This window comes from Jaculus jaculus, chromosome 14 (genome assembly GCF_020740685.1).
Source record: "Jaculus jaculus isolate mJacJac1 chromosome 14, mJacJac1.mat.Y.cur, whole genome shotgun sequence".
Taxonomy (NCBI): domain Eukaryota; kingdom Metazoa; phylum Chordata; class Mammalia; order Rodentia; family Dipodidae; genus Jaculus; species Jaculus jaculus.
Window position 1 is genome coordinate 6,478,876 of NC_059115.1, and position 69,437 is coordinate 6,548,312.

A 69,437-nucleotide genomic window follows, 5' to 3' on the forward strand; every position below is an offset into this window, starting at 1 on the left:
ACGCCTCGGCAGGCGCCAGGGATACAGGGAGAAGAGAGAGCGCGGAAGGGGGGAGGGGAGAGACAGACAGACAGACCGAGAAGGGAGGGGAGGACCTTCCACACGTGGACCAGGGCTCGCTGGCAGCGGTGACGACTGACATGTCCACTAGCGGCACTTAGGGGTCCGCCTGGGACCCCGCCGCGCTTTCTTCCCCGGCGTGGACTTGGGGACAGCGGCTGGCTGTCCCTTGGGGTCACCGACCCTGGCCTGGGTGCCGGTGCCGGGGAACCCCTTCTTCTTCTTCTTTTTCTTCTGCTGCTGCTTCTTGCTTCCCGCGTGCTCCTCGGTGGAAGGCCCGCTCCCGGCGGCCTTCTTCTCGGGGCTGATGGCCCGGCCGCCCCTGCGGGCTCTGCGGGCTCGGGACGTGGCGGCCGGAGCCTGGGTGGCCGCGCCCGCCTGGGCCTGGCTCTTGGAGCCGGTGCGCGCTCGCTTGGCCCGGGGCTTCTTGGATGCGCTATCCGCGGGCTCCGACTCGTCGCTCCCGCCGTCCTCCTCATCCTCCTCCTCGGACTCGTCCTCGGATGCGGAGCTCGAATCCTCCTCCTCCGCGGACTCTTCTTGCGACTCCAGATGCCCGCGGGAGGCGAGGAAAGCCAGCACCTCGGCCAGGCCACCGCTGCCATGATTGCATCGCGCGCCTTTCCACCTGCTGGCCTCTTCGTCCTCCACGGCCTCCACCATGTCCTGCGCGGCCAGGAGGGCCACCAGCTCCAGGAGGCCACCCTGGTGACCCTCGGCGCTCCAGCCCCTGAGAAGGCCCAGTGGGCTCTTCTTCCCCTTGGGACACCCCTCTGCTTCAGCCAACGTGGAGATGCATTCCAAAAGGTCCCCGTCCTCCTGGGCCTGCCTCAACACCACGGCGTCCACCTGACGGCCCGCCTCCTCCACCTTCACGCGCGGTCCAGACTTGTCCTTGGACATGACCGACAAGACTTGGGGAAGGACATCTTTTTTGTGTTTCGGGTCCCCCCAGCCCAGGGTCTCGATGACGGACCCGATCTTCAACATCTCTTCCCTGGCCGAGGGGTCAGAGGGGTCTGTGTAGGCCACAATGGCCACGAACTCGGGGTTCTCCGCCTCTTCTGGACCTTGCTCCCCACTCGCCAGAGATTCGCTGTCTGAACAAGAATCGTCGCCGTCCGTGTCCACTGCCGGGGTGTCTCTCACAGCCAGCAGCGCCACCAAGTCGGGGACAGTGCTCTTTTCATCTTTGATGTTCAAACGGATGGCCTCTGTCTGCGGCTGGTCCTTCTCCGTCTCCTCCTTGCTGGCTCGGTCAGTGACAGTGACCAGAGCCAAAAACTCACGGGGGCTCTCCCTTTCGTCCTGGTCTCCGCCGTGGGCCCACTTCTTGGCCAGCTCTTTGGCAGCAGCTTGGAGCGTGGCGTACAGGGCCCTTTGGTCTTCGTCCACGCTCAGGTCCTCCGCATAGATTTCCTCGATCACTATACCCAGGCTGTCTGCGGAAGAGTCCTCCGACTCACTCCTGGCTCGCCTCCCTCCCCGGCCTCGCTTCTTGCCCTTCTGGTGGCTTCGGGATCGTTGCCTGCCTCCCCGACGATGATGATGTCCCCGACGGCCATCCTTAGCTGGCCCTCCAGAGGAGCCGGCCTTATTGACGTCCTGCCCCGAGGATCCCTGGGCTTGACCCGCCCCTGCCAAGGCTACAGGGACGGCCAGCTCCCTGAAGTCATCCGTGGGCCTTTCATCCAGCAGCAGACGCCTCATCTGTCTGAGGACCCGCGCGTCCTGCCCACGGTCCTTACCCAGGACCGCCCAGACCTCATCCTCCACCCGGATCTCCCTGGGCACGGCCGAGTGATCCAGCTCGTCCCCAAACTCCACCAGGGCTGCCTGGGCCTTCTGCTTCCCCATGGCTCTCACAGCCCGAAGCCGGTAGCTGCCCAGGGGCAGCAGGTTGGGGCGCAGGGTGGCTTCGATGTCCTCTTGCAGCAGGCTCTCCGGGATGCCCGTGACCAGTAGGGCCCTGTGGACCTCCACCGCCAGCTCCTTACACCAATCTTGCAAGAGATTCATGGCCACGACGCTGCCCAGTGGACACTGATCTTGGGGTACAGGGGAGGGGAGACTGAGGCAGGGCTGGGTGGGCTGTGTCAATCCCACCCTGAAAGGCCACCCCTGGGGTTGGTTTAGAGTTCAGGTGTCTGTGACCAGGCTCAAGGTTTTGAGCTCTGCCAGGCTGGGTTGAGCGCAATGGTCTTCCTCTGCGGGGAGGGGGTGCTTCTCTCCCCCAAGGACGATCCGAGGGTCCCCGGGGGGGGGGGATGCTTACGTGCCTGCTCTCTCCCGAGTGGCCCAGCCTTGGGTGACTCGCCACCTCTGCTAGGTGGCCGGCAGGGTGGCGCGGGGGACAGCTGGACGCTCCCGCGCAGGCTGAGCGCGCACCTCGCTCTGGACCCAGCAAAGCCGCTGCGACACCGGCGGCTGGGACCCCGCGCCTGCGCAGACGGGGCTCCCCATCCCTCCCCCCCCGCTCCGCCGCCGGATTCTGGTCTCCATGGCAACACTGCAGGTTGCAGCGTTGTGGGGAGGGGGGAGCGTTCTGCGCGGCAGCGGCTCTTAAAGGGCCAGGTCGGGGGCGGGCGCGTGCGGTGTGGGGTCAGCGAAGACCAGCTTCACAAAGGGCCCGACGTCACTTGAAGGACACCTGTCTTGCAGAGCATCCAGGCTGCTTGGGCCTGGACTTTGATTCTCCTTCCCAGGGGACAGCTCTACATCAAAGGCTACCGCCCTCTCAAGGTGGGACTGAGGTCCAGACTCTCATCAATTATTAGCCAAAAAGGCCAGCCAGGCCTCACCTACGAATGCGTCATTCACACTGCGTGGGACTCAGTTATGACTCACGGAGGGGGACCGCACCTGCTTCCATCTCAAGAGTGTCCCTATTTTATTTTTGTTGTTATTTAAGGGTTTCTGGGGGGAGGGTTGTGGCCCCGGGGCTTGTTTTTGTTGATGCTGTTTGTTTTCTAGGTAGGTTCTCATTCTAACTCAGGCTGACCTGGAATTCACTATGTAGTCTCAGGCTGGCCTCGAACTCACAGCGATCCACCTATCTCTGCCTCCTCCACGCCCGGCAATAAAAATATTTTTAAAGTAAAACAATAAAAATTAAAAAAAAAAAAACGCTCAAGCCGAGCGTGATGGCGCATGCCTTTAATCCCAGCACTGAGGAGGCAGAGATAGGTAGATCGCCTTGAATTCAAGGCCACCCTGAAACTACATAGTGAATTCCAGGTCAGCCTGGGCCAGAGTGAGACCCTACCTCCAAAATATATACATATATATTTGCAAGCAAAGAGACATAGAAGAGACAGACAAAGAGAATGGGCACACCAAAAATGAACTCCAGATGCACGTGCCACTTTGTATATCTGGCTCTTTGTGGGTACTGGGGAATCAAACCCTGGACTGTCAGTCTTTGTAAGCAAGCACCTTTAACGACTGAGCCATCTCTCCAGCTCTTGTTTTGTTTTTGAGACAAGATCTCATTATGTAGCATTAGCGGACCTGGAACTGTGTAGCTCAGGGGAACCTAGAACTTACGTCATCCTTCTCTCTTAGCCTCCCTACCGCTAGGATTAAAAGCATGAACCACTACTTTCGGCTTTGGGTCAGTATTGTTTTATTATTTATTTATTTTGGTTTTTCGAGGTAGGGTGTCACTCTCATCCAGGCTGACCTGGAATTCACTCTGTAGTCTCAGGGTGGCCTTGAGCTCACAGCGATCCTCCTACCTCTGCTGGGATCAAAGGTGTGCGCCACCACGACTGGCTGTTTCTGTATTCTAAACTGTGACTACTGTTAAGTCGTAGGTGCGATTTGAACACAATAAGTTTGAACATGTATGTGTGATCATCAGTAAGCTACAACTTGAACGCTGTAGGAATTCCATGGCCGGGCATGGGGGTGGGAGAAGCCGCTGTGGTAACTCCAGAAGTGCAGTAATTCGCTTCCTTTGTATTTATATATTTAAATATTTTTGTTCATTTGAGAGAGAGAGAGAGAGAGAAGGAGGAAGAGAGCACACCAAGGGCCTCTTGCCACTGCAAATGAACTGCAGACATATACATCACTTTGTACAGCTGGCTTTACATGGATACTGGGGAATCAAACCCAGGCCAATAGGTTTGGCAAGCAAGTGCCTTCAGCTGCTGAGCCATCTCTTCAGCCCATTTTTCATTCTGGTTTTGTGTATGTGTGTGTGTGTGTGTGTGTGTGTGTGTGTGTAATTTTTCAATTAAAAATTATTTGAGACAGAGAAAGGAGGAGAGAGAGAGAGAGAAAGAATGAATATGGGTGTGCCAGGGCCTCTAGCCATTGCAAACGAACTCCAGACACATGCACCACCTTGTGCATGGGTACGGGCGAATCGAATCGAACCTGGGTCCTTAGGCTTCACCGACAAATGCTTTAACTGCTGAGCCATCTCTCCAGCCTTTTTTTTTTTGGGGGGGTGCATGTATAGTAGTATGCAGATTTGTGTGCATATGGATGGGTGCATGTGTGTGATTGCGTGTGCATGCATTTAGAGGCCAGGCCTTTGGATATCTTCCTTGATTATATGCTCCACTATATAAATTGAGGCAGGGTCTCAGTGGAATCCAGAACTTGCCAATTTGGCTCTTCCAGCTAGCCAGCTTGCCCTGGGGCCCTGCAGTCTCTACCTCTCAAGTAGTAGGATTACAGATGGGCCGCCCCCTCCACCCCTCCACCCCCTCCACCCACTGTGCGGGTGCTGGGGTTCCAAACGCGCTTCCTCACACTTGCACAGCAAGTGCCTTATCCACTCAACCACCTCCCCAGTATGCCCCCCATGTTCCCTTGTTTTTTCAAGGTAGGGTCTCACTCTAGCCCAGGCTGACCTGGACTTCACTATGTAGTCTCAGGGTGACCTCAAACTCACAGCAATCCACCTACCTCTGCCTCTCAAGTGCTGGGATTAAAGTTGTGCACCACCATGCCTGGCTTGCTTCCCCCCCCCCCACCCCCCGTTTTTTGATCCTTGGCTAGCTGCAAACTCTAAGCAATCTTCCTGCCTCAGCCTCCCAAGTACTGGGACCACGGGTGTGCACCACCAGACCCTGCTCCTCAGCATCCTTTAAAGCCCTCTCTTAGCTATCTGCCCCGCACCCCACCCCCCGACACTCTTTGAATCTAGTAGTCCTGGGCTCAAATGAGACTCTACTTCAAAAAAAATTTTTTGTTTTAATATTTATTTATTTATGAGAAAGAGAGAAGGAGCGCATCAGGGCCCCTAGCCACCACGTAGATCTGGCTTACATGGGTTCAAGGGAATCGAACCTGGGTCCTCAGGCTTCACAGGCAAGTGCCTTAACTGCTAAACCATCTCTCCAGCCCTGAATTGTACACTTTAATGGGTGACTTGTGTGGCCTATGGATGTCCATTTTCAGAAGAACTTTATCCCATGGAAAAGCACCAGCTTAAACTTGCCCTGTGGCTCCAATCATACAGGGTTATAAATACCACATGTGCACACACATGTACACACACATGCATGTACACACACACACACACACACACCCCTCATGAATTCTTCAGAATAAATCATGGTCATTTGTGTCTCCTCAAGGGGACTTATTATAAACCAGAGCATGTGGTTCGTTGATCCCTTTGCTTGATGGCACAAACATAGGGAGAATCTATCTAGATGAGTGTTGTGACTTGTTCTGTAATCCCAACACTTGGCAGGCTGAGGCAGGGGAATTGCTGTGAGTTCAAGGCCAGCCTAAGGTATATTGTATAATATAATGAGTTCCAGTCCAGACTGAGCTACAGGATGAAACCCTGCCTCAAAGAACTGAAAAAGCAAAATCTTTTTTGGCTGGACATCATGGCACACACCTTTAATCCCAGCACTAGGGAGGCAGAGATAGGAGGATCAGTGTGAGTTTGAGGCCACCCTGAGACTACATAGTGGATTCCAGTCCAAGTCCATACTGGGCTCAAGGTACTGGGAAAATATTTATTTATTTATTTATTTATTTATTTATTTATTTGTCTATTTCAGGATAAGTAAAATCTACTCATAAAATTCAGCTTTGCTGCTGGGCATAATGGCACATGCCTTTAGTCCCAACACTCAGGAGGCTGAGGTAGACAGATAGCTGTGAGTTCAAGGCCAGCCTGAGACTACATAGTGAATTCCAGGCCAGCCTCGTCTAGAGCAAGACCCTGCCTTGAAAAGCAAAACAACCAGGAACAGATGGTAAGACCCTATTGCTGAAAACTCCACATACTTGGGCTGCAGGGCCACTGAGAAACCCTGCTGGAACTGAGCTGAGAACCTCCTCCATGTAGACCAGCTGACAGAAAGCTGGAAGAAGCCATGCTGCATGCAGTTCAATGGGAGAAAGAGATACCACCAGTGAAGATACTCAACAGTGGGCACTGCAAGCCTTATATTTGGTCAGCCAGCCCAAATGAGCCAACGGGTGCAATAGTGGCACATCTGTCGTGGTGGAAACCAACTGCCCTCTAATGGGACTAGAGGCCTGCTCCATGGGAGGGAATACATCCCTGATACTGAAAACTTAAAACAGGGGTAGTCATGAGCCCTAGGGTTGTAATGTCTGCTGCTGTCTGGCTTAATGCTTATCAAACTGCCTGGTAAGCACTTCTCTTAATGTTCATACCCTTATATTAATGATACTCTCACTTTCGGAAGAGAACCTTCTCTTTTCAGATGGCAGTGACCTTGTGATGACTCAGAAGGCATCATGGTGCTGGAAAGAAGTGACTGGAGTGCTCAGCACTGCAATATCTCTATCACACCTTCCAAGGCTCAGGGTCCATTGCAGAAGAGGTGGCAGAAAAAAATATAAGAGCCAAAGGAAAGGTAGGACTCCTTACAACATGCTCCTCCAGACACAAAATGGCCTGGATATCCATTTCCTCACAGTGCCTGACACTACCTACACAAGACCGTCATAAGAGGAGGAAAAGATGATGACATCAAAATAAAAGAGAGACTGATTGAGAGATGGGGAGGAAATATGATGGAGAATGGAATTTCAAAGGGGAAAGTGGGGGTAGGGAGTGTATTACCATGGGATTTTTTTTTATAATCATGGAAGTTGTTAATATAATTTTTTTCAAAAAAAAAGTGAAAAAACAAAACAAAATTCACATCTGCTTCTTTTTATTAATTAATTGACGGTGGCTACTGGAAAATGTCACATTACATGGTTGGTTTGCATTTGAGGCTGGTGTGGCATTTCTGTTAGATGACACTGCTCTGGGGAGAAGAAACACATCCACTTTGGGGTCAAGAAGATGAAAAGAAAAAAAGAACAAAACGGTAAAAATCAGAGAAGTAGGTGAGCAGTTTGCTTGGGGCGAGGTTGCCATGGTAACCGTGCCATCAACTCTTTGTCTTGTGTAGAAAGTAAATAAAAAATAAGAATCCTGGGGAGGATGGGAGCTGGTTCTGTTCTATTTATTTCTTTATTATTTAACAACTGCTTATATAACAGTCCATTGTCAATAAACACTTTCACATAGCTACCGGTGAAGGAGGCCTCTCTGTGAGCCAGCCTCCCTGGCAAGGGCCCCCAGCAGGGTTCCCAAGAGACCCTTTTGTGGGAGGGACAATGGTTGTCACCATTTTAATATTCTATTTATTTGAGAGAGAGATAGAAAGAGAGAGAATGGGCGCATCAGGACCTCCAGCCGCTGCAAACGAACTCCAGGCACATGCGCCACCTTGTGCATCTGGTTTATGTGGGTCCTGGGGAGTCGAACCGAAGTCTTTTGGCTTTGCAGGCAAACGCCTTAACTGCTAAGCCATCTCTCCAGCCCGGTTGTCAGCACTTTAAGGAGGAGCAAACAAACATTGGAAAGGACTCCACAGCTGGACCACTGTTTGCACACGCCCCTCTGCTGTACAATATTTTAATTTTTTTGTTCATTTTTATTTATTTATTTGAGAGAGAAAGAGGGAGAGAGAGAGAGAGAATGGGCGCGCCAGGGCTTCCAGCCTCTGCAAACGAACTCCAGACGCGTGCGCCCCCTTGTGCATCTGGCTAACGTGGGACCTGGGGAACCGAGCCTCGAACCGGAGTCCTTAGGCTTCACAGGCAAGCGCTTACCCGCTAAGCCATCTCTCCAGCCCTGTACTATAGAGATTTTGAGATTTATTTTTATTCAACCTGCTGTGTGTCTCCAAGTGGTTAAAGAAATTAATGATGCAGCTATTTTATAAAAATGCCCTGGGTTCTTTTTTTTTTTTTTTTTTTTTTTTTTGAGGTAGGGTCTCACTCTAGTCCAGGCTGACCTGGAACTCCCTATGTATTCTCAGGGTGGCCTTGAACTCACGGCAATCCTCTTGCCTCTGCCTCCCAAGTGCTGGGATTAAAGGCTTGCCCTGGGTTCTTTAATCTTCCAGGGAGGTCTCGAGCCCTTTGGTGTCCTCCACTAGGGTGGAGTGGAGAGCTTTGGGCTGGGAACTAACAGAGCCCACGTCCCTCTTTTTTTTTTTTTTTTTTTTTTTGTCCATGGAGAGCTACTGTCTTCCCTATAGTGAATACTATACACCTACCTGCAGTGTGCACGCGGGGTTAGCACGGGCACCTGCAGATTGACGATCCGGTGACCGTGTGGGGCTGTCACCCCTGGTCCTTGGTGCCTGCCGATCCTGAACCTCACACTCCAAACCTCAAGTCTCGATTCAGAAGAAAGATCAGGCGGGGTTCGCACCTCCTATCTCAGCCCTCCCCACTGGCTTCCAGAACTTGTTGGCAGTCATTTTGCACTAGGAGCGGGCAGAGAAGGGTTCGGCCTATCAGACAGATGCTCCTCCAGTACTCAGCGAGAGCCCCCATCTCCTCATGTAAATTACCCACCGGAAGGCCCCCATCTCCTCATGTAAATTACCCACCGGAAGGCCCCCATCTCCTCATGTAAATTACCCACCTCTGGATTTTCCTTTTTGGGGAGCAGAGTAGGTAGAATTTGAAAATGCTGCTTCCTTGTGAACCAGTAACATTTTAGCCATAAGTGTTTGTGATGTACACTGTTAAGGGATTTACGTGCAAGTGGATTTTCCTGAGAATGAGGTGTTTAGCTCTTGAGCGGGTTTGAATCTGTCTGAATCCTGAAGCCACTGTGAATTTGCTAATGTTCTTCCATGTCACTTGAGTGATTTTGAGATCTCCAAATCTTCTGTGGCTCTTTTATATATCCCTGGTAGATCACATGTAGAAGTGCAGTGTGTATATATAAGGCTGAATTTCAACCACCTTTATTACTGAGACCAGCCGATGGGGCCTTCATCTTCTCACATTTCCAACCTGGCCACACCTGGCCCACTCCGGAGAGCCCTAGCTTTCTAGTTTTCCGTTTCCAGATTGCTCCCACATTATAGTAACTAAGCCCAACTCGAGGACTCGGTTTAGTGTGGACAGAAGCAGGAACGGGGGAGGAAGGTGCAGTGTACTTGGGATGCAAGATGCTGTGTGCAACTGGAACTGGAAGGGCTGCCCATTCACTAGGTGTCTGATCGCAGGGCCACCTCTGATCAGAGTAAAGTATAATTTAATATTATATAATTTAATTTAATATATATAATTTAATATAAGTATTTAAAATGCTGGTGTTTTGCATTTGATTTCTACAGAGTTGAGATGTTCAGAGATGATTTTAGAGAACAATAAAGTGTCCTCCATTGTTAAAAAAAAAAAAATAGATGCTGAAGCCCGGGCATGGTAGCACACGCCTTTAATGCCAGCACTTGGGAGGCAGAGGTAAGAGGATCGCCATGAGTTCGAGGCCACCCTGAGACTCCATAGTGAATTTCAGGTCAGCCTGGGCAAGAAGTGAGACACTACTTCAAAAAACCAAAATAATAATAATAATAATAAAGTAAAATGATAGGGGCTGGAGAGATGGCTTAGCAGTTAAGTGCTTGCCTATGAAGCCTAAGGACCCCAGTTCGAGTCTCCATTCCCTAGGACCCACGTTAGTCAGATGCACAAGAGGGTGCATGCGTCTGGAATTTGTTTGCAGTGGCTAGAGGCCCTGGCATGCCCATTCTCTCTATCTGTCTCTCTCCCTCTCTCTGTCTCTAATAAATAAATAAAAATAATAAAATCTTTAAAAAAACATTTTGGGGGGCCTAGAGAGATGGCTTAGCTGTTAAGGTGCTTGCCAGCAAAGCCAAAGGACCCAGATTCAATTCACCAGTACCACATAAAGCCAGATGTACATTGTGGTGCATGTGTCTGGAGTTCATTTGCAGTGGCAGAGGCCCTGGCACACCCATTTTATTTCTTTCCTTTTTTTGTTTGTTTGTTTTTGTTTTTTGAGGTAGTCCAGGCTGACCTGGTATTCATTATGTAGACTCAGGGTAGCCTCGAACTCACGGAGATCCTCTTACTTCTGCCTCATGAGTGCTGGGATTAAAAGTGTGCACCACCATGCCTGGCTCCATCTTCTCTCTCTCTCTCTCTCTCTCTCTCTCTCTCTTTCTCTCTCTTTCTTTCTATCCCAAATAAATAACATTAAAAAAAAAAAAAAGAGTTCAACGTTATCCTCTCCTACATATTGAGTTCAATGTCAGCCTGGGTTAAGTAAGATCCTGCCTCAAAACAAACAAATAAACAAATGGGGGGCAGGCTTGGCTCAGCAGTTAAAGTGCTTGTTTGCAAAATCTGTTGCCCGAAGTTCCAGGTTCAATTCCCCAGCACCCACGTAAAGCCAGGGCCTCACTACCGAGTACAGACTGGCCAGGAACTTATGACACTCCTGCCTCTACCTCTAAATGTTCCTGTAAACAACCCCAATAAACTCACTGGTTCATAATGCCAGATTTGGGTGGGATTGATTGTTGTTTTTTTTTGGTTTTTTTTTTTTTTTTGTCTGTTGTCAGTGTCCTATATCTAGAGTACATAGATATTTGTTCTCGTCTCCCAGGGAAAAGTTAATGCAACACCTTCCTTCGTTAAATTGCTTCTCTTGGGCTGGAGAGATGGCTCAGTAGTTGAAGGCACTTGCTTGCAGAACCTGCTGGCCTAGGTTTGATTCTCCAGTACCCACAAAAAGCCAGATGCACAAAATGGGGCATACATCTGGAGTTTATTTGCCACTAGCAGCAAAAGGCTCTGGCATGCCCATTCTCTCTCTCTCTCTCTCTCTCTCTCTCTCGCTCTCGCTCTCGCTCTCGCTCTATTCACAAATAAATTAGCCAGGCGTGGTGGCGCACATCTTTAATCCCAGCACTTGGGTGGCAGAGGTAGGGGGATTGCTGTGAAATCAAGGCCAGCCTGACACTGCATAGTGAATTCCAGGTCAGCCTGGGGATAGAGGAATACCCTACCTTGAAAAAAAAAAAAAAAACTCAGAAAAATGTATTTTAATTGTTTTATTTACTTGAGAGACAGAAAGAGGATGAATGTTCCAGGGCCTCTAGCCACTGCAAACAAACTCCAGACACATGCACCACTTTGTGAATCTGGGTTTACATGGGCACTGGAGAATCAACCAGGGTCCTTAGACTTTGCAGGCAAGCACCTTGACCACTGAGCCATCTCTCCAGCCTATATGTATATGCATGTATGTACATATATATATATATATATTTTTTTTTTTTTTGAGGCAGGGTCTCACTCTACCTAACCCAGAACACATTCTGTAGCTCTAGGCTGTCCTCAAACTTAGGGTAATCCTCCTACCTCTGCTTTCCAAGTGCTGAAATTAAAGGCATGTACCACTACACCCTAGCATATTAAAAAAAAAATTGCTGGCTGGGCATGGTGGCACATGCCTTTAATCCCAGCACTCTGTGGGTTCAAGGCCACCCTGAGACTACATAGTGAATTCCAGATCAGCCTGAGCTAGAATGAGACCCTGCCTTGAAAACAAAAATAAAATAATGGGAAAAAAGATAAAAATTGTTATTCTGGCCTGGAGAGAAGGCTTAGCGGTTAAGGTATATAGTGGTTTGATTCAGGTGACCCCATAAACTTAAGTAGTCTTAATGATAGTCTCCCCCATCTGATGGCAATTAGAAATTAAAGCCTCCTGGAGACAGTGTTTTGTTGGGGGTGGGCTTATGGGTGTTATAGCTAGTTTTCCCTTGCCAGTGTTTGGCACAGTCTCCTGTTGCTATGGTCCACCTTATGCTGTCCAAGGGGTGATGTCCACCCTCTGCTCATGCCATCATTTCCCTCTGCCATCATGGAGCTTCCCCTTGAGTCTGTAAACCAAAGTAAACCTGTTTTACCCCATAAACTGCTCTTAGTTGGGTGATTTCTACCAGCAATGCAAACCTGACTGCAATAGTAATGTTGGTACCAAGGAGTGGTGTCTTTTCCTTCTAGTCCTGACTGTGTGGCTTTGGCCTTTTGGAGCTGATTTTCAAGAGGAATGTGGAAAGATGTGAAACCTTGGCCTACGAGACACCTTGCAATGCTATAAGTACAGCTTGATGGATTATTCTGGTCAGAGTTGGAAGACCTGAATGCATTAAGAACTGTGGACTGTGAGGTTTGGCTTATGAGGGTGAGAAAGAGCTTGGTCTGGACTAGACCAGAAGTAGTTTGTGTGAGAAGCTTGCTGTTATGCCTGTGTCCTGAGAATTTGTGCAAGGGTGCATCGCATAGAAACAGACTGGTGTGTGCAGAGGGATATGGCACAGAAAGAAATCTTTGGGCTGAAACTGCTGCCTGTTCAGCTGCAATTATATGAGAGATTACAACCTTTGAGGCTGGGCCAGCTGACCTGCATTGGGGCAACAGGAAGAATGTAGACTCTTTTTGAAGGGGCCTGAGTGCTCAAGGAGTGTCCTGTTATTCAAAATCTGCTTTATTCCCCCCTAGATTAACAAATTGTCACCCTACCTGGTATCATGGAGTATAAGAAATGCAGGAAAAAGAGGGTCAATGAGTTTGCAACGCGGTCTTGTGTTTTGGAAATGGCCATGGGCAGTGTGAAGCAGGTTTGCTGGATGCCTGCATAGAGACATGATGGAGCTATGAGGATGAACCGTGGGTTGCAGCAGAGACCCAGTGGAGATGCCAGGAACATGAGATGGCTGCTGAGGAGAGCTGCCAGCCTTGATGAAATTTCCCAGGACTGTGAGTAGCCTAGCTGGAGGGGCGGAATTGGAACTCCAGAGACTTGTTGCTGGTTAGGATTATTGGACTTGGAGACTTGTAACTGGCTAGAGTTTTGGTCTTGGAGCTATATAGTTTGATGTTTTCCCTGTTTAAATCTTGTATTGGTTGAATATTTCTTTGCTATGCCCAGTGCCATCTTTTGCAGTATGAGTTTTATTTTGTGCTATTATGTTTTTGGGGGGATGTTTTGCTAGTATGGCTCTGTTAAAAGACTTTGAATTATGAGGATGTTTGAACATCATTAGGCTTGACAAAAACTATGGGGACTTTTTAAGTTGGTCTGAATGCATTGTATTTTATATCATGTATGGATATCAGTTTATGGGGGCCAGGAGTGGAATGTGGTGGTTTGATTCAGGTGTCCCCTATGAACTTAGGTAGTCTGAATGCTAGTCTCCCCAACTGATGGCAATTGGAAATTAAAGCCTCCTGGAGGTGGTGTATTGTTGGGGGTGGGCTTCTGGGTATTATAGCCAGTTTTCTCATGCCAGTATTTGACACACTCTCCTGTTACTATTGTCCACCTGATGTTGGCCAGGGGGTGATGTCCACCCTCTGCTCATGCCATCGTTTCCCCCTGTCATCATGGAGCTTCCCCCTTGAGCCTGTAACCCAAAATAAACTTTTTTTTTCCCCAAAAGCTGCTCTTGGTCAGGTGATATTTCTCAGCAATGAGAACCTGACTGCAATCAAGTACTTGCCTGCGAAACTGAAGGACCCAAGTTCGATTCTCCAGGTCCCACGTAAACCATATGCACAGGGTAGTACATGCATCTGGAGTTCATTTGCAGTGGCTAGAGGCCCTGGTGTGCCTGTTCCCTCTCTCTCTCCCCCCCCCCCCATCATTGTAGATAAGCAACAGTGGACACTGCAAACCTTAAGTTGGGCCAGCCAGGCCAAATGAGCCAACAGGTGTAATAGTGGCATGTCTGTTATGGGGAAAATCAGCTGCCCTCTAATGGGACTGGAGGCCCACTCCACAGGAGGGAATACATGCCTTATACTGAAAACCTACAACAGAGTTAGTCATGAGCCCTAGGGGTGTAACGTCTGCTGCTGTCTGGCTAAATGTATATACTATGCTCATCAAACTGCCCAGTAAGCACTTCTCTTAATGTTCATACCCACATATTAATGCTACTCTCACTTTTAATTAGAGAAGCTGCTCTTTTCAGATGGCAGTGACTTCTGGGATGACTCACAAACCATCATAGTGCTGAAAAGAAGTGACAGAGACATCTCTATCACACCTTCCAAGGCTCAGGGTCCATTGTGGAAGAGGTGGCAGAAAGAACGTAAGAGCCAAAGGAAGGGTAGGACTCCTTACAACGTGCTCCCCCAGACACAAAATGGCCTGGATATCCATGACCTCACAGTGCCTGACACTACCTACACAAGACCATCATAATAGGAGGAAAAAATGATGACATCAAAATAAAAGAGAGACTGATTGAGAGAGGGAGGGGGATATAATGGAGAGTGGAGTTTCAAAGGGGAAAGTGAGGGTGGAGAGGAAATTATCATGGTTTCTTGTCTATAATTCTGGAAGTTTTCAATGATTTTTTCTTTTTTTTAATTGCTATTCTTGGGTTGGAGAAATTGCTCAGTGGTTAAGATGCTTGTCTGCAAAGCCTAGTGACCTGGGCTGGATTCCCCAGCCCACTACCCATGTAAAGCTTGATGCACAAAGCGGTGCCTGCATCTGGAGGATGTTTACAGTGACTGGAGGAGGTGAGCCAGCAAGCCCCAGGGACCCCCTTGTTACCCGTCCAGAACACTGGGTTACAGGCACGAGCCATCGCACAGCTTGTATGTGTGCACTGGGGATTCAGTCTCAGCCTCTTAGGCTTTCTTATCAAGCCCTCTTCCCACTGACCCAGCTCATCTGCCTCTTTTTACTTTTGTGGGTTTTTTTTTTGTTTTGTTTTTTTGTTGTTTTGGTTTTTTTCCAGGTAGGATCTTGCTCTGGCCCAGGCTCATCTGGAATTCACTATAGAGTCTCAGGGTGGCCTCGAACTCACAGCGATCCTCCTACCTCTGCCTCCTGAGTGCTGGGATTAAAGATGTGTGCCATCACACTGGCTGAGTTTTTTTAAACTTTTTTTTTTTTAATTCAAGCATTCAGTAGGGAAGGCAGAAGTTCAAGTCATCTAGCCTCCACTACCTAGCCAATCCCAGGCCAGCCTGAGATCTATGAGATCCAGTCTCAGAAAAAAAAAAAAAAAACTGGGCAAGGTGGTACGTGCCTTTAATCCAAGCATTTAGGAGGCCCAGATTGGAAGATCACTGTCAACTCGAGGCCAGCCTAAGACTACATAGTGAATTTCAGATCAGCCTGGGCTACAAGACCCTACCTTGAAAAACCAAAAATAAATAAATAAATAAAAATAAATAGCAGGGCGTGGTGGCACATGCCTTTAGGGAGGCAGAGGTAGGAGGATTGCCATGAGTTTGAGGCCACCCTGAGACCACATAGTTAATTACAGGTCAGCCTGAGCCAGAGTGAGACCCTACCTTGAAAAACAAAATAAATAAATATAAATAAATAAAAATAAAATAAATAAATAAATAATTGAGAGATCCTGAGACCCAAATTGGAAGACAACTACATTAGAGTTAACATGATGGTCCCTGGCAAAAAAAAAAAGAGAGTGAGAGAGAGAGAGAATGGGGGTGGTTTCTACAGGAGCTTATGACGGAGCCTCGGGAGCTGGGTACACAAATTGGTCTCCTCTCTGCCCTGTCTGCTGCCTCTTTAGCCTCACTGGCATCGTTGCCAAGGCAACCAGATCAGCACATCCTCAATATAATATCAACTTAACTGCCTTATGTCTGGATCGTGGTGTAGGTTATATGTTTCAAAGAACTGTTAACCATCTGCCTTCATGTCTTTTTAATAAAACAAAATTTAAAGCCGGGCATGGTGGCACACGCCTTTAATCCCAGCACTCAGGAGGTAGAGGTAGGAGGATCGTCATGAGTTCGAGGCCACCCTGAGACTACATAGTGAATTCCAGGAGAGCCTGAGCTGGAGTGAAACCCTACCTCGAAAAACAAAACAAAAAAATAAATAAATTTAGGGCTGGAGAGATGGCTCAGCAATTAAGGCACTTGCTATTAATCCAGAATTCACGAGAATAAAAACCACTGACCACAAATTATGGCCAAAGTGAAGCAAGCTTTTGATTGTGCACAATAGAGCCGGTCTGGCGGCTCTCTCCCTAAGGTGGGGATATAGAAAGCAGCCCCCCGTCATCTTCTCAGGCTCTTGTTATAGGGTGAAACCATAGAAATCACAGGATGGGGGTTTTCAGAGGCAAGCAAGCACAGGGACAGAAGCAGACCGGCCCTTAAACTACTTCCCGGAACGTTATAAACGCACAATCCTGGGAGCAGTGCCCAGGGAACGATTTGTGGCCCCAGCTCAGATGTAGGAACTTTGAGAAACAGAACCTTAACCCAGTCATTGTATCAAAATGGCTCTTGCGGTTAAAATGGAATCAGGTTGGCTCTTCACTTGCCTGCAAAGCCTAATGACCCAGGTTTGATTCCCCAGTACGCATGTAAAGCCAGATGTTTAAAGTGGGGCATGCATCTGAAGTTCATTTGCAGGGGCTGGAGGTCCTGGCACGCCCATTCTCACCTCTCCCCCCTCCCCCGACTATCTTCTCATTCTTTCTGCTTGTAAATAAATAAATAAATAAAGGGTTGGTGAGATGGTTTAGTTGTTAAGGGGCTTGCCATTGCAAACACACTCCAGATGCATGCCCCACTTTATACATCTGGCTTTACATACATACTGGGGACTCAAACCTGGGTCATTAGGCTTTGCAGGTATGTACCTTAATTGCTGAGCCCTAAAAATATTTTTTGTTTGTTTTTCAAGGTAAGGGCCTCACTCTAGCCCAGGCTGACCTAGAATTTATGATATAGTCTCAGGGTGGCCTTGAGCTCACAGCGATCCTCCTACCTCTGCCTCCCGAGCCCTGGGATTAACATGCCTTGCCATATATATATATTTGGGAGTGAAACCCTACCTCAAAAAAAAAAAAAAAAAAAAGAACAAACAACAACCAAAAATAAAAGCCAGGCATGTCCACACATAACTGTAAACTTAATAGGGAGGGGAGCAGAGACAGGAGAATCTCTGGGGCTCACTGGTCAGCCAGTCTGACCAAAAAGTAGCAAGCTTCAAGTTCAGTGAGAGACTCTGTCTCAAGGAAATAAAGGGACAGAGTGGGGCTGTAGAGATGGCTTAGTGGTTAAGGCACTTGCCTGAGAAGCCTAAGGGCCCAGGTTTGATTCTCCAGGACCCACATAAGGTGACATATGCATCTGGAGTTCGTTTGCAGTGAGTGCTTAGCTGTTAGGGTGTTTGCCTGCAAACCCAAAGGACCCAGGTTTGATTCCCCAGGACCCATGTTAGCCAGATGCACACATCTGGAGTTCGTTTGCAGTGGCTGGAGGCCCTGGCGTGCCCATTCTCTCTCTCTCTTTCTCCCTCCCTCTTTCTCTGTCAAATAAATAAATAAATAAATAAAGTTTTTAAAAAGCAGCAAGGTTGGGCTGGAGAGATGGCTTAGCGGTTAAGCGCTTGCCTGTGAAGCCTAAGGACCCCGGTTCGAGGCTCGGTTCCCCAGGTCCCACGTTAGCCAGATGCACAAGGGGGCGCACGCGTCTGGAGTTCGTTTGCAGAGGCTGGAAGCCCTGGCGTGCCCATTCTCTCTCTCCCTCTATCTGTCTTTCTCTCTGTGTCTGTCGCTCTCAAATAAATAAATAATTAATTTTAAAAAAAGCAGCAAGGTCAAAAACTAAAAATAAATAAATTTAGATAAAATTTGAAAAACAGATGAAAGAGCTGGGCATGGTGGCACATGCCTTTAGTGCCAGCACTAGGGAGGCAGAAATAGGATGATCATTGTGGGTTCATGTCCACCCTGAGACTACATAGTTAATTCCAGGTTAGCCTGGGCTAGAGTGAGACCCTAATTTGAAAAACAAAAAAAAATAAATAAATAAATAACAGCAAGGTCAACTCACAAGAGGAGGGTGTGGGGAGGGTCATCAGACCTCTACATGAGATTCCAGGCATCCCCTGGGCCAGCTCTATGAAATGAGGTCTTGTGGCCTCAGGGTTAGATAGAGTACATAGAAGGTAAAAGATCAAGGGATGGGCTGGAGAGATGGCTTAGCCGTTAAGGCACTTGCCTGCGAAGCCTAAGAACCCATGTTCCACTCTCCAGATCCCACATAAGCCAGACTCATTAAGGAGAGGCGAGCACAAGGTCATACGTGCCCACTAGGTGGTGCAAGTGTCTGGAGTTCAACTGGAGCCACTGAGGCCCTGATGTGCCAATTCTCTCTCCCTTCTGCCTCTCTCTTAAAAGAAAAAAAAAAAAAGGAGCCAGGCATGGTGGCGCTCGCCTTCAGTCCCAGCACTCGGGAGGCAGAGGTAGGCGGATCACCATGAGTTCGAGGCCACCCTGAGACTACATAGTGAATTCCAGGTCAGCCTGGGCTAGAGTGAGACCCTACCTCGACAGGAAAAAAAAAAAAAAAAAGAGCATGGGTCAATGAGCTTCATGGAGGTGGCTTCTTTGGGCTTCCACGCTGTGTAAGTAAGCCCTCATCCCGAGGAGAATCCTCGGGGTAACCCCAATATAGCAAGTTCCACTGAACCGCTGCTCCCCTGTCTCCATACTCCTGGACAGGGGCAAGGATTGCTCCCCGCAGTGGCCACAGGGAAGTTGTCTGAGGACAGGATGAGACATCTTGGGGTGTGACGGCTCTGAGCTCCTGATGTTTTGTAAGTAAGTGCTAATCCTGAGGCTGAGAGAGGAGCATTTGAGGAGCAATTTTATTTTATTTTTTTATATTTTATTTATTTGAGAGAGAGAGGGAGAGAGAATAGACACACCAGGGCCTCCAGCCACTGCAAATGAACTCCAGATGCATGTGCCACCTTGTGCATCTGGCCTACGTGGGTTCTGGGGACTGGGGAACTGAACTGAGGTCCTTTGGCTTTGCAGGCAAACACCTTAACCACTAAGCCATCTCTCCAGCCCCCATTTTGGGTTTTTACACTTAGAATCCCAAGGGCTTGTATATGCTGGATTTGGTGGCTCATGCCTGTAATCCCATCATTCAAGAGGCTGAGGCAAAGGTTGGAGAGATGGCTCAGTTATTAAAGACACTTGCTTGCAAAGCCTGATGGCATGGGTTCAATTTCCCAGTACTCATGAAAAGCCAGATGCACCAAGTGTTGCATGCATCTGGTGTTCATTTGCAGAGGCGAGTCCCTAGTGTACACACCATTTTCTCTCTGTGTCTCTCTCTCAAATGACTAAATAAAAATATTAAGGTGGAAAGGCCTAAGTGAGGTCAGGAGAAGAGAATGAGTTACAGAAAGGTGGAGGGAGGGCTAATTTTTTTGTTTTTCATAATGGCACACCCAGAAGCCATAGATTGTTACTAGAAAATTTTCAGTGCCAGAGATGGGATACCTTCCAGTGAGTTGTTGGCCAAGGAGGTCCCATTGCCGAGGACCTTGGTTTCCCACCGGAACCTCCTCCCTGTAGACTAGTTGACAGAAAGCTGGAAAGAGCTACATTGCATGCAGATTCATAGGAGAGAGAGAAATCACCAGTGGAGATAAACAACAGTGGACACTGCAAACCTTAATTTGGCCAGCCAGGGTGCAATAGTGGCACATCTGTTATGGGGGAATCCAACCACTTTCTAATTGAACTGGAGGCCTGCTCCATAGTAGGGAATACATGCCTGGTACTGAAAACCTAATCAAAAGCCTAAGGTGGGGTTAGGGTGAAGGTTGTGAGCCCTCGAGGAGGAATACCTGCTCTTGCCTGGTTCGATGCATAGATTATGCTCACCATACTCTTCTGTAAGCACTTCTCTTAACATTCATACCCATATATTATATTATACTATTTTTTGTGTGTTTATGTTTATTTATTTATTTGAGAGTGATAGAGAGAGAAAGAGGCAGTTAGAGAGAGAATGGGCACGCCAGGGCCTCTAGCCACTGCAAACGAACTCCAGACGCATGTGCCCCCTTGTGCATCTGGCTAACGTGAGTCCTGGGGAATCAAACCTCGAGCTGGGGTCCTTAGGCTTCACAAGCAAGCACTCAACCACTAAGCCATCTCTCTAGCCCATATTATATTATATTATATCATATCATATTAATTTAGGAGAGAGAGAATGGGTGCACCAGGGCCTCCAGCCACTGTAAACAAACTCCAGATGCATGGACCACTTGTACATCCGGCTTATATGGGTCTTGAGGAATCGAACTTGGCTCCTTTGGTTTTGCAGGCACACGCCTTAACCACTAAGTTATCTATCTAGCTCCATACCCACATTTCAATGGTACTCTCACTTTTGCTTTAGAAATGCTTCTCTTTTCAGATGACAGTGAAGCCTTGGGATGACTCAGAAGGCACTATGGTGCTGAGAAGTGACAGAGGAGCGCTCAGCACTGAAACATCTCTATCACACCTTCCAAGGCTCAAGGTTCTTCCATTGCAGAAGAGGTGGCGGAAAGAATGTAAGAGCCAAAGGAAGGTAGGACTCCTTACAATGTGCTCCTCCAGACACAAAATGGCCTGGATATCCATGACCTCACAGTGCCTGAAACTACCTACTCAAGACCATCATAATAAGAGGAAAAGGATCTGGGCGTGGTGGCGCACGCTTTTAATCCCAGCACTCGGGAGGCAGAGGTAGGAGGATCGCCATGAGTTCGAGGCCACCCTGAGACTCCATAGTGAATTCCAGGTCAGCCTGAGCTGGAGTGAGACCCTACCTCAGAAAGAAAAAAATAATAAGAGGAAAAGATGATATCAAAATAAAAGAGAGACTGATTGAGAGGGGGAGGGGATATGATGGAGAGTGGAGTTGTGAAGGGGAAAGGGAGGGAGGGAATTACCATGGTCTATTGTCTATAAAAAAAGTTTAAATTTTTTCATTTTTTAATTTTTAGAGAGAGTGAGAGTGAAGCACACAAAGGGAATTGGCACTCCAGGGCCTTAGCCACTGATATCAAAGTCCATATGCTGCAGACTACAAACCCTGTGGGCAAGTGCAACCTAGTGCTTGCCCACCTTTGTGCATCTCGCTAACATGGGACCTAGAGGTTTGAACATGAGTCCTTGGGCTTCATAGGCAAGCGCCTTGACCACTAAGCATCTCTCCAGCTCTAAAAAAAAATATTTTTTAAACCAGGCGTGGTGGTGCACGTCTTTAATCTCAGCACTTGGAAAGCAGAGGTAGGAAGATCGCCATGAGTTCGAGGCCACCCTGAGACTACATAGTGAATTCCAGGTCAGCCTGGGCTAGAGTGAAACCTTACCAAAAACAGGAGGAGGAAAAGGAGGAAAAGAAGAAGGGCTGAAGAGATGGCTCAGTGGAGTAAAACCTGCCAGCTTGGGTTCAATTCCCCAGTACCCAAGTAGCCAAAGATGGAGAAAGTTTTCATGTGGTATCTTTTTTGTTTTGTTTTTTGTTTTTTCGAGGTAGAGTTTCACTGTAGCCCAGCCTGACCTGGAATTCACTCTGTAGTCTCAGGGTGGCCTTGAACTCATGGCGATCCTCCTACCTCTGCCTCCCGAGTGCTGGGATTAAAGGCGTGCGCTGCCACGCCTGGCTGTCATGTGGTATCTTTCATGTGGTGTTCGTGTACAGTGGCAAGAGGCACACACCACACACCCACATGCCAAGAAATAATTTTCAAAAAGCATTCAAGGTCAGCCTTGACTACACAGGGTTAGCCTGAGCTACATGCGGCCTTGTTTCAGTGACTTGAAAACAAACCAAGAGAGCAAGATGCAGGAGGTCACCTTCCCCTGTCATGGCCAGGGAAAATTTCAGCATTTTGCATACCAAACTCTGTCTAAGGTATCTGCTCATGTAAGTCTGTCCTTGAACGGGTAATTTGCACAGAAGAATATGAGAGTCTCTCAGAAATTGTTGCAAGCTCAGAAGCTTCTACTGGAATTAGTCACCTCTCTTGGTTATTTGTTGCCATGGTGACACGGAGGTTAAATAGCATCTTTGTATTTTGCAAAGAACGAGTACTTGCAGGCTTTCTCTGTCAAATCATAAAAGGAGGGCTGGAGAGATGGCTTAGCGGTTAAGCGCTTGCCTGTGAGGCCTAAGGACCCTGGTTCGAGGCTCGATTCCCCAGGACCCACATTAGCCAGATGCACAAGGGGGCGCACGCGTCTGGAGTTCGTTTGCAGAGGCTGGAAGCCCTGGCGCGCCCATTCTCTCTTGCTCTCTCTCTCTCTCTCTCTCTCTCTGCCTCTTTCTCTCTCTGTCACTCTCAAATAAATAAAACAAAAAAATTAAAAAAAAAGTAAAAGGAAGTGGGCATCTAGGCTAGACTGAGACCTACCTTGGAAAAAAATAATAACAATAATAAAAGGATTGTTTCTCTTTTTGGGAGGATGATGATGAAAGACCAACTGTCTTCTAGATTTATTTTTTTTTCAATATTTTCATTTATTTATTTAACAGAGAAAGAGGCAGATAGGGAGAGGATGGCCACCCCTAGGCCTCTATCCACCGACAAGGACCTCCAGACACATGCACCACCTCGTGCACCTGGCTTATGTGGGTACTGGGTACTGGGGAATCAAATCTGGATCCTTAGGCTTCACCGGCAAACACATTAACTGCTAAGCCGTCTCTCCAGGCCTAGATTTATTCTTAAAATATTTTTATTTATTTCTTTGAGAAAGACAGGTAGAATTTGGGTGTACCAGGGCCTCCTGCCACTGCAAACAAACTCCAGATGCATGCACCACTTTGTGCATTTGGCTTTATGTGGGTGCTGGGGAATCAAACCCTGGCAGGCAGACTTTGCAAGCAAGCACTTTTGTTCTACATTTTTAAAAATATATTTTATTTTTATTTACTTACTTGACAGAGAAAGAGGGAGAGAGAGAGAATGGGTGTGCTAAGACCTCCAGCCACTGCAAACAAACTCCAGATGCATGTGCCCCCTTGTGCATCTGGCTAACGTGGATCCTGGGGAATTGAACCTGGGTCATTTGGTTTTGCAGGCAAACACCTTAACCACTAAACCATCCCTCCAGCCTCTATTTTTTTAAGTTTTATTTATTTACTTGGGTCAGAGAGAAAGAGGCAGACGCAGAGAGAGAATGAGCACCCCATGGCCTCCAGATGCAGTCCTTTGGCTTTACATGCAAACATCTTAATCCCTAAACCATCTCCCTAGCCCTAGATTTTTTTTTTCTTTCTGTTTTTGTTAAATTGACAACTTTTTTTTTTTTTTTTTTGAGGTAGGGTCTCACTCTGGTCCAGGCTGACCTGGAATTAACTCTGTAGTCTCAGGGTGGCCTTGAACTCACGGTGATCCTCCTACCTCTACCTCCCAAGTGCTGGGATTAAAGGCGTGAGCCACCATGCCTGGCCAACTTTTTTTTTTTTTTTTTTTTTCCCCTGAGGTAGGGTCTTACTCTAGCACAGGCTGACCTAGAATTCACTATGTAGTCTCAGGCTGGCCTCAAACTCACGGAGATCCTCCTACCTCTGCCACCCGAGTACTGAGATTATAGGCGTATGCCATCATGCCTGGCTTTTTAAAAAAAAATTATTTTTATTTATTTGTTTATTTGACAGAGAGAAAGAAGGAGAGGGGGAGAGAGAATGGGCGCACCAGGGCCTCCAGCCACTGCAAACAAGCTCCAGATGTGTGCGCCACCTTGTGCATCAGGCTATCGTGTATCTTGGGGAATCGAACCTGGGTCCTTTGGCTTTATAGGCAAGTGCTTTAACCACTAAGCCTCCAGCCCTAAATTGACAACTTCTATAATTATAGGCCATAAACCATGATAATTCCCTCTCCCCTCACTTTACCTTTCACAACTCCACTCTCAATCATATGCCCTACCTCCCCCTCTCAATCAGTCTCTTTTTTTTTTTGGTTTTTCGAGTAGGGTCTCACTCTAGCCCAGGCTGACCTGGAATTCACTACAGAGTCTCAGGGTGGCCTCGAACTCACGGCGATCCTCCTACCTCTGCCTCCCAAGTGCTGGGATTAAAGGTGTGCTCCACCATGCCCAGCTTCTAGATTTATTTTTAACAAGGAAATTAAAAAAAAAAAATCGAACAAGGAAACGGAGGGTCTTGTCTTAACTAAGTTAACAAAAGTGCTTATCTGAGTGTGTTATGGGCTCTTCAGAGGATCGTTAGAAATATAAATACACGTCGTCCTCTGGTGGCCAATAGGGGAAGAGCACAACTATATTTATTTTTAATTAATTAATTTATTTATTTTTGGTTTTTGAGGTAGGGTTTCACTCTAACTCAGGCTGACCTGAAATTCACTATGGAGTCTCAGGGTGGCCTCGAACTTATGGCAATCCTACTACCTCTACCTCCCAAGTGCTGGGATTAAAGGCGTGCACCACTACGCCTGGCTGACCGTATTTATTATAAAAGGCGACTTCTATCTCTCTCTTTTTTTTTTCTTATTTATTTATTTGAGAGAGAGTAAGGGATAGAGAGGGAGAAAGAATGGGCGTGCCAGGGCCTCCAGCTGCTGCAAATGAACTCCAAATGCAAGCACTACCTTGTGCATCTGGCCTATGTGGGCCCTGGGAAATCAAACCTGGGTCCTTTGGCTATGCAAACAAGTGCCTTAACCACTAAGCCATCTCTCCATCCCCCATCTCTTCCTCTTACCCTGTTTACTATAACCTATTGCAACAGCCATAGACTTGTTCATTGTGACCTCGGACTGAGACGGTCAAATGTCAGATAGCTTTAACCAACAAAATATGGAAGAACAGAGCAGGACATGGTGGTGCACCCCTTTAATCCCAGCACTCAGGAGGCAGAGGTAGGAGGATCGCTGTGAGTTCAAGGCCACTCTGAGACTACATAGTGAATTCCAGATCATCCTGGGCTAGAGTGAGACTGTACCTCAAAAATATTAAAAACATTATAAATATATCTATCTATAGGTAGATAGATATAGATATCTCAAAGAACTGACAGTTCTAATTCTAGACTTAGCTTTTAAGAGTTTCAGCATCTCCCATCTCAATCTCTTGGGATCCTGAAGTATGATTCATGAATGGTATAAGTGCCCTAATACTTCCAGACATGCATGTGCCGACACATTTATTTTTATTTTATTTTATTTATGAGAGAGAGAGGGAATGGGTGTGCCAGGGCCTCCAGCCACTGCAGACAAGCTCCAGATGCATGTGCTACCACGTGCATCTGGCTTATGTGGGTTCTGGGGAGTCAAACTGGTCTTTAGGCTTTTTGAGGCCACCCTGAGACTAAATAGTGGATTCCAGGTCAGAAGAAAGAAAGAAGACTGGAGAGGTGGCTTAGCGGTTAAGGCACTTGCCTGCGAAGCCTAAGGACCCATGTTCAACTCTCCAGATCCCACATAAGCCAGATGCTCAAAGGTGAGGCTCAAAGGTAAGGCAAGAGCAAGATGGCACATTCCCACTAGGTGGCATGTGCAAATTCTCTCTCTCTTTCTCTTTATCTACCCCTCTATCTTTCTGAAATACATAAATAAATAAAATTATATATATATACACAAATATATATATATATATATATTGTGCATTATCTGCACAATGAGGGCCCGAGGGGTCCTAAGAGACTGATTGAGAGGGGGAGGGAGGGTATATGATGGAGAGTGGAGATGGCTTAGTGGTTAAGGCGTTTGCCTACAAAGCCAAAGGACCACGGTTCAATTCCCCAGGACCCACATAAGCCAGATGCACAAGGTGGCACATGTGTCTGGAGTTCATCTGCAGTGGCTAGAGGCCCTGGTTCACCCATTCTCTCTCTCTCTCTCTCTCAAATAAATAAATAATTTTTTTTTAAATTCTGGGTGATCCTCCTGTCTCAACCTCCCAAATGTGGGGATGAGAGGCATGGGAAACCACACCCAGCTTATACCCCCTGATTTCTGACCATGAGGAGTGAGGGGCAGGGTAACCGGGTACCTGCGGCCCTCACTAGGCTGCAGTCAGGGAACTGCTGGGGCCGCAGGCATCTCAGGGACATCTTGCCACTTCCCAACCCTCACGCACCTGTTCCTGGCCCTATCACGTTCTCCATAGGCCCTCTCACAACGAAGGTGAGGGCACAGGCTTGCCCCAACAGATAACAGCAAATGACAAGTCCATCCTGTTTGCTACATCCTATTTATCGGAAGCTGTTGCAGTGTCCAAACTCCGGCCACAGGGGTTTCGATCCCACAAAGTCATAGACCTTGGCAGGCGGGATCATAGGAAGTGCTCCAGAGTTTGCCTCTAGTGCCGCTGATCCTACACACGGCCCTGGCGCCACCTGGTGGTGAAAACGAAGAACGACAGATGACGCGGGTTTGCTACAGTACTGGCCGCGAGGGGGGCTGCCCAGGCTGGAGAAGTGGCTCAGTGGTAAAGGCGCCTTTCCTGCAAAGTCTCACTAACCAACCTTAGTTCGATTCCCCAGTACCCCCGTAAAGCCAGATGCACAAAGTGGCTGGAGGGCCGCTTGTGCTCGCTCTCTCTCTCTGCTTGCAAATGAATAAATAAGTATTTTGCAGGAAAAAAAAACCAGACCGTGTTCCACTTAAGGACACCCAATCTTTGTTCTTTTTTTTTCTGGTTTTCACTCTAGCCCAGGCTGACTTGGAATTCACTCTGTAGTCTCAGGGTGGTCTCGAACTCACGGCGATCCTCCTACCTCTGCCTCCCGAGTACTGGGATTAAAGAAGTGCGCCACGACGCCCCGCAGAGATTTAATCTTAAAAGTGTAAAAATAGCCAGGTGTGGTGACACACCCTTCTTCGAAAAAAAAAAAGAAAGAAAAGAAAAGCAAACATGGTGAAAGTTAGAGCTGGGCACGGTCACCCATACTTGTAAATCCCAGCACTTACTTGGGAGACTGAAGATGGTCAGGAGTTCAAGATCATCCTAGGCTATACAGAGTTCAAGGCTACCCTGGAGTCAAGGGCTCAGTGAGGAAGTGCATTTTCTGCACAACGAGGGCCCCAGGGGCCCTGAGACTGTCCCAGTTCAAATCTCCAGATCCCACTGAAGACAGGTGGGTGTGGCCACACGCTTGCAGAACCCCAAGCATCGTAGAGGTCTGCAAGCTCTGGAATTAGTCAAAGGAGAGTCCAGCTCCAAACCAGACCAAGTGGAAGAGGGATGGAATGCTTCACCCCGTGTTCCATTACGGCCTCCCCAGGTGAGTGATCCCTGCCACAGGCAAGCAGAGGGAACGCTGCCAGGGTACATACACGAACACAGGACACACACACACACACACACACACACACACACACATGCAAAAATCAAATAATAAAGTAAGAGTTAAAAGCCTGGGCTTCAAGTGAGTGCAAATGCATCCTGGGATAAGGAAACCCTGTCCCAAACAAAATGAATATTCTAGGCAAGATGGTGCTCATGAATAACCCCAGCACTCTGGAGAGAAAGCAGAAGGGTCAGAAGTTCAAGGTCAGCCTCAGCTACCTAGTGAGGCAAAGGCCAGCCTGCACTGCATGAAGCCCTAGCTCAAGACAACCATCACCTGAGGCAGGAAGAGTGATGTGAGTTCCAGGGCAGCCTGAGGTAAAGTGAGACCCAACGTCAAAAAAATAGAAAAACGCCGGACGTGGTGGCGCACGCCTTTAATCCCAGAACTTGGGAGGCAGAGGTGGGAGGATCGCCGTAAATTCGAGGCCGCCCTGATACTCCATACTGAATTCCAGGTCAGCCTGAGCTAGAGTGAGACCCCACCTCAAAAAAAAAGTGGGGGCTGGGCATGGTGGCGCACGCCTTTAATCCCAGCACTTGGGAGGCAGAGTAGGATGATCACCATGAGTTCGAGACCACCCTGAGACTACATAGTGAATTCCAGGGCAGCCGGGGTCAGAGTGAAATCCTCCCTAGAAAAACAAAAAATTAAAATTAAAATAAATAAAGACAGTGCTTGGGAGGATAACTGAGATAAAAGTCTCGTGTGGCTAGGCTCCACCACCTTGCCATGTCACCACCTGAAAAGGCCGGCGATTCTGATTGGTTGTCTGCCTCTGGTTGCCATGGTGGCGCTCATCATCTTTGTCATTGAAAGGAATACGTGCTTGTGGGTTTTCTCTCTTTAAGTCATCAGAGTCGTTGGCACTAGGCTCCCCCAAATTGCAGTAAAGACCAAGACCCTTGTTTTTTGTTTGGTTGGTTGATTTTCGACGTAGGGTCTCTAGCCCAGGCTGACCTGGAATTCACTATGTAGTCTCAGGGTGGCTTCGAACTCACGGCGAACCTCCTGCCTCTGCCTTCCGAGTGCTGGGATTAAAGAAGTGCGCCACCACGCCAGACTTAGTTCTTTTTGTTGTTGTTGTTGTTGTTTTGTTTAGTTTTGTTTTTTCACGACGAGGAGACTGAATCTTTTGCGTACATCTCCACAGCAGGCGGGGATGCAGTTAGCATCCTCCCCGGAGCGCCCTCTGGTGGGAACCGAAATAACAGACCAGCAGGCTGGTGCCCCTAAAAACCCACATCCTCTCGTGATGGGCCAGCTGCCCCCACCCACCTCGCCAGGTCCAAGCCAGACGTCCCTGGAGAGTCCGCAGAATGCCAGAAGACCCCCTGCTTCCCTCGGCCACATTAATGGACTTTAATTTGGTTCCAAATAGTGTGTGTCCTGGGCTTAGAGAGATGGCTTAGCAGTTAGGGCACTTGCCTACAAAGGCAAAGGACCCAGGTTCGATTCTCCAGGACACCTGTAAGCCAGATGCACAAGGTGGAGGATGCGTCTGGAGTTTGTTTTCAGTGACTGGAGGTCCTAGCACACCTATTTTCTCCGTCTCTCTCCCTCCCTCTCTCTCTCTCTCTCTCTCTCTGCCTATTTCTCTCTCACAAATAACTAAATACAAACAAGATATTCAAATATTGTGGGTCCTCCTTGCTCTCATCCTCACCACAACCCCATCAAGAGTTTTCAACAAAGAGACAGGCTGAAGAGATGGTTTAGCACTTAAGGCACTTGCCTGCAAAGCCCAAGGACCCAGGTTTGATCTCCAGTGTCAGTATAAAGCGTGTGGAGTTTGTCTGCAGTGGCCAGGAGACCCTGGTGTGCCCATTCTTGCTGTCTGCTTCTCTCCCTTTCTCTCTATCATAAATAAATAAATAAATAGTCAGGCGTGGTGGTACATGCCTTTGATCCCAGCACTCAGGAGGCAGAGGTAGGAGGATAGCTGTGAGTTCAAGGCCACCCTGAGACTACAGAGTGAATTCCAGCCTGAGCTAGACCGAGACTCTCCCTTGAAAAACCATAATAATAATAATAATAATAATAATAATGAATAAATAAATAAATAGTAGGAGAATCACCATGAGTTCAAGGCCACACTGAGACTACATAGTGAATTCCAGGTCAGCCTGAGCTAGAGTGAGACCCTACCTCGAAAAACAACAACAAAAATGTGTGTGTGTATAATATTTTTGAAACTTTATTTTCTATTGACAAATGCCATAATTGTAAACAATATCCCATGGAAATTCCCTCCCTTCCCCCACTTTCTGCTTTGAAACTCCATTCTCCATCATGTCCCCTCCCTGTCTCAATCAGTCTCTCTTTTTATTTTGATGTCATGATCTTTTCTTCCTATTATGAGGGTCTTGTGTAGGTAGCGTCAGGCACTGTGAGGTCATGGATGTCCAGGCCATTTTGTGTCTGGAGGAGCACGTTGTAAGGAGTTCTGCCCTTCCTGTGGCTCCTACACTCTTTCTGCCACCTCTTCTGCAATGGATCCTGAGCCTTGGAAAGTGCGATAGAGGTGTCTCAGTGCTGAGCACTCCTCTGTCACTTCTCAGCACCATGATGCCTTCTGAGTCACCCAAAGTCACTGCCATCTGAAAAGAGAACTTCTCTAACCAAAAGGGAAAGTAGTGAAAAAAGTAGGCTCATTTGGCCTGTCTGCCCAAATTTCAGGCTTGCCGTGTCCACTGTTCAGCATCTTCACTGGTGATTTCTCTCTCCCATTGAACTGCATGCAGAATGGCTTCTTCCAGCTTTCTGTCAGCTGGTCTACATGGAGGAGGTTATCACCTCAGTTCCAGCAGGATTTCTCAGTGGCCTTGCAGCCCAAGTATGTGGAGTCTTCAGCAATAGGGTCTTACCATCTATTCCTGGTAGGAAACTAAGGGCCTTGGCAATGACCTGTAATGTTTTGGGGGCATCAGGAACCTCCCTGGCCAACAACTCACTGGAAGGTATTCCATCCCTGGCACTGAAAATTTTTTAGTAACAATCTATGGCTTCTGGGTGTTCCATTGTCCAAAAAAAGTAGGTTTCCATATGACGTATTTATATCCTTTTAGATTTTGTTTTTTACTTATTTTATTATTTATTTGAGAGCGACAGACACAGAGAGAAAGACAGATAGAGGGAGAGAGAGAGAATGGGCGCGCCAGGGCTTCCAGCCTCTGCAAACGAACTCCAGACGCGTGTGCCCCCTTGTACATCTGGCTAACGTGGGACCTGGGGAACCGAGCCTTGAACCGGGGTCCTTAGGCTTCACAGGCAAGCACTTAACCGCCAAGCCATCTCTCCAGCCCTCCTCTTAGATTTTGATTAGCCCTCCCTCCACCTTTCCTTTACTCAATCCCTTCCCCTGACCTCACTTGGGCCTTTTCACCCCCATTAGTCTGTTCTACTTACACATGTCTTTAAAATGATCAGGAAAGTCCAAAACAGCGCCATCAGCTGGGCACTAAGAGTTCAAAACATGAGCCTGTGAGGAAACTTTCATATTCAAACCATGGCTTGTACAAGGTTCACAGAGACAGAATGTAGATTAGAGGTTAGTAAGGACTGGGAGAGGGGAGAGTGGGAACAGCTTATCATGGGTAAAAAGTTTCTTTTGGAGCTGATAAAAACACTCTAAAAGCCAGGTGTGGTGACTCACGCCTTTAGTCCCAGCACTGGAGTTCAAGGCCACCCTGAGATTACATAGTGAATTCCAGGTCAGCATGGGTTAGAGTGAGACACTATCTTGAAAAACTAAAAAAAAAAGAAAAAGAAAAATCACAAGGTGGTGACCTTGGTATGACTCAGAAGTCGCCATGATGCTGAGAAGTGACAGAGGAGAGCTCAGCATTGAAATATCTCTATCACACTTCCCAAGGCTCAGGGTCTAATGCAGAAGAGGTGGCAGAAAGAATGTAAAAACCAAAGGAAGGTAGGACTCCTTACAACGTGCTCCTCCAGACACAAAATGGCCTGGATATCCATGACCTCACAGTGCCTGACACTCCCTACACAAGACCATCATAATAGGAGGAAGAGATGATGACATCAAAATAAAAGAGAGGGCTAGAGAGATGGCTTAGCAGTTAAGGCATTTGCCTGCAAAGCCAAAGGACCCAGGTTCAATTCCCCAGGACCCACGTTAGCCAGATGCAAAAGGTGGCACATGCATCTGGAGTTCATTGGCAGTGGCTGGAGGCCCTGGCACTCCCATTCTCTCTCTCTCTTTCTCTCCTTACATATTTCTGTATCTCTCTAAAATAAATAAAAATAAAATATTTTTTAAAATAATAAGAATAATCTGGGCGTGGTGGTGCATGCCTTTAATCCTAGCACTGGGGAGGCAGAGGTAGGAGGATCGCCGTGAGTTTGAGGCCAGCCTGAGACTACATAGTGAATTCCAGGTCAGCCTGGGCTAGACTGAGACGAAAAAACAGAAAGAAAAAAAAAAAAAAACTTTAACAAAGAACTCTTCTTTTTGGAGACAGGACCTCATCCATGTAGCCCAGGCTGGCCTTGACTTTCTCATCCTCCTGCCTCTGCCTCCTAAGTACTGTGGTGAGATGACAAAGGTTCCCCACTATGTCTGACATTTTTTCCCAAAAATTAATTAATTAATTAATACTGTTTTTTTTTTTTTTTCTTTTTTGGTTAGATCTTTAAAAACAAAGCAAGCTCCAAAATCAGTAAAGGGACTGTCTCAAGAAACGCATGGATGGGCACTGGAGGGGGGACACCTGACGTTTTCCTCTGACCTCTGCCTGTGCATGCCACAGGGCCACACACGTATGCACACACATGCCTACATGAAACATCACACCACACATAGAACACACATGCAAAAATAAAAAAGATAGGTAGGAGCCGGGCGTGGTGGCACATGCCTTTAACCCCAGCACTCCAGAGGCAGAGAGGGGAGGATTGCGGTGAGTTCGAGGCCACCCTGAGACTACACAGTGAATTCCAGGTCAGCCTGGGCTAGAGTGAGACCCTCCCTCGGGGGGTGGGGGGTAAGATAGGCAGGGCTGGAGAAATGGTTTAGCAGTTAAGGCACTTGCCTGCAAAGCCAAAGGACCCAGGTTCCATTTCCCAGGACCCATGTAAGCCAGATGCACAAGGTGGTGGATGTGTCCGGACTTTGGTTGCAGTGGCTGGAGGCCCTGGCATGGCATGCCCATTCTCTCTCTCTCTCTGTGTAGCAGACAGCTTCAGGTGGCTGGGGTGAACCTCCAGACCAGACACAGTTTATGGGAATAAGAAAGGATTTACTTGAAGCTTACAGATCCAGGGGAAGTTTCATAATGGCAGAACAAGTTGGGCCCTCTTTCACAGACCCAAGCAGGGAGAGAAAATCTATCACCACCACCACACCCAGCACAAAGCAGGAACTCCACCCAAAGCTCAAGCTCTCTGCATTATCTTTGGGCTGGAATTCCCCAAACACACCCTAGGGCTGGACTCTAGGATCCACCTCCAGTCAGGCTGCTGGAGATCCAAATTACAAGCTTTTAATAAACTGCTGAATTGGGCTGGAGAGTTGGCTTAGCGGTTAAGGTGTTTGCCTGCAAAGCCAAAGGATCCTGGTTCAGTTCTCCAGGACCCATGTAAGTCAGATGCACAAGGGGGCGCATGCATCTGGAGTTCGTTTGCAGTGGCTGGCGCACGCCTTTAATCCCAGAATTTGGGAGGCAGAGCTAAGTGTTAGGTCAGGACAAAATGGAGTCACTGAGGACAGCAGGAGGGCAACAGAGACCCAGGGAAGTGGGTCATCCGCATTCCTCAAGGAACCACAGCCATCATCCCTTCCTTGCCTAACAATGCCCAGGTCTGGGTTTCCTGTCCCCTTATCTCTCAGGATAGCAGGTTACTGTTCTGGTGTTATATCCTGGCTATCTTAGATCTCCCCTAAAGAAACCTTGTTTATTTGTTTGTTTGTTTGTTTGTTTTTAACTTCGCCTTTCCTCATCTTCCTCCAACTAAGGAGCTCTATATAGCCACTGTCTGTGATCCCAAACTGACTGCTCCGCTCCTGAGAGTCAGTCCTGGCAGTTAGTGTTTTCCCCCAATAAAAAATGTTTGCCTTCTTTGTGCTCCCCGTGGTCTTGGTCACTCCTGAGTCTTCCATCTTACATCTGGGAGGTTGCTTGGGGAATGTGGATGACCCACTTCCTAATGTCCATGTCGTCTCCCCGCCTGCTGTCCTCGGTGGTGACTCTGTTTTGTCCTGACCTAACAGTAGGAGGATCGCCGCTGGGGAGATGGCTTGTCTAGAAAAGTGCTTGCCTTGCAAGCATGGTGACCTGAGGTCGATCCCAAGTACACATATAAAGAAATAAACACATACAACGTGCTCCCTCCAGACAGAGAATGGCCTGGATATCCACGGCCTCACAGTGCCTGACACTACCTGCACAAGACCATCATAAGAGGAAAAGATCATGACGTCAAAAGTAAAAAAGAGGGCTGGAGAGATGGCTTAGCGGTTAAGCGCTTGCCTGTGAAGCCTAAGGACCCCGGTTTGAGGCTCGGTTCCCCAGGTCCCACGTTAGCCAGATGCACAAGGGGGCGCACGCGTCTGGAGTTTGTTTGCAGAGGCTGGAAGCCCTGGCGCGCCCATTCTCTCTCTCTCCCTCTATCTGTCTTTCTCTCTGTGTCTGTCGCTCTCAAATAAATAAATAAATAATTAAAAAAAAAAAAAAAAGTAAAAAAGAGACTGATTGAGGTGGGGAGGGGATATAATGGAGAATGGAGTTTCAAAGGGGAAAGTGGGGGGGGGGGAGGGTATTACTACAGGGTATTTTTTATAATCATAGAAGTTGTTAATAAAAATTTGGCAAAAATTAAAAAAATAAAAAATAATTTAAGAAAAGAAAGAAAGAAGGGCTGGAGAGATGGCGCAGTGGTTAAGGTGCTGCCTGAAGAGCCTAAGAATCTTGAACTTTCCATCCTCCTAATCTCAAACAAAATGAACAAAAACACTACATTAGGGCTGGGCGTGGTGGCGCACGCCTTTAATCCCAGCACTGGGGAGGCAGAGGTAGGAGGATCACCGTGAGTTCAAGGCCACCCTGAGACTACAGAGTTAATTCCAGGTCAGCCTGGACCAGAGTGAGACCCTACCTCAAAAAAAGCAAAAAAAAACAAAACAAAACACTACATTACCTTTGAAAAGTTTAAGCCAAAAGATGAATATTATTATCACTTCTACATTTTGGGCTAGATTTAAGTCTGGAGGCCTCCAAAACTGTGAAGAAAGTTAGTAAATAGTCTTTTATTTATTTTATTTTTATTTATTTATTTTGGTTTTTCGAGGTAGGTCTCAATCTAGTGTAGGCTGACCTAAAATTCACTACGTAGTCTCATTGTAGCCTTGAACTTTTGGCGATCCTCCTACCTACGCCTCCTCTGAGTGCTGGGATTAAAGGTGTGCAGCACCACGCCCAGCTTGGAAAATACAGTCTTTTATTGTTATAACTATAATAGTAATTATTTTTTAAATATTTTATTTCCATTTATTTGAGAGAAGAGAAAGAGAATGAATGGGTGTGCCAGGACCTCCAGCAGCTGCAAACAAACTCCACGTTTGTTCCACCTTGTGTGTCTGGCTTACATGGGTACTGGGGAATCAAACCTGGGTCCTTTGGCTTTGCAAGCAAGCACCTTAATTGCCGAGCCATCTCTCCAGCCCTACTTATTCTTATATGTGTGTGTGTGTACATTTGCAAACTGAAAAAGAGAATGAATGGTCCCACCACAGCCTTTTGCCACTGCAAACGAACTCTGGATACATGCCCCACTTTGTGCGTCTGGCTTAATGTGGGTACTGGTGAATTCAACCCAGTCAGCAAGCTGTGTACAGAAGTGCCTCTAACCACTGGTCTGTTCTCCCCAGTCTTTTTATTTTATTTCTTACTTTTATTTATTTGTGAGCAGAGGAGGATGGAAAAGAAACAGGTGTGCTAGGGCTTCTTGACATTTAAAATGAATTCCAAATGCATGTGCCACTTTGTGCATCTGTTTTACTTAGATACTGGAACCTGGGCTAATGGGCTATGCAAACAAGAGCTTAAAGCAGAATTTAAGAGTGCAGGATTTAGCCTCAGGATGGAGCTCAGTTGATAGAGTGCTTTCTGAGATTGCACAAAGCCCTGAAACCGATCCCCAGAACCACATAAACTGGGCACAATGCAACACCCGTCATCCCAGCATTTGAGAGATGGAGGCCAGAGGATCAGACGTTCAAGTTCCTCCTTGGCTACACAGCGAGTTTGAAGGAAGCCTGAAATTCCAATATTCAATGTGGGCTGCATAATGAGACTATCTCTTAAAAAAAGAAAACCCTGGGCTGGAGGGATGGCTTAGCGGTTCAGGCAATTGCCTGCAAAACCAAAGGACCCAGGTTCGACTACCCAGGACTCATGTAAGCCAGATGCACAAGGGGGTGCATGCATCTGGAATTTATTTGCAGTAGCTGAAGGCCCTGGCACACCCATTCTCTCTCTACCTGCCTATTTCTGTATCTCTCTCTCTCAAATAAACAAGTAAGTAATATTATATATAAAAAGAAAACCCTATGTAATAAGAATTCTTGCATGATGTGATACAGCTGACCTCAAGAACACCCCCTAAGACAGAAGGATTTCTCAGACTGAAGGAATGGCTCAGTGGTTAAAGGAGCTTGCTTGCAAAACCTGATGGCCTGAGTTCTGGGTTCAGTTCCACAGTATCCACCTAAAGCCAGATCCACAAAGTTCCTTATGCATCCAGAGCTTATTTGCAAGGGCAGAAGGCCCTGGTGGGCTGGTGGGCCTATTCTTTCTCTTTCTCTCTTTCCTTTCAAATTAAAAAAAAAAAAAATCTTTTATTTTTTTTTATTATTTTTTTTTAATCTGGAGAGATGCTTAAGAGGTTAAGGCACTTACCTGAAAAGCCTAAGGACCCAGGTTTGATTCCCCAGAACCTATGTAAGCTAGCTGCACATAGTGGTGCATACATCTGGAGTTCGTTTACAGTGAGTAGAGGACCTGGACTGCCCATTCTCTCTCTCATAAATAAATAAATAAATATTTTTAATGTTTTTATTTTTTTGGTTTTCTGAGGTAGGTCTCACTAATCCAGGCTGACCTGTAATTCACTATGTAGTCTCAGAGTGGCCTTGAACTCACGGCGATCCTCTAACCTCTGCCTCCCAAGTGCTGGGATTAAAGGCGTCTGCCATCACGCCCAGCTAATAAATATTTTAAAAAGATGCTTAAAAATTATTTAAATGAGAAAAAGAGGTAGGCCATTAGCGGTTAGGACGCTTGCCTGAGAAGTCTAAGGACCCAGGTTGCGCTCTCCAGATCCCACGTAAGCCAGACGCACAAAGGTCAGGCAAGCTCAAGTTCGCACATGCCCACTAGGTGGCGCATGGGTCTGGAGTTCGATTTCAGTGGCTGAGGCCCTGGTGCGTCAATTCCCGGTCTCTCTCAACGATTCCCTCCCCTCCACGCCACACACATTCGGCCCAGAGGGCCTAGAGCGCAGGGTTTGGAGTAGAGGGCGGAACCTTAAGCGAGGGGCGGAACTTTGAAGACTTAGCCATTGCCCGGAGCCCGGACAGGGGCGGGGCTTCCAGACCCGGGGAGGGAGGGGACCATGGACTAAACCATCTTGCATTTGTCAGAGGGGAGAGACGAGAAAGTCCTTCTGCACCCTTCTCAGCCCCCTGCCCCTCCCAAAGTGCATTAGCATCTCCAGGAAGCGTCCATTTCACTCTCTGACCCCTTAATGCCTCACAGCTCCACGGACCCACACGTCCCGTCCCTCCCCGACACCCCCGCGCGGTGGCTCGCCCCAGTTTGACGCATTGCAGGGACGGGCGGACCAATAGGCGCCGCGCTCTCATTTCCGCCGCGCGGCTGGCCCAATAGCGGAGCGGCTCACAGAGGGACGCATCACGCGTTCGTGTGGCGGAGTGCCCCTCCGCCGGAGGCGCGTGTGCGGTCGGGGGAGGCGGGTGGTGAGAAGGAAAGCGGATGGAACGGGGCGGAAGAGCGCGTCGTCAGGAAGGAGTCCCGCGGCGGGAGCGCGCGTGCGCGTGCGAGATGCCCGGCCGCAAATCGCCCGCGGGGCCCTGGGGGGGGGTCGCTGGCGGCAGGCGGGGAGCGAGGGCGCGGAGGGATCTGTGGGAGGAGCCGCAGTGCGGCGGCACGGCGCGGGGCGGGGCCGGGGCGGGGCGCGCGCGGCGGCCGTAGGGGGAGCGGTGGGGGCGGGCGGCGGCGGCGGCGCGCGCTGCGGGCAGTGAGCGTGGAGGCGCGGGCGCGCGGCGGAGCTCGAGCTGCTGCAGCTGCTGCCGCCGCCGCAGGAACCTAACCTCGATCCCCGCGCTCCGGACACCCCGTGCCTCGCCATGGTGAGTGCGGCCGAAGGTGGAGCGCGGGGAGGACCTGCGGGGGGCTGAGAGGACCACCCCTCCCCGCGGCAGGGCGGAATGTGGGGGAGTGGGTACCCGGGCCCCGCCGAGAGGCTGTGGATCCCTCTGGGGATACTTAAACCAAGAGCGGGACGTGAGGGTCCCCAAAAGGAGACATCGGGAGTTCCCTAGCAGACTTTAGCACCAGATGGAGTGTTGTTTCCATCCCCCCCCAAGTGGACCCCTTAAGAGGAGCATTGGGACCTCCTCCAAAGGCGGCTTTGGATCTAAAACGGGGCGTGTGGGCTCGGAATTGGGTTGCTTAGATCCATCCCCACCCCGAGTGGAGCAAACTATGCAACCTCGGGCCCGGCAGGAGTGCTATGATGTAGCCCTGATGAAGGCTTTGGGTTCTGGGAGGATGCAGGAGTTTGCCCCTGGGAGGGTAGCCTAGCAAGCGGGACCTGGCGTGGAGAAGTGGCCGGCTGTGCTTTTCTGGGGGATGAGGGAGTCAGAGGAGAGAATTAAAAAGATGGGGGGGGGTCCCAGGTCACTTGTGCACTTGAGTGTCTTGTGGGAAGAGAGGTCTCCAAAGACCAGCATTGCAGGGGAAGAGGAGGGGGTGGCCAGGTGCAGGTAGAGGTGAGGCAGAAGCCCTGGGTGGGTGGCAGCCGAGGTTAGAGGATGGTTTGTATGGAGCCTTCGAGAACCCAGAGGGATCGGGGTCGCGGAGGTGGTTTAAGAAGCTGGCAATTTTGTCAGGAGTGACAGAACGCGAGGGGCCTGCCAGGTGAAGCATTTAGGGGGGTTCCCAGGTTACTGGTGGGTTAAGGCCGTTGAACTAGGAAGAGATTGGGGGCGGGGATGGTTGCTGAGGAGTGTTTTGTTTGGGTCTGTGAAAAACAAAAAAACTGAGTTTCCAAGGTGAAGTGTGGTGGGAGGTGAGATTAAAGGGTGCCTGGGGACAGGATGGAGGAGAGGAATGAGTAGAAGCCGAAAGTGGGCCTAGGTTGGGAAGGTGGGTGTGGGTAACCCCTGCCAGTCTCCATGGGAAGGGTTGAGACACAAAGGCGATTCAGTCTGGGTGGGGAGTGGGCTGTGGGCTGCGGAGGCCCCAGGGCATGGCTGCGCCAGCCAGCTCCCTTCCCCGGAGAGAATGGGGCTTGCTGAAAAGCACCAGGGAGCAGGTGGGCGGAGTTTTTCCGGGGCCCTTATTGCGCACTGAAGCCACTTGAAATGGCAGTGGGGTCAAAGTTTTGAATACATCAAATGGGCCAGCTTGCTTAAGCGGGGCAGCCTTGCCCCCTCGCTGTCTCTTTCAGACCTGGAGAGCTGGCTTTACCAACCAGGGTGTAGATTCTGCCCTGGTCTCCAGCGCCTTCTGCTGCTTCTCACTGTGCCAAATGACAGTGCAGTACAGTACACGTGTGGCGTCAGTGACAATCGGATGCCTTTCCTCATCTCATCTCTTGGGGGGGTGGGGGCTGAGGAAATTGCCCAGAGAGGACCTGTTAGGGGCCCACCCACTTGTTCCTTCCAGGGCCCTCGCTGGATTCCCACTGTTAGGGCAGCAGGCTGGTTCTTCCCTCATCCTGCCACCCACCTCAGCCCCAGCCCCCCAGGCTCAGCCCGGGGAACCGTGTGCAGCGGCACCGGGGCTGGCAAGGCTGCGGAGGACAGGCAGGCGCCGCTGTGTATCAGATCTCATACTTGCTGACACAGACCTGAGCGCTCGCTCCTCCCGCCACCACCATGTCCCCCACCGGACATTGCTGGAGGAACCCTACAGAACTGGCAGCTGCCACATCTCCCCCTGCTACCTCCACCTCCAGAGGAGGGTCAGGCTGTGCCCTGACCAGTTTCTCTGTTTGTAATGAGCAAGGTATGGGAGGGACATGTCCCTGGGAGCTGGCCTTGGAATCTGGCCTGAGCTCTGGCTCCTCCTTGGCGCGGGTAAGGGGCCCTGGCCTTGGTTTCTCAGCTCATCTAACACTGCTCCCTGGCACTGGCTGGGGCTGTGGTAAGGCAGAGCTATAACCCCCCTTTCCTCCCCACCCCCAAGACACTGCTGCTAGTCCAATCCCTCCTTTCAATGCAGGCTAAGGAGACAAGTGGGGATATTCTGGAGGCAGTGTGAGGTGAAAGCTTAGGAGACACTTCCCGAGTCATCAGCTTTCCCCACCAGCAGCCATGCGTTGGAATCTGTGGCCCGCAAAGGGCCTCTCCTTGCCTGAGCTGGGGAGAGAGCTCTGAGATGTCCGGGAGAGCGTGTGCCCAGCCCTCCGTGCAGAGCCACGCCTGTTTGCAGCACAGTGCCTCGCGCAGCTTCCAGCTCTTTGGGGGGGGGGGAGGCAGACACTGGCCTTGAGAGCCACCCTGCAACCTGTCACCGCCTGCTTGCACTGGGTACCTGTCTAGCCTCTGGGTACCTGTCGTGCAGAGAGCTTCTTGTGGAGTGGCACTGCTTTCCCCTGCTAGGCCAGGGAGAAAATGGAAAGCAGATGGACGCTCCTCTGGGCTCCGCTGCCCCTCCCCCAGGCCTGGCTGCCTCGGTAACCAGAAGCCCATCCTCTTCCCCCTTTCCGGAGAGGGGAGGGCAGGGCAGCGTGTCCTCAGGTGTCAGGAACAAGGGGTGGGTCCCGGCGCCTTTTTCTACAGTAGCCATTGGGCACCATGTGGAAGGAGGACTTCCTGGCCCTGGCCATCCGCCATCCGTAGGCACTGAGGAGCCCACCACCTTGAGTCATTTGCAGTGGCAGTGGGAGAGGCATCCCTTTGGCCTCCAAACCTTCCCTTTGGATTTTGAACTTTTCAGAAGGTGTATTTATGGTAATGGCCTTCTCTACCTACTTCCTTCTCTCCTATCCATCCATTCCCCCCCCCTCCCGTCCCCATTCCCATTATTTTGAGTCCCCTCATACTGTCTGTATGGGGCTTGAGCTCGAGTTCTTCCTCAAGATCAAACAACATACACGCATATGACGCGTGCGTGTGCCTGTGTATTGTGTGTGTGTGTGTGTGTGTGTGTGTGTGTGTGTGTGTACCAGGGCAGGGGTAGGGGTAGTCCGAGGTTTGGTCCTAACCTCTGATGAAGCTCTAGCGCCCCCAGGAGAATGATATACAAGCATACTGTAGTTGTTTCTAGGGCTTCTGAGCCCAAGGCCAGAACCTTCTTAGACGTGGTGCCCCCTGCCCTAAAACGAGAAGCAAGGAAGCAGTCGTCTGGATCCAGAGTGGCCCAGGGATGGTGGGGACTTCTTGGCAGGAAACACAGAAACTAGGAAAGTAGGTCTTGTCGCTGGAATCCAGCCTCCATTTCATTCTTCCTCTACCACCCCCCAAATTCCCAGCTCTCCTGTGTAGCAAGAGGTGGACCCGGTGTCCCCTCTGCCCTATCCCGCATGCAGGAAAGGCTGCCTGCCACCACTGGCCAGGCTTCGTGTGGCCTGGGCCTGAAAGGGTTAAAAACTGCAGCGCCCGGTCCCTGGCCGCAACTGCTGCCTGCTGCAGTCTCTCTGCATTTGTCTCTCCTGCCCCAGAGATACAGCCACACCGGGCAGTGCCCGCCCTGCGCTCAGAGGGCTAGAACAGCCACTTGGGCCACAGCTTCTTTTAGGCACTCGAGCACTTGGGAGGCACCAACCAGTTAAAACAGTTTCTGCCACATGGGACCACCCTACCTGGGCTTGGGCACCTCCGAATAGATGACACAGAAACTAGCAAAGATGGCCCCAGCCATCCTTGTGGTGCACACCTTAATCCCAGTACTTGGGAGGCTGAGATAGGAGGATTGCCATGAATTTGACGTCAGTCTTAAAAAAAAAAAAAAAAAGCCCCAGACAGCCTTCCTCTGCCCTACCTAAGGACTGGCCTGTTTCGGTCTGGAGCCTCCTAGAGCTTCTTTGATGAGGCCTCTGAGGCCATCACAGTGAGGCATCTGTGTCGTGCTGTGCCGGTCCACACAGGTGTCTGGGCAGGGGCTGGAGAAGCGTTGAACCTGGTCTTACCTATGAGGCTGTGTGCCTCCTCAGCCTACATTGTATAGGCTTGGGCTTCAGACCCACCCTCGTACCCTGTTTTGTGAGTCCCACATCCCCAGGCCCCAGCTGTGGCACACCCTGCAGGAATGCCATGTGGAACTGGCTCGGCACAGGGCTGGGTGGAGTAAGGAGGGCACATCCAGGGCAGGCGTGCAGCCAGTGACTAACTGTCCTTCTTGCTCTTCCAGGCTGACCAGCTGACTGAAGAGCAGATCGCAGGTGAGTGAGCTCGCCACCCTCTCACCTTGTTCCTACCCTGCCTCCGTGTCCCCAGAGAGCACCCACATTTGAAAACATGAACGTGTATGCCCACATCATTTCATGCCAGGCCTGTGGCCGGAATGTCAGTGCAGGTGCCTAAGAGCTCACCAGGGCCCCACTACACCCACCCCGCAGCCCGACAGCCCCTTGCCCCTCTCCTGGCCGTGGCTCTCTTGGGATTTTGAGAGGAGCCACTGCAGGACAACTCCAGCGCTCCCTCCGGGCTCCAGCCATCTAGACGGAGGGCCTGCCCCCGCCTCTACCTCTGAGCTTGCTGGCTTTCCGTACTGCTTCTCTGCATTCTCCTCCTCTGGGAGTGCTCCCAGCCCTGCCCCTGGGTGGCTCCTCCTCCAGGGCCAGGCCTCGGGACCCTGACTCAGAGGCAACCCCTTAGCTCCCCGTGGGCCTGTCTCCCAGGCCACCTCTCACTGGAAGTCAGTTCCTAGAGTCTGGCAAGAGTTGGCTTTGTTGCTCTCTGCCCTTTCCTCAGTGCCTGGAGCATAGGCACTCCAGAAATTCTTTCCATCTAAACAATGAGTAAACAGTCATGTGCCTCCTGTAAGGGAAAAGAAATCCTGGACTCCATGCAATTCATTTTCCTAGCTGCTCCCACGAGTCCCAAGAAGGCCGGCCAGATGTGGAGCCATCACGCGGCAGAATATCTGCGCCCCCCTCCTCCCTGCCCGGACCATGCTCCCGAGAGTCACCGGCTGATTCTTGGTTTATTTCTAACCACTGGCAGCGCAAAGTAGACCAGAAAGGGCGCCTAGCTCGGCAGCGTGCTTGAGCCCAGCTCTTCCTGCTGTGTGACCAGGGCTAAGAGCGCAGTCTGTACAGCCGGGGCGGCCATAGTGGATTCAGCTTAATACCTGCTCCCTGTCCGCCAGCAGTCACACTGGCCCTGGGTGGGTGGAGACCCACCAAGGAAAGCCAAAAGAGCAGCCTTGTTGTTTACTGGTCTTGAGCTTAGGGACCATGTGACTGCTCCCTGCTGCCCCCTGGCCTGTCCCCAGCAGCAAGGCCTCATTCCGGGAGCTGACAGCCTCCCTAGGGAGGCTTGGGCCATTTCCCCAGGGCCCAGAAGAGCTCCAGTCACAGCTGTGCAGCAGTGTGGCCCTCCTGCTCCACCTTCCACGCCCACCTACCCCAGCCCTCCTGCGACACACACCCCACTTGTCATCCTGTCCCTATTAGCAAACTGTCCACCACCACCTCCAAGCCCAGCACCAACACCCTCTGGGAACAGGCTGCCAGGCATCTGTTCTCAGAGGGTTTGGGGGTGGGGAGCTCTGGGTGCCAGAGTGGGCCCAGTGGGAAGGCAGGGCCCAGCTGCGGCCTTCTCACTCAGCACCACGCTCCTCATCCTCCTAGCTTGGCAGCCATCCCCTTGACTCTCATCGCTTCCCAACCCCACACGCCATTCTTCCATCACCTGTGCTCTGCTGCCAACCACCCCCTCACATCACCACCCCACAGGCTCAGATCCTCTGGAAGTGCATAGCACCCACAGCTGGGGGCTGGCCCAGCAGAAGGCAGGCATGCCACAGTTCCTCTTCCGGCTGACCAGAGGCATTCTGCAGCCTCTCTTTCCCTCCTATGAGTTAACCTTGGCAGTGAGCATCAGATGGAGGCTTCTCTTGGCACTCCTCCACCCCAGCACCTTGGCCCATTGCATCATTTGAGGGAGAGGCCAAAGGCAAGGGACCAAGAGGAGATGGAGCCCCGTCAGAGGACAGCCGGCAGGCCAGCTTCCTCAGCTAGCTGGGCCACAGCGGTGGCTTTGTGTGCTGTGGAGAAGAGACTGAAGGAAGGCAGGGAGTCCTCAGCACTAGGAGAAGAGGAAAAGTGTCCCTAACCTGAGGTCACCTGACTCTGTCTCATTCCCTCCCTCCCCCAGAGTTCAAGGAGGCCTTCTCCCTCTTTGACAAGGACGGAGATGGCACCATTACCACCAAGGAGTTGGGGACCGTGATGAGATCACTGGGACAGAACCCCACCGAGGCCGAGCTGCAGGACATGATCAATGAGGTGGATGCTGACGGTGAGTCTTCAGAGAAGGCCAGTGGCCAGGGTATCCAGTGCTGGGGCTCTGGGGTCACACTCCCTCTCCCCATCCAGGGAATGGGACCATTGACTTCCCAGAGTTCCTGACCATGATGGCCAGAAAGATGAAGGATACAGACAGCGAGGAGGAGATCCGAGAGGCGTTCCGCGTCTTTGACAAGGTGAGTAACCCTTTCCACTGAGGCCGGAGCCATCACTTCCAGAAACTGCATCCCAGTGCCGGTCCATCCTCTTTGAACCCTCGGGCTTCCTTAGCTTTGCTCACTAGTGAGGGAGGTAATGATCCGTGTCCACTGCCGCTCTCCCACCAGGGGAAGCTGAGTGACAAGCCTTTGTCCCCACCCCCCAGGACGGGAATGGCTATATCAGCGCTGCTGAGCTGCGCCACGTCATGACGAACCTGGGGGAGAAACTGACCGATGAAGAGGTGGACGAGATGATCCGAGAAGCAGACATTGATGGCGACGGCCAGGTCAATTATGAAGGTGAGCCATGCCAGCCAGGCCTTGTTTGTGGCCCTGGTGCTGGGAGGGCCACATGAGCTAAGTCGGCTGGTGGCCTCAACGCCTCTGTTTCTCTCGGCAGAGTTTGTACAGATGATGACCGCAAAGTGAAGGCCCGGGCAGCTGGTGATGCCCGTTCTCCTGATCTCTCCTCGCGCGCGCTCTCCTCTCTCCAACACTCCCCTGCGTACCCCGGTTCTAGCAAACACCAATTGATTGACTGAGAATCTGATAAAGCAACAAAAGATTGTCCCAAGCTGCATGACTGCTCTTTCTCCCCCTTCCTGCCTCTCCCTCCACACCCTCATCGCTTCCTTTTGCCTCCCAACTTCCATTCACACCTTCCAGGCCTGATGCATTCATAACATGAAACCTACTCCTCTGGGAGGCCTCTGCCCTCCTCCCCCAGCCCGGGTGGCTCTCCCCCCGTTTCAGTTTGTTTCCTTTTGTTTGTCCTTTGGGTGCTGGGGTGGCTGCCAGCCCTGTCCTGGACCTGTGGGGAGGGGAGCAAGCCCTCGCCCGGGCAGAGGAGCATGCCCTCCGCCGTTGCATGCAACCAGCCCCGTGATTCCATGTGCAAACCCAGCAGCCTGTGGGGTGGGGTGCCAGGGAGGACGTTCAGGAAAGACTGACAGTCAAGGAAGTGTGGCAGTGACTGGATGTGGCCCAGGAGGGGAGCAAGGGGCAGGAAAAACTTGGAAGCTGGCATGCTTGTCACTTGAGGGGACACACAGAGCAGAACTCCAGTCCTACTGGCCCTGCTCTGAAACCATCTGGCTGGCTTTCCAAGGCCGGGCACAGTGGAGGTGGGGGCTCTCATTGGCCACCTCTGCCGCTCGTGCTTGCCCGTGTCTCTCCAGTGATCTCTGCTGTTCTGTAAATACCTGGTGCTAACATCCCATGCCGCTCCCCATGGCCCGGCCGGCTGGCCACCCAGCCCAGGGCTGTCTAGGAATGGATATGGGAATGGTCGCCATGTAATGTGCTGGTGATCCTTTTTCCCCCACCCTTTATGCCCCTCAAAACTTTTCATTTTGTCCCAAACATGCCGGGCCAGCTGACGGGTGGGGAGAGGGGAGACAGACCCCACCACACTCACGAGAACCAACCTGCAATAAACACTCGTGTGGGCCACCGCGCAGAGGGCACCTGTTGCCCCTCTGGTGACTTGGCACCACTTCCTCCCCTCGCGCTGCCTCTGCCCTCACCCTGGCTGCCCCATTCCCCAGCGGAGAGCATGATCCGCGCCCTCGCTTCTGCTGACTCGCCTCTGGGACATGTCGGTCAGTCAACGTGGGCAGTTCAGTCTGGGTCCGCTTCCTCTCTCTGTTTTCATCCGGCCCCCCCAGGTTGATAAGAGGCTTTTCCTGGGACCTGCCCAGCTTTGAGACTCTTCTCCACCCCCTGGCACCAGCCTCAAGGGAGGTAGGGACAGGTCAAAGTGGGAGACCCAGCCAAGAGCCGAGGGCAAGGGCAGGTAGGCGTGAGGCTGTGGATGTTGCAGAATGTTTTGTTTTTGTTTTTTGTTTTATTTTGTTTTTTAAACCGGGCAATATTGTGTTCAGTTCAAGCTGTGAAGAAAAATATATATCAATGTTTTCCAATAAAATACAGTGACTACCTGACTGGACTGTTCCTGTGTCGTGAGTCAGCTCCTCGGTCACTGAGGACGGTAGGGTGTTGTGCTGGCCTCTCTGGTGGTCGGCTCTGCGCCTGTGCTTATGGGGGGGCGTGTGCAGGGGGTGTTAGCCACACAGGTCGGTGAGGACAGAAGGCAGACACAGCACACTAGAAGAGCATCAGTAGGATTCAGGGCAAGTGCCAGCCCTGATCTGAGCCCCACGGGTGAGCCAGTACCTTTAGACAAGTGCTGCAGCCAGAGGGAAGTGCGTGTGTGCCCGAGACTCTCCTGGGGCAGGAGAGCAGCACACGGGCCTGAAAAGCGGTGAGGGGGTGCAGAGGGTGAGCAGGCCTGTGGTGGGTCGCTGTCAGTGGCTTTCATGCATCTGTCCCTGGATCGGGCAATCTAAGCAGCCAGGCTGGGACACACCTGTTCCTGTGTGTACAGGAAGGCTGGGACTTGAGGTCGGCTTGTAAGCGCAGACTAGTGGTGAACCAGGAAACGTTCACCGTGCCTAGTGGGATGTGGAGAAGGAAGGCCTCTGTCTGCTGAAGTTGTACTGAAGGGATGTGTGAGAACCCGGGGGCCCTTTCTCAAAGGAAGTGCCTCCCGTATAAAGCCTAGGGCCTCTCTTTCAGAGACTCCTCAAGTGAGGGTGAGCACCATGGCCTCAGGAGGGTGTTAGGGCAAACATCCTATCCCAGCATAGGAGGCCAAGGCAGAAGGATTAGGACTTCAAGGTCAAACCCAGGTATATAGTGAATTGAGGCCAGCCTGGGTTGTATGAGAACCTAGCTGAAAAAGGGATGCTGGAGAAATGGCTTAGCTTTAGATCAAGCCTTGGCCTTAGGTTAAGGTGCTTTCCTGCTTAAGGACCCATGTTCTGCTCTCCAGATCCCATATTAGCCAGATGCACAAAGGGGAGGCAAGTGCAAAGTTGCATATGCCCACTAGGTGGCGCAGGCTTCTGGCGTTCAGTTGTAGCTGAGGTCCTGGTGTGCCACTTCTCTCTCTCTCACTCATTCTCTAAGATAAAGATAAAACAGTTTTAAAGGGGGCTGGAGAGATGGCCCAGTGGTTAAAGGCACTTGTAAATCCTGATGATTCTGTTCCCCATACTCATGTAAAGCCAGATACACAAAGTGGCACGTGCATCTATAGTTTGCAGGCAGGATGCCCTGGCACACCCATTCTCATTCATTTTTTTTCCTCTCTCAATAAACAAACAAAAATAGGTCTTTCACTTGGAGTTCTTCCCACTCACTGAGGGATGGGTCAGGTGTGGGCAGACCAGCATGAGGGCCAGAGAGTTCCCACTCCCACACGCCCCCTCACCAGGCAGGGCAGGAGCCACCAGGTAGGTGCTCCCTCAGGACCTTCCTGTGGCCAGAGGTCAGGCCTCAGCTGGCTCAGTAGCTGTTTTATCAGATGGAGGCCTGTAGGCTCTTGCCTGCCACCTGATTGGTGGGCATTTGTACCACAGTAGGACAGAAGGCTGTGAACTGGGATTCAGTGCCTGCGGCCTCAGGCAGAAAACGTCCCGGACTTGTCTGTTGGGGCTCACGGGAAAGGCACAAAGTGACAGCGCCTGGACAAGCTGTGGGCAGGACAACGGTTGCCCGCACTCGGGGCGCACCGGCTGGGAAGCGCCAGGTGCGTGGGGAGACATGCTGCTTCCAGGCCTCTGCACCCGTGGCCTCGGCAGAGGGCAAAGTGGCCATGCCACTGGGGGCCCTTGGGCCTTGGGGTTGAACAGTAGGAAGTGGTGACCAGATCCAAGCCGGAAAGGGGCCGCCACCACTCCTACTGGCGACTGGAGCCGTGATTTGACTTCCCCAGAGGCCCCGGCTAACCACCCTACAAAGTAGAGAATAATGATCTACTTTGTGGCTTTAGGTCCTTCAGGTCAGGTGGACTGCAGTGAGAATTCAACCCTGCCTGTGTGATGGGCATGCAGTGGCAGGTCAGCTCTCAGAGTGAAGGGCTGATGCACAGGCTCTTCGAAGAGCCTGACCAGTCAGACCCCCGCCCTGGCTGGAATCCCAGATGCCAGGCCTGTAACCACAGCATCCCCTGCCTAAGTGTTTCTACTGCTTTTCCCCTAGGGCCCTATGTTTGGGAAGACTTTTGCTCCTAGGTAGGCCACATAATTAAATAATCATGACTTCCATCTTCCGTTCTTTATGAATCAAAGACATACCTAGCACTCAGCTTCTAATGGCCACGGTCAGCAGTGGGGGCTGTCCGCTGCAGCTCCAGGCCAAGGAGTGACTGCTTGTCAACTGTGCTCAGCCCAGGCTCACAGATGTGGGCCAGCCCTCAGGCGGCCCCTGCATGTCTAGAGAGAGTCCAGCCGAGGCCCAGGCTCTCCCTGTTTCCCACTAGTAGACAGCTAGTGAAGCTAAACCATTTCTAAGTGTCACTCTCAATATGGCCAGCAGGTGGGGCCATGAGAACAGAAGGGCAAGTCAGTGGCAGCTTCCTGGACCATGATGTGGTGTCTGTGTGTGGGGTTAGGTTTTCGCTTGGTTTTCAGTGCTGTCGATGGACCCCTGGACCTTATACATGCTAGACAGGTGCTCTACCTCTGAGCCACGCCCCAGCCCCTCACTATGGACCTAGACAAGTGCTCTGCCTCTGAGCCATGCCCCCAGCCCCTCACTGTGGATTCTAGACAAGTGCTCTATCTCTGAGCCATGCCCCCAGCCCCTCACTGTGGATCCTAGACAAGTGCTCTACCTCTGAGCCACGCCCCCAGCCCCTCACTGTGGATCTAGACAAGTGCTCCACCTCTGAGCCACGCCCCCAGCCCCTCACTGTGGACTCTAGACAAGTGCTCTATCTCTGAGCCACGCCCCCAGCCCCTCACTGGATTCTAGACAAGTGCTCTCTCTACCTCTGAGCCACACCCACAGCCCCTCACTGTGGAGACAAGTGTTCTACCTCTGAGCCACACTCCAAGTCTTCCTTATCTCCTCACTGGTTGAACCTAGGCAAAGACTACCACTATGCTAAATCTCCTGCCTTAGTATTTTTCTTTTTTGTTTTTTAATATTTTTAAATTTGTTATTTATTTGAGAGAGAAAGGGAGAATGGACATGCCAGGGCTTCCAGCCATTGCAAACAAACTCCAGACACATGTGTCACCTTGTACATCCAGCCTATGTGGGTCCTAAGAAATTGAACCTGGGTCCTTTGGTTTTGCAGGCAAAATCTTTATCCACTAAGCCCTCTCTCCACTCCAGCTTCATTATTTTTCAAGACAGGATCTCATGTAGCCCAAGCTAGCTCCCAATTTGTGGCAATGCTTCTGCTTGACCTCCCAAGTCTTGAGATTAGAGATGGGTGCCATCATGTCCATCTCTTTCTAATTTTAATTATTTGGTGGTATATTTTAAGGTAGGGTCTCACTCTAGCCCAGGCTGAACTGGAATTCACCATGCAGTCAGTCTCAGGGTGGTCTTGGACTCGTGGTAATCCTCCTATCTCTACCTCCCAAGTGTTGGGATTTAAGGTGTGTACCACCACATCTGGCTTGTTTTAATTTAATTTATTTTATTTTTTTGTTTTTCAAGGTAGGGTCATGATCTAGCCCAGGCTGACCTGGAATTCACTATGTAGTATCAGGGTGGCCTTGAACTCACGACTACCCTCCTACCTCTACCTCCCGAGGTCTGGAATTAAAGGTGTGGTGGGCCACCATGCCTGATCTTTTTTTTTTTTTTTTTTTTGAGAGAGAGAGAGAGTGATAAAATGGGCACACCAGAACCTTTCAGCCACTGTGAATGAATTCCAGATGTGTGCGCCCTCTTGTGTACATGTGAGACATTGCATGCTTGCATCACTGCATCTGGCTACATGGGACCTGGAGATTTGAATATGCATGCTTATTAGGCTTTGCAGGCAAGCGCCTTAACCGCTAAGCCATCTCTCCAGCCCCTGACCTTTTTTTCTTTCTTTCTTTTTTTTTTTCAAGGTAGGGTCTCACTTTAGTTTTGGCTCACCTGGAATTCACTACATAGTCTCAGGGTGGCCTCAAACTCACAGTGATCCTCCTACCTCTGCCTCCCAAGGACTAGGAATTTTTTTTTTAATTTATCTATTTGCAAGAGGATGTCAGGACCTATTGCTACTGTAAATGAACTATAGACACAAGTGCCACTTTGTACATCTGGCTTTTTGTGGGTATTGGGGAATCGAAACTGGAATGTCAGGGTTTACAAGCAAGTGCCTTTAACTATTGAGCTATCTCCCCAGTCCCCATCATGTCTACCTTCTCTGTCTATTTCAGTCCCATCTGTGTGTGTCAGCCCTGGTAGGAGGCAGACCCTTTGTAGGCAGCCCTTTCTTGAACCCTGCCCCACATGGTAGCAGTTTCCTGTACTGGTCCCATGCCTTCTTGGTACAACCGTTTCCTGTAACACATGTTGATATGATTATGCAGTCGTCGCCCTGCTGGGTTGTGAGCAAAGTAGGTTCAAGGCTGTGCCAGTTATTGCTACATCCCCAGCAGACATCAGCCTCCAGCCCACAGCAGGCTCGAGGGAAAGTACAATAGATTAACAACATAGCAGAAGCCAGAGAAGCAAGCCAGGCATTGGACGCCAGTCAGAACTTAAAATCATAACAAAAATACTTCTCTCTGCTCAGCCCATGTCCTTCCAGCCTGTGCCTCCTTCAAGAAATGCCCCCGGGGCTGGAGAGATGGCTTAGCGGTTGAGCGCTTGCCTGTGAAGCCTAAGGACCCCGGTTCGAGGCTCGGTTCCCCAGGTCCCACGTTAACCAGATGCACAAGGGGGCTCACACGTCTGGAGTTCGTTTGCAGAGGCTGGAAGCCCTGGTGCGCCCATTCTCTCTCTCTCCCTCTATCTGTCTTTCTCTCTGTGTCTGTCGCTCTCAAATAAATAAATAAATAAAAATTTTTTAAAAATGCCCCCTGCCACACACACACACTGTTTCCCATCTGCACACACCCATCACACACATGTACAGCTCATAGGAGGCTCTTCTGCCTCATTTCCTTGAAACAGGGTCTCTTACTGAAACCTAAGCTCAGTCATTTTGGGGGCTGAGCAGGGAACCCCAGTGATCCTCTTGTCTCTGCCCCTCTCTGGGCTAGCGCTACATGTGTGAATGGCCATGCTCAGATTTTTCTTATTTATTTATTTATTTTATTTATTTGCCAGAGAAAGAGAGAGAGAATGGGCACGCCAGGGCCTCTAGTCACTGCAAATGAACTCCAGACACGGTGCACCCCCTTGTGCATCTGGCTAAAGTGGGTTCTGGGGAATCGAACCTGGCTCCTTAGGCTTGGCAGGCCAACGCCTCAACCACTACATGCTCAGATTTTTGCATGGTGCTGAGATCGAACTCAGGTCCTCACACTTGAACAGCAAGTGCTCTTAGCTGCTGAGCCGTCCATCCCCCCATGCCTCCACCTTTTAGTTATATGGAGAGATAGCTTAGTGGTTAAGGTGTTTGCCTGCAGAGCCTAAGGACACAGGTTCAATTCTGCAGGACCCACATAAACCGGATGTACAGGGTGGTGCATGCATCCTTTGCAGTGGCCAGAGGCCGAGGCGCACCTATTTTCTCTTTCACTCTATCTGCCTCTTTCTCTCCCCTCCTCTCTCAAACAAATTAATTAAATATTTAAAATATGTGATTTTTTTTGAGGTTGGGTCTTGCTCTAGCTCAGGCTGACTTGGAATTCACTATGTAGTCTCAGGGCGGCCTTGAACTTACAGTGATCCTCTTACCTCTGCCTCCCGAGTGCCGGGATTAAAGGCATATGCCACTACACCCAGCTTATTTATTTTAAAAAAAAAATTTTTTTTTTTTGCTTTGTTTTATTTTTCTTGGTTTTTTGTTTTTCTAGGTAGGGTCACACTCTAGCTCAGGCTGATCTAGAATTCACTATGTAGTCTCAGGGTGGACTCAAACTCTTGGCTATCCTCCTTTCTCTGCCTCCTGAGTGCTGGGATTAAAGATGTGCAGCACCATGCCCAGTTTATTTAAATTTTATAATTTATTATTTATTTGAGAGAGGAAGCAGTAGGTGAGAGAATGGGCACTCCAGGGCCTCTAGCCACTGCAAACAAACTCCAGATGCGTGCAATACCTTGAGCATCTGGTTTACATGGATGCTAGGAAATCTAACCTAGGTCCTTGGGCTTTTCAGGCAAGTGCCTTAACAACTAAGCCATTTCTTTTTTGTTGTTGTTTTGTTTGTTTGTTTTGCTTTTCGAGGTAGGATTTCACTCTAGCCAAGGCTGACCTGGAATTCACTCTGTGATCTCAGGGTAGCCTCAAACTCATGGCAATCCTCCTACCTCTGCCTCCCGAGTGCTGGGATTAAAGGCGTGAACCACCACACCCAGTTTAAAAATTTTGTTTTCAATAGGAGAGGCAGATGGGCTGGATAGATGGCTTAGCGGTTAAGGCGCATGCCTGTGAAGGGTAAGGACCCCAGTTCAATTCTCCAGGTCCCACGTTTGCCAGATGTTCAAGATGACGCATGCGTCTGGAGTTCATTTGCAGTGACTGGAGGCCCTGGTGCGCCCATTCTCCCTCTCTCTCTCTCTCCCCTTCTCTGTCTCAAATAAATAAAAATAAAATCTTTTTTTTTTTTTTTTTTTTTTAAAGAAGAGAGGCAGAGAGAGAAAGAACGGGCGCACCAGGGCCTCTAGCCACTGCAAAGGAACTCCAGACCCACGCGCCACCTCGTGCATCTGGCTTTACGTCGGTCCTGGGAATTGAATCCGAGTCCTCAGACCTTTCAGGCACGTGCCTTAACTGCTGAGTAATCTCTCCAGCCCACAGCGTTTTGATATGGGGGGGAGAAACAGTTGCTCCTGGAAAAGCGAACGCCATAAGCAAAGATGTAAACGCCCAAAATGTCACGGCCTCATGGTCCAGGGGAGTTGGTCTGGGTGACCTCCAAACGGTCAGGGCCCTGGAGCTATGCAGGCAGGGCCGTGTAAGGTTCCAACAGGACTTGGAACTGGGGTTGAGGCAGTGGGCGGAGGGGAGCTTAGGGTCAGGACATGCGTGAGAGCGAGTTTCCAGCTCTTCCTGCGTGGTCCATGGCTGATGGAGTAGGAGCTGTCTGCAAAACGTCGGGCCTGGCAAGCCAGGTACACATCCGGGTCAGGCCAGGCGGGGTGAAGGTCTGGGAACAAGTGGGACATTGGGTCCTATGGGTAGGAAGCCGGCTCACATGATTGATCCCCTCCTTTTCCTACCCTGATGCCAAAGGTCAGATCAGATGGGAGCCCATGTCCAGCCTGTATCAGCAGGTTCTGAGTCCTGAACCACCTTGTGGTTCTGGGGTGACAGGGAGAGAAGGGCGGCCCCACCCCATCCTTTCATTGCTAGCCACTGTTGGGTGGGGAGACTTGGAGCTGATCCTGTTGGGACAGAGCTGGGTTTGATGACTCAGGCAGGACCCATTCTGATATATCCTTCCTGACTTCTTTTTTATTATTTATTTATTTAGTTTGGTTTTTCAAGGTATGGTCTTACTCTAGCCTAGTCTGACCTGGATTTTACTATGTAGTCTCAGGTGGCCTTGAACTCACAGCGATCCTCCTACCTCTGCCTCCCAAGTGCTGGGATTAAAGGTGTACGCCACCACGCCCGGCTATTTTTATTTTTTGAAGGTTTAAAAATATTTTTTGTTTATTTATTTCATTTATTTATTAGCAAGCAAGAGAGAGAAAGCGATAGAGAGGATGAATGTGCCAGGACCTTCGGCCACTGCAGATGAACTCCAGAGGCATGCGCCACCTTGTGCATCTGGCTTATGGGGAATCAAACCTGGGTTCTTTGGCTTATGCAGGCAAGCGCCTTAGCCACTAAGCCGTTCCTCCAGCCCTTTTGAAGTCTTTTTGTTTTTTGTTTTGTTTTGTTTTACCTGTAAGCAGAGAGTGGGAGAGAGAAAAAGAGACTATGGGTACATGAGTGCCTTTTGCCTCTGCAAATTAACTCCAGGTGCATGTGCCACTTGATGCATCTGGCTTCATGTGGATATTGGGGAATTGAACCCAGGCTGGAAGGCTTTGCAAGCAAGCACCTTTAACTTCTGAACCATCTTTTCAGCCCCCCTATTTTGTTTTTAAATGAGTGGACTTATTGTGTGTTTGCTTGGCAGTTTTGTTTTGTTTGAAACAGAGCCTCCTATAGCCCAGCCTAGCTTCAAACCTGCTTCGTAGCCAAGGACAGCCTCGGCCTCCTAGCCCTTGGTACTCACCGCCATGCTTGACTTGTTTTCTGTCTCCAACCCTCAACTGAGTTTTTATTGCTAAATCCAACCAAAATCCTGCTAATCAGTGGAGACTGATAGGAAAGTTTCTAAACAGGTTTATTTTTCGGTATCATGTGTTTTTTTTTAATCATAAAATATCTGCAGTACAACAGTTAACATTTTAAACACTTGCAAATTCGGTGGTGTTTGATACATTCACAGTCAGCAAAGGTGACCACACTCGACTTCCCAGTACTCTGTTGTTAGCTCAAAAGGAAACCACATGCCTGTCTACTGATCACTTCAACCTGTTTTGTTGTGTGTATGTGTTGGGGGCTGGGGGAGGTTTTTTTTTAAATTTTTATTAACATTTTCCATGATTATAAAATATATCCCATGGTAATTCCCTCCCTTCCCACCCCCGGGAGTGTTTTTTTGTTTGTTTGTTTTTGAGATAGGGTCTCATGTATTCCAGGATGGTCTTGAACTTGTTACGTAACTGAGGATAACCTGGACCTTCTGACCCTCCTGTCTTCATCTGCCACCACCCCCTGTACCTCAACCTCACCCCCTTTTTATTTTCTTTTTATTGTTTTGGTTTTATCGAAGTAGAGCCTCATTTTAGCCCAGACCGACCTGGAACTCACTCTTCAGCTCTAGAATGGCCTCGAACTCCTGGCGAACTCTCCTAACCTCAGTCTCCCAAGTGCCAGGATTAAAGGCATGTGCCACCATGCCTGGCATTATTTTTCTAATAATTTTGTCTATTTATGAGTTCTTTTTCTTTTTTGTTGTTGTTGCTGCTATTTTGAAGCAGAGTCTCACTCTAGTCCAGGTTGACCTGGAATTCACTATATAAGTCTCAGGGTGGCCTTGAACTCATGATGATCCTCCTACCTCTGCCTCTCGAGTGCTGGGATTAAAGGCATGTGCCACCGTGCTGGGCCTAATTTTGTCTATTCATGTATTTGAGGGGGGGGCGATGGGCTTGTCTGGGTGGGTGACTATCTCATTCACCCTCCCCAACCCTCCAGCCCGCTCACTGCCTGCCTCATTCCCAAGCACCCTGGATTCCTGGCTTCTGAGGCCAGGGGCTGGCCGTGAGAATGTGGAAAGGCTGAGCATTGGTCTTCCCAGCAGATCCCCATCATCCCCAGAGACGACCCCTGCCATCTGACTTGTGGGGCTGGAGGGGAAGGATGTTGTTAAATAATGAATGAATGAAATCTTTTTTTTGTTGTTATTTGTTTGTTTGTTTGTTTTTTCAAGGTAGGGTCTCTCTCTAGCCCAGGCTGACGTGGATTCATTTTGTTGTCTCAGGCTGGCCTCGAACTCACAGTGCTCTTCCGACCTGGCCTCCTGAGTGCTGGTTTATTAAAGGATTGCGTCATCACTACACCCGGCTGAATGAATCTTTATAAGGGCTCCAAAGACAATGAGGTTGAGGTCTGACTCCAGAAAGAAGCAGTTTTTGTTCCAGACCTGGGGACAGGCTCGGGACTTAGGTCTGAATTCTTGCTTAGAATCCTGGAGCCTCCCAGCCCCACATCACCATCTCCATTTTTCTCCCTGAAAAGTTTACAAGGCACAGCCCCCACCTCCCCAGCTGTGGGATTCCTCAGGCCAGCAATTCACCTACAACACAGTGTCCTCCCCTTCTTTCTCAATTCCCTTTGGGGTTCAAGACCCCAAGTCGGATAGGGGATGGGAAAAGCAGCGGGGGTGGGGGAAGCGGGGATGTTTTCTGAGAAAGGCAGTGGTGCCTGAAATGCCTTGGGAGAGGGCATGACCATGTGTCCCCTGGGGCCCTGGGGTGGGCAGACAGGGGCTCCCTTCATGGATACAAATGGGAACTCTACCCCAAGCCGACCTGAGTACACAGAAGCTGCTGGGAATTTTTTTGCTTCCTAAATATTTAGACAGTAAGATGGATGGGGAGCTGAAGGGCAGAGCAGCTGGGCCAGGACACTGGTTATTTTGAGAGACCCATCCTTGAGCTCCAGAATCCAAGATCCCGGCGTCCCTCACTCTCCTCCCAGAGCCTGGAGCGAATTCCCTGAAGGAGAAATAGCAGCAGACCAGCCCTCAGAACTCGGGGTTCATTATGTGGCTACTGATAACCACGAGCCAGGTCCCTGGCTTTCCTGGTCTCAGGTCACCGGCCTGGCAGCTCACAGGCGGGGCTACCTTAGATGTCAGCAGAGGGAGCAGGCGACCAGGGGCTCCCCTTTGGATGGCGTACCCATGGAGCTGCCACCACCGCGGGACTGGGGGGGCACAGGAGCCCCCTGTCCCGCCTGCCCCGTGCCCCAGGCCGGCAGGGGCACCCAGCTCTCCTCCTTCTCCTGCAGATCAGTGGGGCCCCGTGGGTCCCTGCTCCCCGAGGTGGCCCTGGAGAGGGGTGCCAGCGAGTCTCCGTGGCCTGGCCGGAGACACACGCAGCAAAACCAGACCCGGAGGCGCTGGAAGACGGCCTTGCGGAAAAGGATAAAGACCCAGGGATCCAGGATGGGGTTGAAGGCGTTGAACCGGAAGGCCAGCAGGTCCCCCATCTCACTGCTGTCCGGGGCCACGGCCTGGGTGAAGCCACGGATCTGAGGGGGCAGGGGAGGCATCAGAACGGGGGAGGCATCCCAGTCCTGGTCTTCCCACCCCCCTGGCGCCCCCACCTCCCGCTTCTCAGCAAGGCCGGCTGGAGGGGAAGTAAGATGTGGAAAGATGGAGTTACCAAGCCAAGAGTGCATCCGGGGCGGAGGGGTGGGAAAGGCCCCAGGAAACAGCCAGCAGTTGGGGCGGGGGAGACCGGGTGGAGGATCTGGGTACCCCTTCACCTGTGGGACACTTTGCAGCTGGGGGGACATCCCCTCACCCTACCTCTGGCTGTCACAGATGCTTGGACCTGAACTCTCTGGGACCACCTTGCACCCACACTGTGCACAGAGCCCCGTTGTACGTGGGTCTGTCCAGCCTCTGAGCCATCACTGATCACCCTCAAAAGGTTTAACACCCCCAACCTTTATTCTGCTGTGGGAAGAGTGGCTGTCACTGTCCCTGGGCTGTGGGAGTGGCCCTGCTGGAAGCAGGGGCTGGGGCTGAAAGAGTGGAAATGGGAGGGGGAGGGAGGGAGTGGGCACAAGGGCAGATTCTGGAATGAGAGGACCAGGGTAGGACTTGGTTCTGAGTGATCGTGGACAACCACGGGCATTGCCTTTTAATGCAAAAAAAAAAAAAAAGCTGTTTCCTGCCTGGTGCTTCTGCAGTGGGTGGTGGAGTCGATTTGCAATTTATCTGAAAACGCATATGAGGCAGCAAAGCACACCGGAGCTTGTCCACAGTAGTTCCTGCTGTGGCCTCAATGGTATATAGGGGTGCTTTTTGATTATGGGGACCTGGGGCTGTTGGGGTGGAGAAACAAAGGGCAGGGGAGTCTAATTTTTGAGGCAGAAAAGAGTGAAGAGACTGCTCCGGGGAAGTCGGGACTTGTTTGGTGGCGCACTAAGCTGTGGTCCAAGCCCCTTTGGGGCGTCAGTTTCCACATCTGTGAAATGGGCCTGATGGACAGAGGACCGAGGCCGGAGCACAAGGGACACTCACCGTGAGAGGCAGGGAGCACACAGCCATGACGCCCGTCATAAGAGCCAGCAGAATCAGGTGGTCAACCTCATCTTCACGTGCCCGGGAGCTGGGCACCGCCGAGCCCTGGTGACGCCTCTGCTGGCGGTACATGTGGCAGAGGCTGACGGTGACGGAGCCGTTGCAGAGAAAGATGGCAGCCACTAGCAGGGCCACGAGGGAGGCGTAGGCCAGCGAGAAGGCGCAACCCCCAGGCTGAGCGGAGCGCAGGCGGATGAAGCACCAGCTTCCCGGACAGTACTGCTGATGTCCGCCCAGGCCCATGAGGGGCAGGGAGCAGAAGAGAATGCAGAAGGCATAGATGGCAGGCAGGGCCAGGCGGGCACAGCGTGGCCCGTCCAGCTGGGCATACAGGTAGGGGTGGCTGAGGGCCAGGCATCTCTCCACGGCCATGGCGAAGAGGATGAGGGTGGAGGCGAGGCCGAAGAAGGTCATGGCGAAGGCAAACGTGTCGCAGAGCGCCGACCCCCCACGCGCCAGGCCCAGCAGCGAGCTGTTCCGGGCATAGGCCACGAACACGGCGGGGCTCAGGAAGCTTGTGCCCAGCAGATCTGTCACAGCCAGCCCGGTGACCAGTATGGCAAAGGCCGATGGGTGTGACTTCCGCCGCACACCCAGGATGCCCAGTGCCAACCCATTGCCCACCACACCTGCCACGAACATCAGGGTGCTGGTGGCAGGTCCGACCGAATCCCGCACGTAGGTGAGGTTTCGGCAAGAGTCTGCCATCTCCACACACACACACACACACACACACACACACACACACACACACACAGCTGTCTGCCACCGTACCTCCAACAAGACAGCTCCCGGGGGCGGGAGGAAGAGGATGGACCACTTTGGATGTCCACCACTGGCCACGGAGCACTGGCCACGGTCCTTATGGTAGCTGGGATCTGCCAGTCAATTCTCACTTCTCTGGGGCGTCTGTCTGTCTTGTGGTGGGATCTTCAACAGCGTTCCTCTTTTCCATCTCCTGGTGGGCCTCGGAGTAGCTTTTCTTTCTGCCTGCTGGTCCCCCCGGCTGTCTCACTGTCTCGTGGTCCCCTACAGGCCCAGTCCTCTAACCCCTCCTTCCATGCACGTCTCCGTTCTCCATCCTGCTCACCTCTGCCTCCTCCGTGGCTTGTGTCGCTTGCTCCTAGCTCAGCCTGAGTGTCTCTGGGCTGCGTAGATCTCTGTGTCAGCCTCTCCCTCCCCTGCCCGCCCGCCCGCCCTCCTCATCTTGCCTGCTCGCCCCAGCTTTTTCATTTCCTCTCTGCCACGCCCTCCTTCCCCCTGAGCTGGTCTCCAGAGGCCCCCCTCGGGCTCCATGCCTGTTCTCCCTGGCTTACACCCCACTCTCTGCTCTGAGCATCCTCTGCCTGCCCTCTCTTGCTGTTCCCTCCTCGCTCAGTCCCCTGTAGTTCAGATCCACCTGCCACCAAAGCACACTTAGGTTTCTACCTGTTTTTCTTTACCCAGTTTCCCCCTTCTCTTGGTGTCCGGCGGTGATACGAGTCCCTGTGCAGGTCACCCAGATTCAGAATCTATCAGAGAGGACAGGCAGGGCCTGAGGAGTGTAGCTGAGCCATTCTTGCTCTTGGCCACAGCCTAGGCTGCCTCTGAGTGGCCTCTGAGGTCTATTCTGGGCTCCAAGCCCCAGGGTTAAGGCCTGGCCCTGGGATTGAGAAATGACCAGGAAATTCCTCCCTGATGTAGTGTTTTCCAGACACCACGGGGAGTCCTGGTCTCTGGACACAATTCACTCCTTCCAGGGGCTGAGGAAGGAGGCTGCATGGGCCAGACTTGTTCCTGGGCCCAGCAACTCCGAGCTCCCAGTAGGGACACAGAGCCCACCCTTGGTCCAGCCTCCACCCACCATTCAAGGAGCACCCTGCCAAACTCTTACTTGTCACCGTGACACCACCAGGCCCCAGGCCAACCTCCGATGACCTCTAAGAATAATAACATTTCAGCCAAAGGGAGGCTCCAACATGGCTGCCTCCCACCCTCCTCAAACACACTCCAAGAGGCAGTCACCTTTGAGCCAGCGTGGTTAGCCTGGCTGTCAGCAGTGGTCATGAGACATTTCTACTGAGTCCAGAGTCCTCACACAGCATCACAGTCCATGAAGGCCCAAGGGGACCATGGAGAACTACTGTGTCGCTCTTTGTTTGCTGTTGTTGTTGTTTTTGGTTTTTCAAGGTAGTGTCTCACTCTAACCCAGGCTGGCCTCAAACTCACAGCGATCCTTCTACCTCTGCCTCCCAAATGCTGGAATTAAAGGCATATGCCACTGCCCTTTTTTTTTTTTGTTTTGTTTTGTGAGGTAGGGTCTCACTCTTGCCCAGACTGAACTGGAATTCACTATATAGTCTCAGGGTGGCCTCGAACTCATGGCGATCCTCCTACCTCTGCCTCCGGAGTGAGTGCTGGGATTAAAGGCATGCGCCAGTCCTGACTGACCTGGAAATTACTCTTGAGCTCAGGCTTGGACTTGAACTTGAGGTAAGTGTCCTACCTTAACATCCAGTGTGCTGGAATTACAGGTGTACACCACCACACCTGGCTTGTGTTCTTTTGTTGGTTTATTTGGAGGAGTAGGTGACACTCTAGTAGCCCAGGCTGGGCTTGAACTTGCTTCGTAGCCAGGGCTAGATCTTGAACGTTTTTTTTTTCTGAGGTAAGATCTCGCTATAGCCTGAATTGTGACTTTCTGATCCTCCTGCCTAAACCTCTGCGTGCTGGAATTATGGGTGTGCACCACCATGCCCACCTCTGACGCTCCGTGTGTGTGTGTGTGTGTGTGTGTGTGTGTGTGTGTGTGTGTGTTATATTTTATTTATTTGCAAGCAGAGAGATACAAGGGAGACAGAGAAAGTATGGGCGCTCCCGGGCCTCCAGCCACTGCAAACGAACTCGACCGCTCTGTGCATCTAGCTTAACGTGGGTACTGGGGGATCAAACTCAGGTCGTTAGACTTGACAGGCAAGCGCCTTAACCACCAAGCCAGCTCTCCAGCCCCACTCTGTTTTGCAGGGAGACAGTTTGGGTAGAGAAGCTATCAACTTGGAAATCTTGCATCCATTCTTGTCCCAATGTAACCACTTTCTTATAGTGAGATAGTTCTGGTCAGGGACAGTAAGCTCGTATACTCAGTTCCTCTGCACAGTGATTCCCACCAGGCTCCAAGGCCTGTGGCTGAGCGGGGCCAGCAGCCCACCTACCCTTGGCCTCCCTGAAGAGCCTGTGCAGATAGATGTGCATGTCCAAGGAAGGACACTCTGGATGCCAGGGCTGGACTGTGGGCAGCTGCTGCCTTGCCCTCTCTGCCCCACCCCTGTGGCCACATCTTCCTATCATCCATGCCCAGCTGGCATCCCCTGTTTCCGGGCAGGATCAATGCTCCAGTCCCAGACACCCCAAGGATCCCTGAGGAACCACCGAACCCCACTGTGACAACGGGAAGGGGGGGGGCGCCTGCAGGCCATGTGGTCCCCCTCGCGTCCTCCGGTTCCCAGGCAGAGCAGAGGGAACTCGGGAAGTTATATCATATTAATAAAGGATGATGCCGGCAGGCGTCAGGGGAGTTGTGAGGGGGAGCTAGGGAGCTCTGTTTCCCGGAGCTTTCTCCTGCTGGCTTCCTGTCCCCCCATTCGGGAAGTCCCCTCCGCTCCCATTCCCAGAGGGACTCAGGGCAAGTCCTTGCTCCCTTCTCGACCACATTTTCTTCTCCTGTGGCTCGAGGGGCCCCAAGCTTCACCCACGGCTGCATTTGTGCCGTGTCCCTGTAACAAAACCAAGTGGAATGGGTATGGTGGCACACACCTGCAATCTGAGTGCTGATCAGAAGTGCAAGGTCTGGGCTGGAGAAATGGCTTACTTTTTCAGGTGCTTGCCTAGAAAGCCCAAGGACCCTGGTTCGATTCCCCAATACCCATGTAAAGCCAGATGCACAAGGTGGCGTATTCATCTGGAGCTCATTCCTTTCTCTTTCTCTATCTCTGCCTCTCTCATAAATAAATAAAACACTTATAAAAAAAAGACATTTGTTAGAAGTTCAAAATCAGCTGCATGGGTGTGGTGGCGCACGCCTTTTACCCCAGCACATGGCAGCCAGAGGTAGGAGGATCGCCGTGAATTCCAGGTCAGCCTGGGCTAGAGCAACACCCAACCTGTGGACCCTAGAGATAGAGACACTCATGGTCCTAAGCCTGCAGTAGAAGCTGGTCACAGGTGCTCCCGCCTACTTGCCAAAGGATGGGCGGTGATCCATCTGTGCCCAGGGAGGGTGGCTTCTGGTGGTGCCGGGGCACCTTGGCAGGAGCTGCCTTAAGAGAGTGAGTCATGCCAGGCGTGGTGATGCACACCTTTAATCCCAGCACTCGGGAGGCAGAGGTAGGAGGATGGCTGTGAGTTCAAGGCCACCCTGAGACTGCAGAGTGAATTCCAGGTCAGCCTGGGCTAGAGTGAGACCCTACTTCGAAAAACCAAAAAAAAAAAAAGAGGATGAGTCAGCAGTTCCCAATCTCCACCCACCTCTGTCAAGAGGACTGTGCTTCCCCAAGGGACCCTGGGGCCTCAGGCAGAAGAGGAAGGACAGTTCAGGCACCCCAGAGCGTGGGGCTGACTCAGGGACACAACATTCACAGGGGAGAGATGGGAATCCCAGAGAGTGGGGGCTGCTGTGTGACCTAAGAAACGGGAATCAGAGACAGAGGGAGAGGCTGAGTCTGCATGGCTTCTGTGCTGTGTTTTCATTGGCAAGTTGCTTTTTGTAGTTGTGTGTGTGTGTGTGTGTGTGTGTGTGTGTGTCTTTGGTAGGACCTAGTGCAGTAGGAAGAAAACCTTTTTGTGTTTGGTTCTGGGGATGGAGCCCAAACCAAGAAGCTTTGTGCATGCCTCATCTCTTAACTACACCCCTAGTCCCCCCCCCCCCGCCCCCAAGGAGTCCAGGCAGGCACTTTGCCGCGGAGCCACACTCTCTGTTCTTGGTTATCTGGGATGGAGTCTCACTAAGTAATCCAGGCTAGTCTACTCACCGCCCATCTGCCTCAGCCTCCCAAGCGCTGGTACTAGATGGGTGTGCCACCTGTTGCCTCCCTCTTGCTTTGTTTTGTTGAGGCAGGGTGTCACTTCAGCCCAGGCTGACCTGGAACTCTGCAGTCCCAGGCTGGCCTCAAACTCACAGCGATCCTTCTACTTCTGCCTCTCGAGTGCTGGGATTAAAGGCCTGTGCCACCATGCCTGGCTAAGGCTGGCTTTTGAAGCCTGTCTCCATCTCATACCACTCACCCTGTTACCCTGGGGAACGGCTGTCCCTGACAAGGTCTTCGTCAAATGGTCACCTTGACGTTGGGTTGTTAGATGAAATTAAGAGGAAGGGCTGGAGCAATGACTCAGTGGTTAAAGGCACTTGCTTGCCAGACAGCCTGAATTCCGTTTCCCAGTACCCGGCCGGGTAAAGCCAGATGCACAAAGTGGTGCACGTGTCTGGAGTTCATTTGCAGGGGGAACTTCAGATGCATGCGCACCATGTGCATCTGGCTTTACCTGGGTACTGGGCTAGGGAGATGGCTTAGTGGTTAAGGCACTTGCCAGCAAAGCCAAAGGACCCAGGTTTGATTCCCCAGTACCCAGGTAAAGCCAGATGCACAAGGTGGCACATGTGTCTGAAGTTGGTTTGCAGTGGCTGGAGAACCTGGTATACCCATTCCCCTCCCCTCTCTATCTGCCTCTTTCTCTCTCTCTCAAATAAATAATACATTAATTAAATTTAATTAAAAAAATTAAGAGCCAGGCATGGTAGCACATACCTTTAATCCCAGCACTTGGGAGGCAGAGATAGGAGGATGGCCATGAGTTCAAAGCCACCCTAAGACTACATAGTGAATTCCAGGTCATCCTGGGCAAGAGTGAGACCCTATCTCAAAAAATCAGGAAAAAGGCTGGAGAAATGGTTTAGCAGTTAAGGCATTTACCTGCGAAGCCTAAGGACCCCATTTCAATTCCCCAGGACCCATGTAAGCCAGATGCACAGGGGGCATATGCGTCTGGAGTTTGTTTGCTGTAGCTGAAAGCCCTGGTGCGCCCATTCTCTCTTTCTCTCTGCCTCTTCTTCTCTTTCTCTCTCTCAAATAAAGAAATAAAATATTTTTTAAAAATCAAAAAAAAAAATCGGGCTGGAGAGATGGCTTAGTGGTTAAAGCGTTTGCCTGCAAAACCTAAGGACCCAGGTTCAATTCTCCAGGTCCCACATGAGCCAGATGCACATGGTGGCACATGCGTCTGGAGTTCATTTGAGTGGCTAGAAGCTCTGGCGCACCCATTCTCTCACAGTCTCTTTCTCCCTCTCTCTGTCTCTAATAAATAAATGAAAAAAATAAAAATGTCTTAAAAATCGAAAATCAAAAAAAAAAAAGAAAGGAAGAAAGAAAGAAATTAAGAGAAGACTCATCCTAAGTAACTGTTGGTTATGCAGTCAACAAACCTAACCTGACTGTGTGCTGAGGCTGAGGACAGAGAGGGCGGGGAGGGCGCTGAGCAACGGGGCGTGTTACCAGCACATGGCGTGCGAAGCCGGTCCTGGCTGAGTCACCCCATGCTCAGCCCACGTGAGTGGACATCTTGAGAGCAACCCGCCAGTCAGAACATCCACTGCTGCTCCAAGCTACATCAGTTCCCGCTGCAAGACCCCAGACCCCTACTTTCCCTCAGGCTGACCCTCTCCGGATCCCTTGGTTCCTGTTCTAGTGGCCCTGTGCCCTGGAAAGCAGGCTTGTCTCAGCTCATCCTACACACACACACACACACACACACACACACACACACACACACACACAGCTGCCCATGCCTGCCAGGCCTACCCATTGTTCACTCATGCCTTCTCAGAGCCACAAGAAGCTACTAGATCCTTCCAGGCTGTCCTGCCTGGCTCGGCCTGACTTTGGGCTTCTCATCGCGCCCCCCCAAACTTAAGTCAGCACTGCTTTGTGCACACAGAGTGAGGATGGAGGGTGCCAGAGGCACCCAGTGGTAGGCAGACAGAGCTCTGGGGGTGGAGACTAGAAGGAAAGCTGAGAAATAAGAACTTCCCTAGGCAGCCGTCGCTTGAACTGGGTCTGACCCCAAGCCAGAGGGCCTGGCTCCGAGCACTGACCTCACAGCTGTGGGTGGCAGGAGACAGCAGCGATCACCAGAGGTAATGCCACTCCTAAATTGTAGGGCTAATGAAATTTACCCAGTGCTCCCGGCGTCTGGTGACTCCAGGACCTGCCTTGTCTTTCTCTTCTGGTTTCTGGCCTTTTCTTCCTCCCAGGGCCCAATCCCTCTTCCAGTTGCTTCTCCCTTTCCTAGGCATCCTTTCCTTCTGCCAACCAGTCCCCCTGATGACCCTAAGCAACACCACCATCACTAAGGCAAAGGAAGAAGGGGGTCTCAGATTCCAGGGTTAGAGGAGTCTGAACTCTAATTAATTAATTAATTAATTATCTTTTTTTTTTCTTTTTTCTTTCTTTCTTTTTTTCTCCTAAGAAAAGCAATGGGGCTGGAGAGATGGCTTAGCTGTAAGGCACTTGCCTGCAAAGCTGAAGGACCCAGGTTTGATTCCCCAGGACCCACATAAGCCAGATGCACAAGGGGGCGCATGAATCTGGAGTTTGTTTGCAGCAGCTGGAGGCCCTGGCGTGCCCATTCTCTCTCTCTCTCTCTTTCCTCCCCTCTCTCTTTCCTCTCTCCCGTCTCTCATAAATAAACAAACAAACAAACAAACAAATAAATAAAATATGTTTAAAGGGAAAAAGAAAAGAAGCAACAACATTAAAAAGCCAGGTTGGGCTGGAGAGATGGCTTAGCAGTTAAGATGCTTTCCTGCAATGCCCTGGTTTGATTCCCCTGTACCCACGTAAAGTGCACAAGGTGGCATACGTGTCTGGAGTTCATTTGCAGTGGCTGGAGGCCCTGGTGTGCCCATTCTCTCCCTCTTTCTCGTTCTCAAATAAATAAATCACATATATATATATATATGGGCGGGGGGGAGATGGCTCAGCCTGGAGCCTGGATCCAATCCTTCAGCCATCTATGTAAATCTGAACAGGTTTTCCTCAGCAGTGGCAAGAGACCCTGACATGTGCACACACATACACACACTTATAAAATTTGGAATTTGGGGCTCAGAGATCTAGGGAGTGTAGATTCCTTCACATTCTGAGTTCTGCTTTACAAGACTGCCGGTTCTGTGGCATTCCAGATCCTTGCAGCTTGGTCCCTGCCAGCATCCTTACTGCCTTCTCCACCCTCTACCCCCTCACCCCACCGCAGCTCAGCAGCTCATCCTTGGTTTTTCTCCCGGTCCCCCTTCTCCCTCGGGGCTTCCACAGACATGATGCAACCAAGCCGGAGCCAACTTAGAGGTGGGAGGCAGGAGAGAGATGTAATTACAGCCACTCCTGCCTCCATTCTGCAGGAAGCTCAGAATTGGGGCCCTGGGGACCCTAATCCGATGCGAATATGGAGCACTTGGCAGTCTCACGAAAGGCCTCCTGGGGAGGAGAGCCTGGTGAGTCACCTCCAGCCAGAGCTGAGGGTCCAACTTGCATCAGCTCCAAACTGGGGACGAGATGTGGGCAAGAGCATGAGACTCAGAGAAAGGGCGGGGTCTGAAGGTGGAAATGGGTGGTTTTGAACTCAGAGCTTTTATGCCAGCCAGGTAAGTCAGTCAAATGCATAGCTCACCCAGTCTGTGTTCACCTCAGTGTTTTATTTATTTGAGAGAGGTGGAAGAGGAGAATGGGCTTACCGGGGCTTTTTGCCCTTACAAAAGAATCTCCAGATACAGAAGGCACTTTGTGCATCTGGCTTCATGTGGGTACTGGGGCATCGAACTCTGGCCGTCAGGCTTTGCAAGCTAGTGCCTTTAACCACTGAGCCGTCTCTCCAGTCCTCAGCCAGTTTCAATGAAAGACAGATCACTTCATTTTCATTCCAATAAGAAGCCCTGAACATAGCCTCCATGGGAAACCCCAGCTCAGATTCCTTAACCAGGACTGTTGGCTTCTTTTTTTTTTTTAAATAAAAAGATTTTTAAAATATTTTTATGTATTTATTTATTTGACAGAAAAAGAGGGAGAGAGAGAGAGAATGGGCACACCTGGGCCTCCAGCCACTGTAAATGAACTCCAGACGTGTGCGCCCCCTTGTGCATCTGGCTAACATGGGTGTTGGGGAATCCAACCAGGGTCCTTTGCCTTTGCAGGCAAACACCTTAACCACTAAGGCATCCCTCCAGCCCAACTGTTGGCTTCTTGAAGGGAAGAGAGAGGCTTTAGGACTCAGACACTAATAAAACTTAAAAGTCTCTAACCAGGCTTGGCACTTGGAAATAAAATATTTTTTTAAAAAAGAGGGCCTGAAAGCCAGGCATGGTAGCTGGGATAAAAGGAGTCTTTTATCCCAGCACTTGGGAGGCAGAGGCAGGAGGACTGTAGTGAGTTCAAGCCCACCCTGAGACTACATAGTGAATTCCAGGCCAGCCTGGGCTGGAGTGAGACCCTATGTTGAAAATCAAACAAAACCCCAAAACTTAAAGGTTCAGTAAGCTATACAACTAAAGAGCCCCTCCCCAAGGTTATATAAACATCAGACTTTTCCAGTGAATAGACTTTTCAGTGGAGCAGCCTGCCCATTGTACCCAAGGATTCAGCTTCCATCTGTCATTACCCGTCTGGGTTGGTCACTGCAAATGAAATCCAGGTGAGTGCATCTGGATTTACATGGGTGCTGGGGAATTGAACCAGGGCCATCAGACTTTGCAAGCAAGAACCTTTAACCATTAGTCCATCTCTCCAGCCCTGCAATAAGTGTCTCCAATAAAATCATGGGTTCCTGTGTGGTTTATCTTGATTGTCAGCTTGACAGGACCTGGAATCACCTGTGAAGGAGATTAGGTTGGGTTGGGGAGACCCACCTGAAATGTGGGCAGAACTATTCCATGGAGTGGGGTCCTGGGTTGTACGAAAAGCAGAAAGCAGTAGTCTGGGCTAGAGTGAGACCCTACAGGGGGGAGGGGGAAGAAGAAAGATGAAAGAAAGAAAGAAAGAGAGAGAGAGAGAGAGAGAGAGAGAGAGGGAGGGAGGAAGGGAGGGAGGGAGGGAGGGAGGAAGAAAAAAGGAGGGAGTGAGGAAAGAAGGAAAAGAAAAGAAAGAGGGTTGGAAAGGTGGTTTAGTGGCTAAGGCACTTGCCTGTGAAGCCTAAGGACCCAGGTTCAATTACCCAGTACCCATGTAAGCCAGATGCACAAGGTGGTGTATGCATCTGGAGTTCATTTGCAGTGGCTAGAGGCCCTGACATGCTCACATGCTCAGTCTCTATTTCTCTCTCTCTCTCTCTCTCTCTGTCTCTTTCAAATAAATAAACATTAAAAAAAAAAAAAGGAAAAAAAAAGCCAGAGCCAAAAGAAGGGTAGGACTCCTTACAATGCACTCTTCCAGACACAGAATGGCCTGGATAACCATGACCTTGCAGTGCCTGACACTACCTACACAAGACCCTCATAATAGGAGGAAAAGATGATGACATTAAAATAAATGAGAGAGTGATTGAGAGAGGGAGGGGATATGATGGAGAGTGGAGTTGTGAAGGGAAAATGAGGGGGGAAGTATCATTATTATTGTCTTATGGTAGTTGTCAATAATAATTAAAAAAATTTTTAAAGAGCCAGGCATGGTGGTGCATGCCTTTAATCCCAGCACTTGGGAGGCAGAGGTAGGAAGATTACTGTGAGTTCAAGACCACCCTGAGACTCCATAGTGACTTCTAGGTCAGCCTGGGCTAGAGTGAGACCCTATCTCAATAAACAAAAAAGGGATGGAGAGATGGCTCAGAAGTTGAGGGGCTTGCTTGCAGAGCTTAATGACCTAGGTTCAATTTCCCAGAACCTACATAAAGCCACATGCATGAAGTGCACACGCATCTGGAGTTTGTTTGCAGTGGCTAGAGGCCTTGGCAAGCCATTCTCATTCTCCCTCTCTCTCTCTTTGCAAATAAAAAGTAGAGCTGGAGAGATTGCTTAGTACTTAAGGTCCTTGGCTGTGAAGCCTAAGGAACCAGGTTCCTACCCCAGTGCCCGTGTAAGCAGGTGCACAAGATGAGCATGCCTCTGGAGTTTGCTTGCAGTGGCTAG

General features: G+C 50.5%; 3 protein-coding genes across 4 annotated transcripts in view; 1 reads left to right on the forward strand and 2 right to left on the reverse strand.

Moving 5' to 3' along the window:
* Positions 1 to 2,196, reverse strand: part of Pnma8b (PNMA family member 8B) — a gene marked incomplete at its 5' end in the record, with an annotated part of 2,616 nt that extends 420 nt beyond the window's left edge. Inside the window, one exon of the mRNA XM_012952249.2 lies at positions 1 to 2,196. This exon is cut by the window's left edge and continues 420 nt beyond it. Within this exon, the coding sequence (XP_012807703.2) occupies positions 148 to 2,196 (2,049 nt within the window).
* A 35,656-nt stretch (positions 2,197 to 37,852) lies between these two features.
* Calm3 (calmodulin 3) lies at positions 37,853 to 46,399 on the forward strand. Of its 2 annotated transcripts, none has more exons than XM_045133924.1 (6): positions 37,853 to 37,906; positions 42,135 to 42,165; positions 44,105 to 44,248; positions 44,326 to 44,432; positions 44,621 to 44,756; positions 44,857 to 46,399. In XM_045133924.1, exons 1-6 carry the CDS (start codon positions 37,904 to 37,906, stop codon positions 44,883 to 44,885), a joined length of 450 nt encoding a protein of 149 aa, XP_044989859.1. In that variant the 5' UTR covers positions 37,853 to 37,903; the 3' UTR covers positions 44,886 to 46,399. The 2 variants fall into 2 exon arrangements, with proteins under 2 accessions (XP_044989859.1, XP_044989858.1); XM_045133923.1 differs by lacking the exon at positions 37,853 to 37,906 and adding an exon at positions 40,718 to 40,735.
* Positions 46,400 to 55,508: 9,109 nt separating this feature from the next.
* Ptgir (prostaglandin I2 receptor) lies at positions 55,509 to 60,269 on the reverse strand. Its single transcript, XM_045133240.1, has 4 exons — positions 60,168 to 60,269; positions 59,723 to 59,805; positions 58,235 to 59,442; positions 55,509 to 57,234 (listed from the first exon to the last, which is right to left on the reverse strand). The coding sequence occupies exons 3-4, from the start codon at positions 59,000 to 59,002 to the stop codon at positions 56,836 to 56,838; spliced, it is 1,167 nt and encodes a 388-aa protein (XP_044989175.1). The 5' UTR covers positions 59,003 to 59,442; positions 59,723 to 59,805; positions 60,168 to 60,269; the 3' UTR covers positions 55,509 to 56,835.
* Between the last annotated feature and the right edge of the window lie 9,168 nt (positions 60,270 to 69,437).

What these genes read in the sequence shown, in the direction of transcription:
- Ptgir (XM_045133240.1), bottom strand. Translation starts at nt 59,002, where the DNA reads ATGGCAGACTCTTGCCGAAACCTCACCTACGTGCGGGATTCGGTCGGA. An exon ending in TGTGCTCCCTGCCTCTCACG is followed by an intron (nt 57,235 to 58,234) that starts GTGAGTGTCCCT and finishes CTGCCCCCTCAG; the next exon opens with ATCCGTGGCTTCACCCAGGC.
- Calm3 (XM_045133924.1), top strand. An exon ending in CGTTCCGCGTCTTTGACAAG is followed by an intron (nt 44,433 to 44,620) that starts GTGAGTAACCCT and finishes CCCACCCCCCAG; the next exon opens with GACGGGAATGGCTATATCAG. An exon ending in CGGCCAGGTCAATTATGAAG is followed by an intron (nt 44,757 to 44,856) that starts GTGAGCCATGCC and finishes TTCTCTCGGCAG; the next exon opens with AGTTTGTACAGATGATGACC.